At 33.3% G+C, this 72089-nt stretch overlaps 2 protein-coding genes and 1 pseudogene across 2 annotated transcripts; all 3 read left to right on the top strand.

Annotated features, from left to right (window-relative positions):
• The first annotated feature begins 18311 nt into the window (after positions 1 to 18311).
• LOC108340784 (WAT1-related protein At3g30340) lies at positions 18312 to 20499 on the top strand. Its single transcript, XM_017578365.2, has 6 exons — positions 18312 to 18561; positions 18811 to 18873; positions 18969 to 19085; positions 19193 to 19610; positions 20001 to 20152; positions 20246 to 20499. The coding sequence occupies exons 1-6, from the start codon at positions 18380 to 18382 to the stop codon at positions 20379 to 20381; spliced, it is 1068 nt and encodes a 355-aa protein (XP_017433854.1). The 5' UTR covers positions 18312 to 18379; the 3' UTR covers positions 20382 to 20499.
• Positions 20500 to 30082: 9583 nt separating this feature from the next.
• Positions 30083 to 57081, top strand: LOC108325990 (cellulose synthase A catalytic subunit 8 [UDP-forming]). Its single transcript, XM_017559182.2, has 24 exons — positions 30083 to 30468; positions 30687 to 30786; positions 31204 to 31265; positions 31537 to 31596; positions 37591 to 37650; positions 38541 to 38597; positions 38995 to 39037; positions 46090 to 46167; positions 46828 to 47152; positions 47234 to 47390; positions 47494 to 47577; positions 51507 to 51705; positions 52034 to 52119; positions 52249 to 52300; positions 52386 to 52533; positions 53077 to 53346; positions 53686 to 54031; positions 54183 to 54320; positions 54548 to 54673; positions 54757 to 54969; positions 55134 to 55359; positions 55451 to 55650; positions 55840 to 56193; positions 56376 to 57081. The coding sequence occupies exons 1-24, from the start codon at positions 30337 to 30339 to the stop codon at positions 56961 to 56963; spliced, it is 4104 nt and encodes a 1367-aa protein (XP_017414671.1). The 5' UTR covers positions 30083 to 30336; the 3' UTR covers positions 56964 to 57081.
• Positions 57082 to 60821: 3740 nt separating this feature from the next.
• Positions 60822 to 62473, top strand: LOC108338236 (receptor-like protein 51; annotated as a pseudogene).
• Positions 62474 to 72089: the final 9616 nt, after the last annotated feature.

Genomic DNA, 72089 nt, shown 5'->3' with positions numbered 1-72089 from the left:
TGTTCTTCTTTCTTAAAAAAGAGTAAATCTCTTATCTCACTTGATACTAAAATATTAGTTTCATATTTTTTTTATCTTGAGTCTTTCGTACATAGATTTTTTTTGTGAATATAAAAGAAAAAATTAATTCTTATATGTTGTTTTTTCATAACCTGATTTGAATTGTGTTTTGATCATCATATATTTTCCTTTGTAGTCCGTTAATATTTAAATAGATTTTGATAGTTTATTTTTAGTCTTGAACTTTCTTTTTTAAATAGATATACTTGTGAAATATAAAAGAATAGATTCATTTTTTAAAGTAATAAAAAGAAAGTTACATATGAAGAAAAACAACACAAATTCAACTTTTTCACTTATTAAAAAGTATAATGCTAAATAATCCAATAATTTATTTTTGTTTTATTAATATCAATGAATATATAAATTTTTAGTGTATTATTTTCACTTCTAAAATTATTTGTTAAGATTGTCCTTGGGCTTAAAAGCTTTCTAATGCTTATATATTGGTCGAGAATGCATTATTTCTTTTATAACTTCAAATTTAAACATTATTCAAAAACAATAAATTTAATATTAAAATTAATAAACTTCTACTAAATTATTGAAGGTTAAATAAAAAATAAATTTAAGATATTGAAATTAAAAATAGTTTTATCTATTTATTTAGCATATTTTTAATTGAAAAGGATTAGTTACAAATGTATGTTCTGAAAAATCAGTAAATATTTCGTTACAAACAAGATACAACCTTGTTCCTTCTTCATTTCCTTATAAGTTAGTGAGGAATCTTTTTTTCTTGCTAATTTCTCTAGCAAAATAACAAATTTCTTGAGTGAGTGAACATATCAAATGTAAATTAAAGGAAATTTGGGTGACACAATACCTAACAAATTTGACTAGGTTTGAATCACTCTATTATTATCTTGAAATAGTAAAATTTAAATTTAATTCAATATTACAAAATTAACTTATAAAATAAAATTTATAATTATTTTTATATTACTCTTTTTATATATATAATATACTCTAATTTGACTTTACTTTTAATATATGCATGTTTTTCAATAATTTCAATCAATAATAAATTAATTATGTAAGCAAAGTTTTTAAGTTCGGTAAGAACCTATTTTTATAAGATTTAGAAAAGATGATTTTGAAACAATAATTATTAAAATTGGCTTAACCAATAATTTAGTATTTAGACATGTGTTTCATTTTGGTCGTATAATTTTTTTTACTTAATTAAATCTCAATGTTTGTTAAATAAAGTTAATTATTTTTCTTTTTTTTCAAATTGGTGTTAAACCGGTTAAAAATATTATAAATCAAAATTTGGTTCGTCTACAATCTCCAATTGTTTACATTTTTTTTTTCTCTTTCTACCTTTCCATCTTACTCCACCTTCCTTCCCTCGTCTCCTCTAATGGGTGTAGTTAAAAAAATAAGAATTTTAAGTTATCATTATATATAGTTAAGGAGACTATTGAAATAAAAAAATATAAAAAATTAAAGTTTACAAAATAAACAAATTTAAAAAATCATTTATATACAATTTTAATTCTTAAAGAAAATAGAAAATATGTATTTTTAAATAGGTATATTAGACCATCATAAAAAAAATATATAAAAATTTAACATTAAAGTACACATTTATAAATATTTTAATTGATTAAAGGTTATTACTATATTGATCATCTTCCAAACATAAAAATAATCTAAGATAATCTACATATGAGTTATTAACATTAATTATTTGTTAAAAAGATAAATTAAAATCATACATTTGTTGAAGTTCAAGACTTGTATACACATAACATGTCACCTTTGGCATGTTCTTTTGTGTCAGCTTATGGAGAGAAGCAGATACGAGCCTTTGAACTAAATAATCACATACTTCAAGCTCTTAGGATTTGACAAAAGCACATTGGAGATTGAAACTTGAATGAGGCAAAGATAATTGCAATAACTGAGAAGATGACACCCGCATGCAGGTATGTTTATTGGTGTTAAGCAGCAGAGAAATCTCTTAAGAACACTGTAGACGATACAGCAGCTCGTGCTACATTTCTCTGCTTTGAGCTTTGCATGGTCTCAATTTATTAACTCGGTCTGTGGTAGCTGTTACAACCACATAATATATCATGAAACCTTGTTTGATAAAAAGGGATTGAAATTTAATTGAAGTTTCTAAACATTGCCCATGAAGGTGCAATAACTCAAATAAGACAACTTTTGAGATAAGTGAAGCCAATTATTCTACATATATTATCACATGTTGGAGTTACTAAGTTCAATATTGATGACATATATGTATGATGGACCATTAATATCAGAAACAATAGAAGGAGAATAGAACAACAACACTTAATGTGTGCTTTGAGTTTGGATTTTTTGGATCTTTGTATTCTTTTCTATGTGTTTTTCAAGTTTCTTTGATTGGTGTAAAGAAAATTGTTGAGCTTTGAGTTAAGCCCACAATGTCCATAAGAGACCATCTCTTAAATCAATTTCTAAACTATCTTTCAATGCACAATAAGTTTATTTACTGACATACAAACTAACAAAATCCTAATGTTCTAAGATAATCTAAAGATAAAATATTTAAATAACTAAGTTTATTAAGATATTTTAAAGATAAAATATTTAAATAACTTATTCTAAGATAATCTAAAGATAAAATATAATAACTAACTAAATAAATTGGTTGTTTGCTAAATAATATAATAAGTTGTCCATGATGATGCACTTTCCATCCTTGATTTTGTTGCTTTATTTTGGAAGGTCATAACATTACCCCTCACATGAAAATGATCTTGTCCTCAAGAGTCGTTTTGTATAGAGGTTGACTAAAAGATCCCCTAACTCTCAATTAGCCTCTTTATGTGAGTTGTCAGTCAAATCGACCAAAATTTGATATGGATTTCCATCTAGAGTTGAGATATTACAATCACACATGATGGCTTTTGGTGTATGTAATTGTTGTATTGGCAGTTCATTCACTATGGAACCATAAGGAAGAAATTCATAGTGATTGTTGTGAATACGAAATATTGTCTTATGTATGTCACTCTCATCCATACGAATTTGATGATATTCTAAATGTAAATCTAGTTTTCTAAAAAGAACAACACCATGTAAATCATCCAAAATTTCCTTAATCGTAGGCATAAGAAAAGAATCTCAAATGGTAAGGCATTGAGGCCATGATAGTCTATGCAGAAATGCCAAGATTCATCCTTCTTTTTAACCAGAAGTATAGGGGAGGAGAATGGGCTTGTGTTGTCACGAATGATCCTAGATTGATGTATTTCAGTCACCAAAAGTTCAATTTATGTTTATAAGGTCTAACCTGTACTAGTTTGGAATTTTCCTGCAAAGGAATGCAAAGTGAAATATCCCGAGAAGGTAGCAATCTCTTATACTCCTGAAAAACCACATCATATTTTGTCAACAAGTCTCGGATCATTGGTGTGCTTGTTTGATTTGCGACAAGAAGCTGTGGGGCTGCCATGGAGGAATCAATGCGGCTCTTTTGGGAAGAGAAAATATTCGAATTAGAAATCAAATTAACATGGTGTGTAATTAATTCTCTAATAAGGTTGTCATGTTTTGAAAGGGTGTGAAATGCACTGTGTGTAAAATGTTGTAAGAGAGACATGATTTAATTCATTTAGGTTTCTATACATTCTTGGAAATTAAAGTTTAGTGCCTCTGAAAAAACACACTCAATTTTACTAAGTCTTGTTTCGTCCAAAGATCAATCTTGAGTTTCTTTTGAGTCAAGCCCACAATATCTTAAATCAATTTCTAATATATTTTTTGAAAGTTATATAATAAATTTATTTATAGAGTCATAACCTAACCATCTAATTTTGTGACTATAAAATAATCTAAAAAGATAAAATATTTAAATAAATGAATTTAAGATAATTTAAAAATAAAATATTTAAATAAATTATTATAATATAATTTAAAGATAAAATATTTAAATAATTTATTATAAGATAATTTAAACATAAAATAACATAACTAACTAAATAAATTACATATTTATTAAATAATATAATTATAATGGTACACTTTTGATCCTTAATTATGTGTTTTGTCTTCGGATTTCATAACAAAAATGGTGAAACAAATCTTAATTCGTTAAACTCTTAACATTAACTTGTTGCTCGGTTACTATTCTTTAAGGCTTGTTGTACTTTCACTTGGGGTGTCGTAAGGTGTGATTTTTATTTTTCACATTAATAACACCGATTTAATCTCTGCTCTCACTTTTATTAACATTAAAGACTAAAATACTGACTTTTTTTATTATACAATAATACTTTCTTTTGTCTCTATTTTTTACTATAACTTTATTAAATAAATTATTTTACAAATAACAGTTACTGTAAAGACCTAAAAAATAGAGTGTTATAGAGCAGATTGGTGTATTAGAATAATTAGATCAATTATTTTACTTTAAAATAATCTGATAATATAAAATGAAATTTTATAAACTCTTCTCATTATTCTAAGAAGACTTCATTTCTTTAGAACTCTATTCTTCAGAGTTCTCTGAGTTCTCTCTAAAATTTCTTCTTGCTGAGTTATCTGTTCAACGATCAGGAAGTGCCTAGGCGATCCTGGCGTTGAGGGCTTGAGTTTGGACCGATCAATTTCTCGTTCCTCAACTGGTAAGTCGTCTCCCTTTTTCTGTCCGTTTTCTCTGAGATGTGAACATGCAATGATTCTGGTTGCATGTGATTAGTGGTTATTCCTCCCATTTCTAGCTCAATTTAGGTTCTAAGTGTGGTTCTCTATCACCAATTGGTGAGTTGTAGGTTTCTGTTGAAATTCCTTACTGTGCAAGGTACGGCGGGAACATTTCTGTGATTTGGACTATGTATCTCTGAGGTAAGGGAAGATAGGTTGTGCTTTAATTATCAATTGGTGTTGTATGTTATGAATTATGTAATTAGAATGCTATGCAGTTAGAATTTTAGCTTGTGAATGTATGTTTATAACTGTTAGAATAATGGAAACTATGAAATGTGATTGATGAGCTAATTGTGATGAATCTATATGCTGTAATGTTTGTAAATTGGTGACTGTTATTGGCTCTGATGTGTAGTGGTGTTGTTGTAGTAAAGAGTAAAGTGTTTTGGACTGGTTTAGTGTATTTTAGAGGAAGTGAAGTAGTGAATTTGAGAATTAGTGGGCAAGGGCTGTTGGTGACTGCTGGGATAATGTAGATAGGTCATATGGGACTGGTTTGAGTCTTTGAAATGGTCAAAAATAGGTTCTAAGTGGTAGAATTGGTTTTGGGTCTATAAGTTGATGAATTGGAGGTTTTAGAGTAGAGATTGGTGCATAAACACTTTAGATTGGTGTTAGGAATGTTTATAATCCTTTTAATTTAGTATATACATCAAATTAGGAGTTTTAGAAGTTGGCCAAGTCGAGTAGAATTGGTAAGGAGTGGTTGAGTTGTGTAATTCTGCAGAATTTCATTCTGCAGAATTTCGTTCTGCAGATTATGCAGACTCGCTGTGCGAATGGATTCGCATAGCAAGTTACCTTGGCGAGATGCTCTCTGCCAATGCACTCGCATAGCGAATGGGCGCGCTGTGCGAGTGATTTGAGAGGGTTGCTCTCTGTTTGTCATCCGCATAGCGAGTGTAATCGCTATGCGACTGGTTGGGGGTCCGGAACCATTATTCATTTTATTCGATCAGCGAGTGGGTCTCGCTCTGCGAGTGCTTGGGGGGTTCAGTCTCTAGATGAGACTCTTGCGTAGCGAATTGGGTTGCTATGCGAGGGATTGAGGTCTGTAGCTTTCTACAATTTTATTCGTATAGCCAGTTTAGTCGCTATGCGAGAGACCCAGAGTAGTTGGTCTCTGTCTTTGGCTTTCGCAAGGCGAGTTAGGTCGCTGTGCGAGAAGTTTAGGGTCTCGCCATGCGAAGGTGTGCGTTATGCGCCGGGTACGTTCTAGTTCAAGCCGTGTGTGTTCTTATGTTGTTTGATATGTATCAAGAAGTGTTGTATGAAGTAAGTGGAAGTGGTAACATGTAATATTTGTGGTGATTGTAGTATGTTGTAATCAAAATGGTATAGTTTAAGTGTTGTTTATGGACGTAATTCCATGATCCTCAAGGAGAGGAGACATGGTGGTGCCCTATGTTGTGATTTAAAGTGGAATCTCTAGTTGAGATTCAAGTAAGTTTAGAATGGATGCATGAGCTCAGTCTTGGGGGTTATCCTGAAACTCCAATGGACTTTCATTCTCAAGTAGAGAGGATTGATCCATGTCGTGAGGAGTAGCATGAGGTCCTAGTCTTGGGTGCTTCCAGTACGGCCCAAGGTGAGTGATAACGGACTAACCTCGTGAGTGTGGTAGGGTGAAACCCATTGGCAATGGCTTTGCAAAGCAGTAGAAGCCACCACGAGTGCACGACCCGCCATAGCTCGGCAATCATTCTAAGTCCGGACAGTCAGAGTCAGTGTGTGTTATGTGTGAAGGGTTTAAGTGATGTGAATGCATAATATACTTGTATGAATTCTATTGATTGTGGTATGAGTAGTCTTTGTTTAAACTAGCTTACCCTGTTGTGTGCTTATGTTTTGTATGTTCTGTTGTTCTTCTTCTGCGATGACCATCCTTTGGATGTGAGCAGCAGAAGAAGATGTTTCCTTGAAGCAAGCATTGGATGGAGGTGATGCTGCTGCTGAATAGTTGTGTTGGGTTCTTTAGATCCTTGTAGATAGTTTTGGAATAGTCTTCAGTTTGTAAATAAAGTTTTAAATTTATAGTTGTTTTTGGATGACTGTAAAGGTATCACTTTATGTTTAGATGGATAACTGTACTACTTTATCATGTATGTTGCTTCTCCTTATTATAGTCTATACTATATATATTGGGATGTTACAGTTCTCTTAAATATTTATAAATTTTCTTTAAAGAGAGAAAAAATAAGTGTCTAATTTAGGGTAGTTCAATTCATATATAATTTAATCATCCAATTATTTTCTTGCTGAAGTGGAAAAATGTTTTCTCCTTATCAAGTGAAAACACAAATAATTTCTAATTACATGTGTGTTATATTTTTTATAGCAATAAAACATAATAGAAATTTTATTATAAAAATAAATATAAATAATTTAATAGTTTTATTAGATAATTTTTATTTATTTTTAAGTAATTTTTTTATTATAGATATTTATTTTATTCATTTATAATTAAAAAAATCAAATAAAAAATAATTAATTTTAAAAAAAAATCACTTGAAAGATAGTTAAATTTAAAAGAAAAAATTACCACTTAAAAAATAAAATTTGATAATAATTATTTTAATTTAAAAATAATTATTTATTAAAGAATAAAATTGAAAAAAAAAATGTAGACACAAGAAGATTAAATTTCCTTTCTATAATGGTATATATAATAAGATATTTGCGATCAATTTGATTTCATAATTTTTACAAGGTCAATTTTTTAAACTACGAATACGGTTCAGACCAATAAGATATTAGACAAAATTTAGTAAAATCTAACTTGCTAACATCATATAAAAAAGGTGAAAAAAATAATAATATAAATAGGTAGATAGACACGAAATTTGATACGGTCTAAATTGAAGGAATTTCAGTACTGAGAAACTTTTTTAATATAAAAAATGTGATTGTTATAACTTATAGCTATAATACTTTTCAGTCTATCGAATCTAAAGTAAATCATCTTTTTTTTTTTGTGTACAATATCGAAAGTAAGTCTATATCTTTGATTTAAAGTAAGGCTTTTAATAAAAGTGTGAGGAAAATAAATTAAGAAAGGGGAAATGAAAAGCCAACATTCTTCCAAATATTCTTAATATTATTTGAATGCATTGAACACAAAATTTTATCGTATAATTTAATAATAATAATAATAATAATAATAATAATAATAATATAGGTTTAATGTCTCAAAATATGTCCCTATTTTCGTACAGAATCTCAAATAGGACCCTTTCTTTTTTGGCGTCTCAATTGGGTCCTTATTTTTGTAAAATTGAATCAAATAGGGTCTTTCCGTCAAATTGATTAGACGACGTTAAGTATTGTGTCACTTGGCATGTTGACAGTGTTGTTTTAACACACGTGTCATTAAAAACGTGTATGAATTCTATTATTTTAAATTTTGAATTAAAAAATTAAGTTAAAAGAGTGGAAATTCAATTACAGAAAGGGCAAAGTTGGCAAAGTTGGAAATTCAATTACAAAAAGCCTCATTCTCTCCGCAATTACGATATGGAAATGAAATTGGGGAAATTTTGAGTTTTAGGGCTAGTTACTCATCCACAAAGTTGTTCGAGTAGAAGACGACAAAGACGATGGAGAGCACTGCCACCTCCACCTGCACCTCCGTCACCTTCTTCAACGAGATTTATGCAATGAATCACAAACATCAATGAAGTAGCGAATTATGAAGCTCAATTAATCAACTGTATAATATGGAGGGAAACAAAGATGTCAACTATATTTCAAAACAAAATTCTAACCATTTTCAAAGTAATAAACAAGGCTTGCAAATCACATTCTAAGGCTCCACTATTGTCACCTGTTGCCATTCCCCGTCTACTGCTTCCTTCCACAATGTCACATTGTTGTTCCCATCAGCCACAGCCAGTATGTTTCCTGTCAGTGACCATGAGACGCTCCAAACAGGTGTCTTGAAATCATTCAAAACCTTGCCTTCCCACTGATCACCCTATTTTTCCACGGTCCATATAACCACTTTACCATCCTACGATGCACTAGCAATAGTAGATTTAGGTAGCCCTAAATTGGGCGCCCAAGCAACATCTCGAACCTAAATTGTGTGCATATGAAGAGCAGGGAAACTTCTCAAAGGAAGAAAAAAGGGATTTATAATCCCTTTATTATAAATCTCGTTGAAGAAGGTGGCGGAGGTGCAGGTGGAGGTGGCGGTGCTCTCCATCGTCTTCGTCGTCTTCTACTCGAACAACTTTGTGGATGAGTGACGAACCCTAAAACTCAAAATTTCCCCAATTTCATTTCCATATCATAATTGCAGAGAGAATGAGGCTTTCCGTAATTGAATTTCCAACTTTGCCAACTTTGCCCTTTCTGTAACTGAATTCCCACTCTTTTAACTTAAGTTTTTAATTCAAAATTTAAAATAATAGAATTCACCCACGTTTTTAATGACACGTGTATTAAAACAACACTATCAGCATGCCAGGTGACACAATACTTAACGTCGTCTGATCAATTTTACGGAAAGATCCTATTTGATTCAATTTTACAAAAATAAAAATCCAATTGAGACGCCAAAAAAGAAATGGTCCTATTTGAGATTCTGGACGAAAATAGAGACCTATTGAGACATTAAACCTATTAATATATTATTATTATTATTATTAAAATCTCATTCTAAAGACATATATATAGACAGGTAAAATATCATGGCCTTATATTCATCAATAGCACAAAATAACTAATAGTGTCTATCAACAAAAAAATTGAAAAAACTCAATGGGCAAAAATATATTGATTGTTTATATGTTGAAACATTCAATATTTCCTGAAACAAGTATTCTTCACTTTTTTTTGGAACATTTAACTGACTTTTTTACATTAGAAAGTCATGAAAACTAATTCTTTTTCATTAAAAAATAGTTGTCTATTTTCTTTTAAATATTTAAATTTTTATCACCATGTAAATGTTGTTCATAACCATTTGGCTTCTAGAAATGCTTAAAAAAACACTCTTTATGAAATATTTGTGTATTATGGTTTTGTAGGTAAAGGACAATATATATTACAATTTTTACATTTAGAAAAATAAAATAAAAGATAATATATATAAGAGTTAATAAGAGAAAAAAAGTAAATATATCTTTTTAAAATTTGTTAAAACTTTATTATTTATTAAATTCAGTAAAACATACGACTTTTTTTTTAATGAAAATATGTATTTCTTTTATGAGAATATATTTATATTTTAATATATTTTGGCGCAAAGAGCATTATATAATGTTTCTTCCTAGATAAGTAAAATTTATGAAGGAACCATATTCTAAATTAAAGGAATTATGTTCGGTACTGAGAACTCTTATTTCTTTTTTTTAAGATTACCGTTTAATAACGTGCTAATAAATAAAGCTATACCTACAACTAGTGGCTATAATATTCTTTTTTTAGCTCGTATCTAAAGTAAATCTTAATTTATTGTATAAAGCAATGTTCCTTATTAATACAACAACACGTGACAAAAATGTAAAAAAATCTGTGAATTTGGACTAGTCCATGCACTAGAATAGTGACTCACCATACACAAATGAACTTTTAAGTCAAAATTTTTTTATCATGTTACAAGTCTCCTACTACTAGCCCACTCTTCCTCACCGTCATAAGTGAAAAATATAAAAATTAAAAACAATATATCCAGTAAATTATTTTGAAATACAAAAGTTAAGAACATATCTATTTAATTATTATAAGACTAAAATAAAAATATATTTTTTCATTTACACACTAAAATAGCACTCCTATTGGTAGAAATAAAATGAAGGTATCAATTATAACAATAAACCATTATTATAGGTATATACAAGTACAAATAAAAACTCAATTTAAGATAAATTATTACCTTTTTAGCAAGTACTATAAAGTTTATAGCTCATAACTTTAGCCATTGTAGAAATAAATAAAAGAAATAAATACATTAACCTAAGTTTAATCTATAACAATTTAAAAGCAAAGTTGGGCCACAATCAACCTTGAATTTAAATATTTATTAGTTTAACTTATTAATTGGATTAATTGGGTGAGTCTACATGGTCAGATTTATTTAAACATGTCTATGAGAGTAAACAAAGGGAAGACTATATTCACATAAGAGAAGAAGAGAGAAATTGACAAGTTTTGTCTTGTTGGTTAGTGAATATTTAACCCTTAATATAGAGTGCTAACGAAAAAATTAAGCATAGCTGATAAAGGATAATGTATTGGAGCAAGGTTTCTTCATCAACTGATTACTATGAAAAAGATATTAAGAGATAAAATTACCTTTTTAATATTTGTTAATTGAAGGTCGACTTCTTTAGCTGGTTTTGCTTTGACTCGCAAGATAGGTTTTGAGAATCTGTCATATTTGATCATTCCATTTACAACCTATGACTTATTTCGAATTGTGTATACTTAAGCATTCAAGAAATTTTAATAGCTTGTCTTGTTCCAAGTTTAGAAGAAGGTGTTCATGGCTCCTATTACTTCATCTTATTTAAAGAGATATTGCGGTGATACCACGAAAAGCAAAGATATTTGAACAGAGAATGAAGAGGAATAAAAAACAAACTACAAAAAAACATATTATATATCCGTTATTCAATATTTAATTTTTGTATATATAATAAAAACAAGATACCTATACATAAATTTATACAAAAGAATAAAAATAAATTATGTTACACTAAAACTCGTTGTTCTTTCAATAAAAAAATAAAGGACACGAAAAAAAGAAGTAATTAAACATTTGAAAAATAATAATTTCAAGATAATTTACCTAGTTCATTAGTATATAACCTAATATCCAAACAATAAAACATTATTTTTTATGATAAAATTTATAATATACAAAAATATATAGTAAATCTAATTATAATTGGAACTATTACTTTACTATAGTACTATAATTAAAAATATTTCATTACTTTGAAACAAGTAAAGATATGTTATTAGAAACAAAGTGCAAACATATTTTTAAAATCAAGGGTTGATGTATATGATTGAAAAAAAATTTAATGAATATATAAGTAATTTTGTCTCAGAATTTATGGTGTTGAAATTTGTTAATATCTAAAATAGGGTATTAAGGTTTTATTTACATATGTTATATGACAAGTTTGACTTGCTAATTAGCTTAAGGTGAATATTTATGGTGCATTTAGTAATTGTGTTGGTTAGTTACATGTGTTGATATGTTTAAAAGAGATCGAACGAATACGTGGATAATTTTTCAACATTTTTAAGAGTGTAAACTTCTATTTATGTTGAGTTTGTGAGAGCCTTTATACTTTGGTGTAAGTTTGGAAGGAGGACTTTCACATGCTTTGATTTGAGAGTAATTATTCTTTACTTTGTTATTGTTTCCTAAATTAATTGGTGGTTCCTTAAAGTTGTAAAAGGGGATATGCCAGTGTTTATATTTTTGTAAGTATATACAATTCAAAGTTTCTCATGTTTTTCGTGAAGAAAGTTATCATGTTGACAAATTATAATTTAACTTTTATTCATAGGAAACAATATAAATGGTTTAATGTTTTATTTTCATGTTTTTTTTTTCATAATAAGTATAGTTTGTCTATGTTTCGTGGAGTATATTTTTTATCATGAGTTTGGTGTAGTTCTTCCATGCTTTATATTTTTTTATTTTTTATTTTAATAAATTTTCATAAGATGATAAATGATTAATGAACTTTAAGGATGTGCGCATAGTTGAAATGTTAAAACTTACATAAGATGAACTTATTTAGAAAAGAAAGAAAAATATCACTATGATCAAATAGAGTATGCTATGCACTTTCTCATGGTCTTAATGAAGCCTATTCTTTGATCATAGGTCAAATTCTTTCAACGAATCATTTTCTTTTTATCATCAATATATTTTCTCTAGTTATTCAAGAATATAATCATAAAAAGATTGGTAGTTCAACCAAAATTGAATCTTCTCATGCTTTAACATTCAATAATTTTTTGATTTTAAGAATGAGAAAGATAAACTTGTGAGTGCTCACTATGGAATTAATCATTAGTTAACAAAAAAATCGGTGTTATAAGTAGGTGGCTATCCATCCAACTATAAAAGGAACACATTTTCTTCAACATTTGTTAATAAAGCTTCTAGTCAAATTGTCTCTAAGAACACCATAAATGATTTTTCCTCTTTTCAATGTTTTATGTATCAAATTGTCTTTATGGACAATAATGAAGATTCTTCCTTTTTCCAACTAACATTTCAACAATACCAACAATTATTGGTTCTCCTCCAGGGTCCAACACAAAATGTCACAGGTCAACTGCTTCTAGTGGTGGAATGATTAAATATACTTTCGAGACTAATCCTTTTTTTAATGGTTTAGTTTTTTTTAAAAAATTCGATCAATCCTTTGCTTAAAGGTAGTTGGATCACTGATTCAAGTGTCAATACTCATGTAACTCATTCCTTGTCATATTTTCAATTTTACAAATATATTAGTGAACAAAAACCCTTTTTGCCTTCCAATAATAATGTTAGTCATGTAGTGGTTATTGTCATTTTTAAACTTTCTCTTGCATTGATACTTTATAATTTTTTTATGTTCTTCAATTCAATTTTAATTTGTTGTCTATCAGTTTTTTATTAGATCATACTGATTTGTCTATCATGTTTTTTAAAATATTTTTTTTTTGTCTAGAAAAGACTTCACTCTAACATTAGTAATCTTATTGAAAGATTCTAAATGTTGTCTCCAGAATAATTCTAATCATGTTTTGGTTGCATCTTCTTCAAATTTTTACCAATGAAATTCCTTTTTTCATTCCAAATAATTTCATTATTTTTATTATCAAATTTGTTCTCTTGTTTTTAGAAGATTGTCCTTTACTTCGTTCAATAATGTACTTCAATCTTTATTTGAAATACGCATTATGACATTTGGAAGTCCTAAATAAGTCTACTTATGACAATAAATGTATATTCTTCCTTTCATTTCGTTTTACTTAGATATTTTTGCTCATACACAAATTTGAGGCTACTAATGTTATGAAACAATTTTTTCAATGAGTAAAACTCAATTTAGGGTCAATTATCAATGTTTTCAAGTCTAATAATATAAAAGCTTGGTCTTTTTAATTTTCTAACAATACTATCATTTTCCTTGTATGAGAAACTTCAACAAAACTTAATAGTTGAGAGGAAAAACCAAACATATGTGGCTCAAACTTTATTTTTTCAATTCAAATTGTCAATCCAGTTCTGGAAAAAATGTGTTTCTGCTGCTACTTTTTTAATCAATAGGATTCATTCGTTAAAGACTTTTGGATAGTTGGCTTATGGAGCAACTTTGCCTTCGTCCAAAAATAATTTTTGTTGATTATCTTAAAGACTACTAAGGATACAAATTGTATAACCTAGAAATCAAACAATTTTTTTTTTTATTTCAAGGGTTGTTCTCTTTCATGAAATAATTATAATTCCTTTATCCATACTGATAATTTGCCTTCACATTAGTTGTTCATCGCTCACATGATGTACTTGAAACATAATGTCTGGTATTGATGGATATGAATCCTCCATTTGGAGATATTTTATAGTATATGAAGTCCTCTTATTTGTGTGTTCTACCACCTCACATTCTTATCCCATTCAAAATTCTTACTTTTTTTTTGGACAAATTCAATCCAAATTACCAAACTTCCATCAATAAAAATTTCACCACTCACTAATCTCAATCCTATCATCAATTAGTTCCTTAACCAAAACAGAAAATGGTGAAATGCAAAACAGTAAGATGGATATGTGATGCAGTTGATATGATCTAAATTGAAGGAATTTTTGTAGTGGTGAAATGCCTAGATGCCCTGCCACAGCTTTAGATATTCCAAAGTAGAAATTCCTAGTTTTGCACAAATTTCATCTGTGTCAGTAGATGATGAAAATTCCTCGAAAAAAAAAATTCTTAAGATGATTTAAGTGATGAAGGTTGTAGCTTCACTGTTTGAGTGGCATGGCATTGAGAGATACGATAAGATCTGGTTGGAAATTGGACATAGTATGTGGCTGGGCATTTTGTAGGACAAGGTTGATATAATATCTGGTTAATGGAGAACAGATTTTGAATGTTGGATTCTAAATTTGTGTTTGTGATCAGAATCCAAGCTGCATCCCATCATTACCTTCAAAGGAAAGCATGCACATGCTATGCTATGCTTAGACCATGGTCTGATGGGATGTTTATCAGGCCCATGTCTTTTATTTCTTTTAAATCATCATCATTATTTTGTTTCTTTCACTTTTATTCTACAAATTGTATACTACAGTATTTTGTTTCTGTAACATTTAATTATGATTTATAGTTCTTTTCACACAGACTATGATGTTTCTAATCTTGATTTCACTTTTGTTTCTATTTTCAGTGTTTACGAGAACTCCAATAGGTTTCCGATCTTGAGTACATAGTCTAATTATACTACGATAATGATATTTTAACAACATTTTAATATGTTATTATATAATTGATTTATGTTGTTATTTATGATATTATTATTGATTGATTGTAGAGTAATTTTGGACCAATTATATAATATATATAAATAATATTAAAATATTGTTAAAAAAATATTATCAAAAAGTATCATTATCCGTTTGTTATTATGTAAATCTTTTGAAAGAAAAAAATTCAATAAAAAGACTTGGTAGCATGAGAAATAATAATTGCAATCTTGAACCTAGAAAAATATATTTGACAACTAAATATAAATCTTTATCTTTCACCAATGAGTGGAGCAGTGAGTCTTAAAATATCTTGTATATGGTTATGTGTGAATATTATAATATATAATATTGTTCCATTTACTTTCAAAATAAGGTTGTAAATATTTTATATAAATTATTAATTCGCTGATGTTTTCAATTATTGGCTCCTCTTATATTATTTAAACTTGTCTCCAAAAAGAAGATCATGGGTTAAAGTCGACAACTAATCAATAACATTTACTAGAATGACGTGGTCTGAGTTTGAGAAAAATCTAATTAATTAGTCCAAATAAAATGAGGTTAATTTTATGGTAAAAACGTATTAGGTTCATTAACTATGACTTTTTTTATATAATGCACATGCTACTATTTTTTTTCATCTAAAATATGATATATATATATATATATATATATATATATATATATATATATATATATATATATATATATATATATATATATATATATATAACATAGAAACTATTAAGACACTCGATAACAGTAATAATATTATAAAAAAAATGAAATACTAAAAGCATAAATATAATTTTAGTTCCTTGAATATGATCATGTTTGTTGTTTTTTGTCTTTTAAATTTATAAAAGACTTTTTTTTTCTATAATCTGAAAAGAACTTGTTTTAGTCCTTCAATTATAGATTTCATTTATTTGACTAATAAATGCAAGTTGTTTATTCAATAACTTATTCTACTTTTTATATTACCATTAAACATCTACCCATATGTTAATTTTCTTTTAATTTATTTATTTTGATCATACTTAGATACAGTACAGTTGAATACAGATATTAAAAACAATTCAAAATGATAATGACTAAAAAGATTAATTTAAATTTGGTGATATAAACGTTTATCCTAAATTTTAAAGAATTTAAAACATAGTTCAATCAATTTAAAATATAGAAATCTAGAAGTAAAAAAGAAAATCAAGTCATCATATTGATTGAGCTATAAAAAGATAAATCTAATAACTGAACTAAATATTTGGTTCTTTTGATTTATAATTATTTTATTTTTCAATTCAATTCGACTCAACTCAATAACTCAATTCTTTTTAGATTAGTATATTTTAGGCTTTCTTGTTTTATCGTTTTATTTATATTTTTAATCTTCTTACGAACGTGTTAGAACTGTCTTAATTGAACCATATTTATTATGTAACCCATTTTTTGGATAATTGTTAGCATAATTGAATTCCTGTAATTAGACACATCTCAAGAAGTGAAATTACTTAAAAAAAAAAACACACACATATATATATATATATATATATATATATATATATATATATATATATATATATATATATATATATATATATATATATATATATATATATATATATTGTCGAAAAAAATAGATGAATAATTTATTTTTATATTTAATCATATAATTTATTTTGATTTATATATATATATATATATATATATATATATATATATATACTTAATTGAATCTCTGTATATTTTAAATAAAATTAATTTAATTTTTATGTTAAATTAGTCTTAACACACGTTTGAAAAATATCACATGTTAAAATTTATATCATGTATTACCGTAAGATCTCTCGGTTTAATATATGATATTTTTCAGATTTTGACACGTAGTTATAATTACATAGTTATATGTGGAGACAAAATGAATTATGTCATAGAAATCAAATTAATCAAGTCATAATAAAATTACAAATTGAACTGACATTTATTTCATATAATCACAAAAAAATGGTGGAACACAGTGTTTAGTATATAAAATAAAAATAACACCAGGTTGATATTCATGAAAATCTCTAAACAAAATATTACCATGAATGATAACATTTACAGAGACTAAACATTTTTAGACTTTTTTTTCTTATAGCATACAGTCTCTTCCTTTCTTCAGAATGGTGCTCACAAAATCCCTATCTCCCTTTTCTAAAAATGAATGTAGAGTTCCAACTGGTCAAAGATTCATTTCCACAATTTGCAATATAGCATTAAAAATTTAAATTGATTTTCCGTCGTAACATAAAAAGTTTTTAAGGTATCAAAATTGAATCCTAATTATTTTGTGTAAAAGAACTTGAAGTTGTAATTGGAGTTAAGGTTCATCTAATGACTTTTCATATCGAGATCAAGTACTGAAAGCACCCATGATTAACAACAAAACATGACATTTTGAGTTCCACTGCATATGCTGACCACACTTACAACGTTAAAGTTTCCCGTGGTTTTGCGTCACTGTGATCTATCGTTGCGTGCCTTTTCTTCGTCCAAGATTTTGAAGTGACTAAATAACTTTGAGACGTGACATTTTCTTCAAGATTTCAATGTTTTTGATACGGCAGATAGATAAAAAAGAAAGTATTAGATGCCATGTTTCTGCTGCAGTTCCACCCAAAAGATGCCTGTCACTCACAAACAAAAAGCTCAAGTGAGGAGGGTACGAGAACCTGAACAAAACATGAAGAACATTACTTGTTCCGGGTCTAGATGAATTGTAAACTCAAAACCTGTGGCCTAAATTAACCCATAATTTTTCTATCAGGGTCATGATTCATGAACCAACCTAAAATATTTTTAAACGATTCCCAGACTCCCTTCTGATAACAGGAGATATATATCAGTCGAAAGATAACATGTGAAAAGAGCATATTCCACATAAACGTTAAACTATCATCAAAGGTATAAAGTGTCTGATTTCAAACAGTAATCTTGCTTTCTTGCCACTTGTTCTGGAATAATATATATATATATATAAACCCACAGGTATCCCTCTGTTGCATTGCAACCATTTCAATATTTTCTGAGAAATATATACAAAAGGGAGGCCCCACTCGACCTGCCCCCAGAAACTGCATTGCTGAAATGAAGAATTGCGATGAATGGAAACCTTTCCTAGCAATGATAGCTATTGATTTTTCTTTAACCATGGTGAACATCCTTCTCAAGCAAGTCCTCCAAAAAGGAATGAACCATTTGGTTTTTGTCACATATCGCCTGTCAGTTTCTACTATATTTTTAGCCCCCATCAGCTACTTTAAGGAAAGGTAGGCACCCTCCTTTTCTTTTATTATATTTTATGCAAGTATTCCCCAACCCACATTGACAAGCTAATCTCTTTAAGAAAAGTTAGAAAATTTCACCTACAATAGAACCTAAACTTTACTTTTCTTGAGAATGAAGGATCGGTGTTAAGCTAATAATCATTGTTATCCAGGATGTTATAATGCTCAAATATGGAGCCATTTAAGCAAGAAGAGAACTTGAGAGATCTTAATTACTGTATTTTGTTGCAGAAATAGAAGACCACGGCTCACATTTCAAATTTTATGCTACCTTTTCTTCAGTGCCATTATTGGGTTAGTCTCACGAAAATACGATCTTAACTTCTTTGTGATTCCTAGTTGTCTATGCATTATGGTTAACATGATAGTGAAAAAATGCTTTCTTGTAGGGCATCCGTCACACAATACTTCTTCCTTTTGGGGATCCAATACACCTCAGCCACATTTGCCTGTGCATTTGTCAATATGGTGCCGGTGATAACCTTCATCATGGCATTGCCATTTGGGTATGAAACTATGAATGTGTAGCTATTTTTGGAACATGTTTTGACAAATATCTTAATTAAAACTTTTAAATGGAGGATAAATGCACCTTTCCCTTGTCATTTTACAGGCTAGAAACAGTGAACATTAAATGCTTGGGTGGGAAAGCGAAGATTCTGGGCACATTTGTGTGTGTAGGAGGGGCATTAGTGTTGACACTTTACAGAGGAAAACCCTTGTTTGATGTGTCTCACTATAAAGCAACGGTTCCTCCGGTAGCCATGAGATCTGAAGGTGGTTCTAGTGGTAGAACAGCACAGAAATGGAGCATTGGTGTAATAGCTTTGATGATGGGAACCCTGTTTTGGTCTTTTTGGTTTATTCTACAGTCAAAGATAGGGAAGAGGTATCCTTGCCAGTATTCTAGCACAGCCATCATGACCTTCTTTGGAGCCATGCAAGCAGCTATTCTTGGTTTGTCCACTGGCACCAACTTCTCCTCCTGGATTCTCAAGGATAAGATGCAAATAATCACTGTTCTTTATTCTGTAAGCCACTATCTTTTTGCGTAATCAATTTTTGCTTTGTAAAAAATAATTAGCCACAACTTTTATTTTTAAAACCACATGTTAAACATTTTTTACTTTATTATTACTTTATCAAATATGATGGACCCCTTAATTTATCTACATTTATAACTTATAAACATATTATTTTCATTCTGTCTAAGTATATACTAAATGTAAATATACAATTTTTAGTGTCCGTCAATCATTACTCTTTAATTTATAGTAAACCGGTTTTCGTCTTAGCAGTTTTCAAAACTTTCTTACTATGTGATTTTTAACTTGATTATTATAATTGAACGATTATAAGTTTATATATAAGAAGAAGAAATGGTAATCGTTAAAGAAGTGAAAGATTAATTATGTTTGTAGGGGATAGTTGGGTCAAGTATGTGCTACGTGGGGATGTCATGGTGCGTGAAGAAGAGGGGTCCAGTCTTTACAGCAGCATTCAGCCCTCTGGTTCAGATAATGTCGGGCATGATTGATATCCCAGTCTTGCACGAGCAGCTTCATCTTGGAAGGTCAATTCTTCTACGTATTCTAACTTACCCATCTTCTTCCACAAAAACCACTTTACCCTTTAACTAAATCTCACTGCTTCTTCTCTTGTTTAGTGTGGTGGGCTCCGTCTTGGTCATGATCGGCTTGTACATTCTCCTTTGGGGCAAAACCAAGGACATAATGCAGAATACTGCCACTAAGTTGCTCCAAGAAACTCAGCAAACCAAGGAACAAGAACCACAAGTATAATTACGTCTGTGTCTATATATATATATATATTGTTGCTGTAATCTCTCACGTATATGCTGCCACGCAATGAATCAAGTGGCACTACTTTATGTTTATCACTTCGGATAATTTCAACCATGTTCTTGTCCTACATCTCTTTTCTTATTTTAACTAGGAAACTAATTGTTGCCACTCATACAGGTAGATAGATGGAAAAAATCAATGTTTTTATTAATTTAAAATAAGATATAATTGTTTGAAATTGAGTTAAAGTAAAATGTGACTGATTTGTTAAAGTATATGTTTTAATCGATGAAAATGTTGAAATTGGATTTTGATAAAATAAAATATAAATTAAACTGATTGTGAAATATTATCGGTTAAATATGTTATTCAGTTAAAATGTGAGTAATTACTTTAAAAAAATTAATCCATGTAATTAGTTTAAATGAAATGTTAAATTAATATTAATAATAAAAAAGTCCGTTTTAAAGAGTAAGCTCTTTCACTTTGTGGGTAGCAATGTCGTCAATGAATCACATTCACTGTAAAAATGTATGGCAAAACCTCATCCAGACCAAAGCTCAACTTAATCATGCTTGTGTGCGTGATGATAGTAGAAATTGGGTGGTCCGATAGCGGCCCGATTGCGGGTGGAAGAGAAGAATAGAATGCCCACTTAGAACTCGCTAGGATAGGCTCTAATACCATATTAGAAAGTGAGTTTATGCCTAACTCATCCCCACAAAACCAACTTGTAAGGTGAGGTTTGCACCTCACTTATATATTATCATTTGGCCTTATCTCTAGTCGATGTGGGACTTCCAACAAAAAGTAGGATTTTTTTTTTAAAATTACATAAATGATAAGTCATGTCGTCTTTACACAACTTCTTTAAACACGACTTCAAACAAAGAAATGGTACTTAAATACACAATTTTCGTTCTAACCATTGTTAAAAAGGTAAAATCGTACATTTCTAAATGTTTTTTAACATTTGTAATTGATTGTAAGAAGATGTAATCGATTACGTAATATTTAAATCGTTTGGAAATATATGATTTTAGTGTATAATAATTACATATTTATTGTAATCGATTATCACTGTATGCAATTCGAATTACAAGTGATGATAATCAATTTTAGTGTATAATAATTACATATTTATTGTAATTGTTGATATTGTGATTTATGATTTGTGGTGTATACTTAATACACTGTAGGGTATTTAAACATATAATTAAGTTATAATTGATTATGATTTAAGTTTAAATACAGGAAAAGAACAAAAAAACATCAATAGAAATGAACAAATTCATCTTATTTTAAATAAGGTACTTTATTAATTCATAAAAGTCCGTACAAGAAGTTAATCATAAAATTTATCTTCTGCGTGATAGTGTTTATGTTTTAACATGCACCTTGAGGTCCAGGGTGCATCCTTGGTCCAGCAGCTTATAGGCATAGATTTTGTTTGAAATAACTTAAACTTTAATAAAATATATCTATCACGGTAAAGGTTGGTCCTTCCATTCCCCTAACCCAACCCAAGGTGCATTTAGAACTCGTATGTTTCTTGTTCTTGTTTGTGTTAATAATTCATCGATGAAACACTGTACTAATGCAATGTTGTACTATTGCTGTTGGATTTTACTTACCACTATATAAAATTTTTTCCAAGGATTTAACATGTGCAAATACCAGTTACTAATTGTGTTAGACAATCAACATAAAGGTAAATTAATATATTAAGTCATTAACTCTTGTTTTGATTGATATTAAGTAAGTTGGGTACGTTGTTCTTGATATTTACGAACATAGCTAAGCATAAAGATTTGCAATATTTAAGATTAAAACATGCACGTCATATGTTGTTATTAATTGAAGGCTTAATAGCCTTTTTTATCCCCAGATTTGTTGATTTTTTTCAAAAAGATCCCTGGTTTGAAAAGAGTGTCAACTTAGGTCTCAGTTAATATATTTTGCGTCAACGTCGTCCTTTCCGTTAAATATGCATAAACGGCGTTAAGTTTTTTTCTCTCTCATCTGCTCCTCTACAACAGACCAGCCCTTTCTCTTTTGGTCAGTGGTATCTTTTCGTCTTTTTTTTTTCCTTTTCTTCTTTCAACGATAGTTATTTTTTCACCTACTAAACTAATTATAAAACTTCCTTTTAGTACTTTGAGTCTGCTCTTCAATAATCTGTTAAATTTCTAGTACCTTTTATTCTTATTTTTTTATTTCTTTTCATCTAGATGATATCGACTTTATGTCTTTATCATTACTTTTAAATTCTCTTTCTCCTCTCTAAATTTGTTCCATATATAATAGAGATGATTGAATAGATCAAGACACTTATAAGCAGCAAACAAAACCCTTAGAAAAAATATTCTTCACTCTCTGTATTCACTCGGATCAAGAAGCAGGAAATGAAGAAAGCACCCTATTGCAGGTAGATCCATACGAAGAGGAGGAAGAAACCCTTCTCTTTGTGACCTTCCTATTTATAGTGGCTCCAGTTCAGACAAATGGTGTGGTAATTTCTCAAAAGAAGATGAAAAAAGCTTTGGTGATGATGGTGATGATGATGATAACTTGCTCAGTGAAGAATTCAACTCTTCAAATGAGTAGTAAGAACTCAATAAAAGTCAATTGTGCCAGATAAAATGATGGGAGGATTGAAGTCAATTCGGGTTGCTTTCCCCGCTGGAAATAACTGCGGTAACATGTTGGCCTCCTTGGGTGCAACACCTTGAGCAGTCCATAAGGTTATATGAGGCCACGAATTTTTTGAGACTATCTTCTCACCTTCCACTGAGTCGGGACAAGCTTCCAATGCAGCCATTTTATTTGAGAAGAGTAGTGCTGCTAACTCCACCGGAACCTTTTTATTAAGATAGATACCATAATCAGCTACAACTTTGATGTCGTGGCTTCTCTTGTGGGCAAGAGTCACATGAGCTCGATTAAGGTTCTTGAGATGTTTGTCTTTAAGGAATGCGTCAATCTTGGGATTACTCTCGGCCAACTGCATTTTACATATTAATGCATCAGATATTGTTTCCTAAAACTAATATAAATACACATGAATGTCAAAAACTCTTCTCTTCCTCAGCTTAAAGCTTTTGAGGAAGATATACTGGGGAAATATGAAACTCTTACTTGTTGTATTCAAGACTTGCATGCCAAATTTTACCAAAATCACGTACTTGGAAACACCTAAACAAGTGTTAGGTATGATCTAAGATGAAAGGGCAGTAACAAAGCCAAATCTGTTAAGACTTCTCACATTGAAGAGAAAATTTGAGTTGATGAAAAATTACAATAAATTTGTCAAAGATTTATGCAGGTTAACAAATTTTGTTAATCAAATGCAATTTTGGTGAGACAATTTACTTATCAAAAAGGCTGTTGCGAAAAATACATAGGTTTCAGTGCTAGAAAAGTTTGTAGTCTATATCTTTGTAATTGTGAAGTCTTTCAGATTTACTAAGGGTGATGAACGCCATTCAATCAACTACTGCCAAGTTCTTAAAAGGGTTGTAATCAGATTATCTATCCTGTGTACGCCAACAAAGCAGAGAAATCAAAGAGTTTATGCAAGGCATGCAATAAAATTATGAAGTGAACATCGAAAACACAACACTGAAAATAGAGTGGGTATAAAATGTGAAACCAATAGCAAAAAAAGAAAGTAGAGAAAGGCAGTAGTGACAGAATAAAGGAATAGAAACAACTTGTCGAGGATCTCATACATTCTGAGCAGAGAGGAACCCGAAAAGGTGGTTAGAAGTTGATGGATGAAGAAAGTGGAAAACATGTTTAATTAAGAAAGTGGGTGAGAGAGAAAAACCTGAGAACCGGAAATTAGTGAAGAAAGTGAGACATGAAGAAAGTGAGACAGAGAGGGAGGAAGCTTATAGTGAAAAAATCGAAATATTTCATTGTTGAACGTTGAAGTGAGTTGTGGGAGGCAGCGAAAGCAGAAAAGGGTATGATTGTTATGTATGATTAGTTTAGTAGGTGAAAAAATAAACTATCTTTGAAAGAAGAAAAGGGGAAAAAAAGGATCAAAAGATAACACTGACAAAAGAAAGAGAAGGTCTGCTGTCTTGTAGAGAAGAAGAGGGGAGAGAAAAAAAGTTAAAGTGAGGACCAATTTAACATTCTTTTAAAATGAGGAACCTTTTTGAGAAAAATCAGCAAAACTGGGGACAAAATAAGATATTAAGCCTTAATTGAATTATTCCAACACATTATACAAAAATAGGCATCTTAAGATGTCATCAATGAAGTCTCCATGTTCATATCCTTTTCTATATTGCCCAATTCTTCATATAAAATTTCAATCTTTAGTGCAATTTAAGATGTTCTTAAGCTTGCATGATGATTTATATTAAGCACTAGTAATGTTCAACAACTAAAGTATACACACTGAACACCATTTAGAGTTTGTAAGCATAGTGAAAAGAATATATATATATATATATATATATATATATATATATATATATATATAATTATTCCAAATTATCACGGATTAACTTGCCAACATTTCATAGGCATGTTGTGTCTTTTTTTTTGGAAGAAGTAGAAAGGTCTACATTATAACTACTAGAGGGAGTACTAGTGGTTCTTAACTTTGTTATCAAAATTTGATATTGAGCGACCACCATCATGTTTTGTATAGGAAAGAGTAGGCTAATATCTTATTTTGTATCCTTTCATTATTTCTACTAATGGACTTTTGATCCATGATTTTATATGTAAAATCTTGATCCATGATTTTATATGTAAAATCAAAGTTTTTATTTTACTTACTTAGGCAAATTTCATTGCCTTATTACGTAAGTAGACAAACTTTTTGAAAATTACGTAAATGGACAAGTCGTGCAGTCTTCACACGACTTCAAACGAAAAAGTCGTGAAAGATGAAGTCGTGCAACCCCCATGAGTTTTTTTAGCATTTGTAATCGATTATAAGAAGATATAATCGATTACGTAATGTTGAAATCGTTTGGAAGGTGCACAACTTCAATGTGTTATCTATTACTAGTTGGTATAATTCGAGTTACAAGCTATTGTAATCGATTACAATAATGTTGTAAACGATTACTAGTGGCAAAAGGCTGTAATAAAATTTATGTAGTTGTTGATATTGTGATTTGTGGTTTATATTCTAATACAATATAAGGTATCTAAGCATATAGTTAAGTTATAATTGATTATGATTTAAGTTTTAAGTACACAAAGAGAACAAAATAATGCCAATAGAAATGAACAAATAAATTAGTAAGGCCAGTGAAAGAAGTTCAGTGGGTGATGAGGATGTAAATGCACAAATTTTTGATGAACAAGAGACAACAAAATACAATCAATAGAAGCATTAATTTATATATAGAGAAAAGACTTCATTAGAATTCTTAAGAAACACACTTGGGGTGATGGGTTGCACAAAAATGCACGTGAGAATGATAAAGAGACGAGAGGAGGGGATGAAGACGTGAAGAAATGGAGTGAAGAAGAAGAAACTGCAAGATGCAAAGTTTAAAAGGTTTAAAAGCATGAATGGGAAGGATTACTCTTGAAAGTTAATCGTTGTCGTTCAAAATAAGTATTGTTTAGATTGCAACCACGTGTTACATGTAGGTTAAATGTAATGATGTAGGCTAAATGTAATGATGAACCTAAGGAAGTGTGATATTGAGGATGGATGAATGGCAACCTTTCTTCCCACTAAAAGAAACTAATGACTTGAGGTTGGAGGGTTGCATATCGTTTAGGGCTATGACCGATCCCATAATGATTCCTTAAGTCTGACTTATTAAAAGATTCGATAATAAAGTGCGTAATAACGAAGAGCGCTAGGATAAGACAATTCAAAACAACAAAACAACATCATAGGCTTTATTAGAGGTCATTCAAGGGCTAGTTTAATAACAATCATCAAGCATGCGAGGATTCAAGGCTGACCAAGAAAAATAAGTCAATGTTTGGGCCGAAAAAGGTAAAGGGTATGAATTATTTGGATCGACCAATAATCCTATAGCCTTAACCATGGGAATTTATAGGCCGATTTGACGATTACTGATTATGGATACGTTTGAAAGTTGATTAAGAAGGATAAGCTAGGATTTAGGCCACTTTTGTGATCTTTCTGTTATTATCTTTGTAATATTTTGTTATTTTCTAATTTTGGGGAATAGAAACTTTTTATAATTGATTTGCTTATAAATAAAATGTTAATTTCCACAGCCAAGAAACAAAACTATTTTGGCCTAAATATCATTTATTTGGAGTTAGGAGAGTTCTTTATTTATTTTTCTTCGGTTTAAGGCACCTGACTTTTTATCAAAACAAGTTTCAATATTGATATTGGTTAAAAGATCACCACATAAGTATCTTGTTTTTTTGTAGTATTTTTTGTGTTTCTTCTATAGACATGTCATTTCTTCATCACCATCATTTCCACTATTTTTTGTATATTTTTTTTCAATCCAAAGTTTTGCACTTTTCCCTTTTTGTAGTGATATTTCTCGTTTTTTTGGGAATTTAATTCATTGTCTTTCACTAAAGCTTTCAACTTGGAATGAGAGTGCAATACTTTTTTTTATTCAATTTGCTATTTGGTGATTGGATGTATGATCTTCCTTTATAGGTGAGCAAGGTTATGTAAAATTGTTTGATCGTGATTTTGACTCTAACTTAAAAGGTTTTGGAGTTTCTATAACTACAACTGTGGTTCAATAAGTTGTCTTAGTTCACAATTTCTTGCAATAGCAAGGATTATGACAATGTTGAAATCCTTTAGAATGCATACTATGAATGACTCAAAGGTGTTTGCTTTGATGAAGACAAAGGCTTTAACAATAATGTTGATGAAGGTTGAGGTGGCAACAAGTGGGATGTGGGAGAAGCAGAGGAAAAAGAAGGAGGAAGGGAGATGGTAATGCGTTTGGAGAAGAAAACAAAACAAAGGGTGAAGAAAAAAAATTAAAAAAAAATCAAGACATTAACATGGTCACCTTTTAAACTTGTTAACATCAATTTAATAAAAGATACCACATTAAATTCTTTTAAATAAAATGGAAATTGAGTTGAGGACAAAAGAAAATAAGAAACACATTCAATAAAGGCTTTGTGGATTTTCTCTCTCTCATTAGATTGAAACAAAAAGCATATATGTTTTGAGTGACTGGCTATTGTGAGATCAAATGAGAATTTGAATTTAATTAATTCAATTTATATGACTTTGGAATAATTAGAAAATTACAAAAGAAATTTTGAATAACAAAGAGTTATTAATCAAGTTCGACAACGAGTTTTACAACAAACCTTACAAGGAGCTCTAAGAACTCTAAATAGTTGCTTGAACAACGAGTTATATTTACGTACTATCTATGCTAATATTGGCATGTTTGGGATGATGAAATAAAAATAATAATTGTTTAAGCTAACTATTATAAAATAGGGTATAAGCAACACTTTTTTATTATAAAAAATAAGCTTAAGATATTTTCATGGTAACCATTCGTGTAGATGAAATTAATAAAATTATCCATGAATTCTATTAGGGAAACAATTGAATCTTTTACTAATAATGTAAATTTGAAAAAAAAATATGAAAGATTCGGGTGATAGTGGTGAAGAAGAACTTACGAGAGAGAACTGATTTAAGTTGGGTGCATTAGAGTGAAGAAGAAAATTGAGAAAAAAAAAAGGATATAGAAGTTGGGTTGGTGGTGTGTGGAGGAAGAAAAGGAGGGAGATGGAGAGGTGGTATATGGGGAAGGAGGAGGAATGAGATGGAAGAGAAGGGTAGAGAGAAAGAGGGAGGAGTTGAAGGAAGAAAAGACTTAAAAGAAAAAAAAAATAAAAAATTCAAGATACTGAGATATGACCCCAACAAACAAATTTTAATTTCAATTTAACATAAGGGCCAACATTATGTTATTTTATACAAATTTGGAATTCAATTAAGTAAAAAAATATTGAAAAATAATTGAATATTTGCCTTCAATACAAGGACCAAAATACTAATTAATCCAATTTTTAAAAAATCCATCCATAGATTCGTTAGTAAAATGAGCGCCAAATTTTCATCAACTCTGATGAATTTTTTTTATAAATTAAGTGGAGACAGGTGAGAATAAGAGAAGGAGAAAAAGAAAAAGGAGGAGGAGGAGGAGAGAGGAAAAGGAGGAGCTGAAGGCAGTAGTGATGGAGGAGGGACAACGACAACGCAACAACATAATAACGATGAAGGCCACGATGACACCAACAAAGATGGAAGCAAAGGAGGAAGGGAAGGAAGAGGAAAAAAGAAAGATGAGAAAAAGGAGGAGAAGGAGAAGGAAGAGCATGTGATTGCAAATGTGACGACACCAATAATAGCAAAAGAGAAGAAGGAGAGGTGAAGGAAGAAGAAGAATAAAAAGAAAAAAAGAAGAAGAGAAAGAAGATGATAAAAACTACCTAATCATAATATTTATAGACAAATTTTACAAATGGCCAAGTTGATTAATAATTACTAATAAATAATTACTAATCGTTTTTTTATCAATAATTTATTGATAAACTTAATTGACAAATTTTATCCATAAGTATTATTGAATTGTTACTATCCAATTCTAACCATTTAATCAACATATAGATCATTAAAATATTAAAAGAAATGTATCCTCTGGTCCCTAAAAATCCTTCATCACACACCTGTACTGTACATGTGCAAATGCATCATCTAATCACCATTTACACCACCCACATCATAAGGTTAAATGCAATTTTTTACTATAAATAAAGTCATGTCTCTAATGCTCTCATTTCATTGAGTGACACAACCCTTTATCCTAGTCATATTTATTCAAATCAAAATAAAAGAATACAACAATGATAAAAACAAAAGAAAAAACAAGATATCAGACATATAAGAACAATAAAAGCGATACAACATAAAATATGAACATTATTTCATATTACACACTAAAGAATGCATGTTCTATATTTATATTATACACTCTAAAACATCCATAGCGATATCCCATATTGCATTATGAAAAAAACGAAAGGTATGCTTAAATTTATATATTATGACAAGCATTTTTTACTTTTAACATACTCCATAACATGGTGAAGGAAGTAATTCTCCAAATGTAGTTCGCCCGATATTGTTAACATTATGAAACTAACATTTTGAATGTATTTTCAAATCTAGAAATGTTTTTCAGAATCACTAATCAGAAAATTATTTTTATATTTTAAATTAAATGTTTTAAAAAATATTTTTAAATTTGAAAATACTTTCTAAAATATTTATTTTGAAATATTTTTTTTTATATATTTTGGATTGATGTCTTGAAAGATATTTTTAAATTAGAAGATATCTTTCAAAACATCTCTAATCTGAAAAATATTTTTATATTGGATTGAATATTTTAAAAAATATTTTTAAATTTGGAAGTGACATTTGAATACACTATCTATAATGTGTTAAAAATATATTTCAGATTAAGTGTTTTAAAAAATATTTTTAAGAATTCTAAACCCTGTACCTTAAGTCCAATATGAAAAAATTGAAGACAAAAAAAAAAAGATACAGGAATTTTTATTATATTTTTAATATGGAGTAGTTTGGGAATTATAAGTTTTATGAGGGGGTGAAGGAAGAAGAAAGGAATAGGAGGAAGAAACGGCCTTGGAAAATAAGTGTCCCAAAAAGAGCGGTTTAATTGTATTGAGAATCGAACTTATAAATAGCACAAGAAAAATAATCGATTCCTGGCACCCGGTTGTAAGTGAAGTGAGGCTTCGCCTGGTTTCATTTCACCGCAAGTTGGTGATTCCATTCAAACTCTCACCGTATCCAAATACTACGTTTTTGTTTTTGCAACATCCCCTTCTGCAGTCAATGCATTTCGTCTTATATATAAACCCAAACCCAATTTAGGTTTAAGGTCCACTCTTTCTAGAAGCAGAAATGGCATCCATGGCGGAGAAAGAGGTGCCGAAGCTCAAGCTGAAGCCTCGACGAGTCAAAGGCCACGACGATAGCACAACCTGCTGCATTTCCTCACGCGAACGCTCTCATCTCTTAGTCACTTCCGGCGATGTCAGCTCCTTCTCTCTCTCTCTCTCTCTCTCTCTCTCTCTCTCTCTCCAATTTCCGAGTGCCATTCTCTTATAATCTCTTCTTCTATTGCTTCATCACTAATCACCAGGGCTCATGATCATCAATCTTTTACTTTACTTTAATCTTTTACCATTATCATTATTATTTTACTATTTCATAATTTTAATCAGCACTTGCTGTGCATGTTTGTAACACAGGATGGTCGTGTTTGCTGGTTTGATTTGCGATGCCCTGATGTGCCGCAACTAGTTATGGATGTTAGTGTGGAGCCAGTTTCGTCTATTTGTTTCAAGTCAGGTCTGTTTTAATTATTGGTTTTATTTTACTTTGTCATCTTTGTTTTCAACTTATTATTTTTAAAATGCAGTTGCGCTATTTTTCGTGCATACCAGTTTTGGGGAGGGAAGGTTTTATGGTGAGAAAGAGAATGAGATAGTTTTGACATTTTGGTAAGATTGTGCTCGGACAGAAGGTTGCACCATGGTTTATTTAGCAAAAGAATTTCAGATTCTTGTCATGTACATCCTTTTTTATTTGCTGTCTTAAAACCATTTTTCTATCACACATGGGACAAGGGTTTTGTACGTCCAGCGGTCCTTTTCTTTTGTGGAGAAATCAAATACATCTAAAGTACAGTAAAATTTCCCATCGATGCATTCACCATATGAGTTTACTTAGTTACATCTCTTAAAAAACAATTGACATTTGAATCAGGGATGGAAGATACGATTTATGCCGCCTCTGGAAAGGAAATCAAAGGTTTTGACGTGCGATTGGTAAGCATTATATGGTGTCCAAGATGTATGGTTTTTCTTCCTTTCTATTTCCTTTTACAATATGCCCTTATTTGCTTTATTACAAGATGTATGGTAATTTATATATATGTATGTGTGTGTGTGTGATATCACATTTATTACATTCTTCTAAAGCATATCAAGATATACGTGCTTATTTTGTTATTCTTGCTCCACCTTAATTATTTGTACTTTACAAAGATGATTTATCTATCAATTATACTGATACTCTATGCTCTGTTGTGTGCTGAAGGCTGCTGCCCAATGGAAGCCATTGGAGAGTTATAATTATAACAAAGAGGAGATAAACAAGGTAGGTACTAGATAAGGGGTTTGTATTCAAATATAATTTTAGGCACTTACTGGATCTTATGTCCCCACCGATTTTTGGTATATAAAAATGAAACAAAGTTCCATTATATTTAACTGAAGGTGTTTCTTTTATCGTTTTGTTACTCTCAATAATGGCTACCATAACTCAGGTTACTGTTTTGTTCATGTTTTCTTTTAACTACTCATACTTTTTCAAATAGTCACTTCACTTGTACTACTGTATTAAGTCAAGCAAATTGGGACTTTCATGTCCACATGGATTTAAATGATAAGAGACATTAGTGAATTATGTTGCAAGAGAGGTTTAGAGAAACTGTGCTCCAGCTGCATGTTTGATCTATCATTTACAAATTGGTTACAATCTATAAATGGAGCGACCAAGGAAATAATTGGGAGCTATTTACTGCCTAATAATCAGTATCTAGCTTATAGCCTAATCGCTATCCAATGAGCATAATTATATTTGACCAACTGCTGATATTATAAGTTGTAACATTGCTTATTTTCCAAGACCCCCTTTCAAGGTAGTCTTAGGTTTGGAAAGTACAGAAGATGCAGTGTTTGGTGGTGTACTAGACTGATAGACACCAACTGGTATGAGAATAGGGACTGAATTTTATTCAATTGGACTGATATGGAATTACAAATTACACAGGAAATTGAGTAAAATTGATTGAGTAAAAGGTCCTCCCAAGATGTTGAGAGCTTGGTTTCTCCCTTCCTGAAAACCACTTACCAAAAAACTGTTCCCCTCCTCCTCCTCCTTTTTTTTTCTATTCTTCTATAACTTCTTAGAGGCAGTTACACTTGTCCCTACTAATAACTGCTACAATAAATAATAACTACTAAAACAATTCAGTCCTATTAAAAAGCCTAAATCCTGGCTCTCCTCTCATAATATTTACTTATAATAGGTCTAAAATAGACATGCTAGCTGGAGGGAATAGGAGTTGACTTTGACCTGGAAGCAACTTTCAATGTGGAGAAGGGAGGCAAAATTAATTGATGTTTGTCTCAATAGACAGGAATAAGGTCAGAGTAATGCTGTAGGAGTGAGGGTGTTCCTAGAAGCTGGTGGCTGCATGCAAAAGGCACACTGATGATGCTGGTGAGGAAGTTCTGTATGTAGTGAAGGTGGTACTGTATGACAGACAGATGGCTGTGGGTCTCAGTGGTTGGCCAAACATATATTTCTGCTCTAACTTGAGGTCACCTGCACTGAGAACAGTGTCCAGTTGCTGATGGTATGAAACACAATTACTGAGGATAAACAGAGGATTTTAAAGAAGTCCAAAGAGCACCATTAACAAACTTACATCAACTAGAAAGTTTATAGTATTTCTCATGCCCTGGGAAGGTAACCTTTGGCAGACCTGAACTGGGGAGAAGTGGAGATGGAAGAAGATTGCATGCCTTGAAAGTTAAGACAGCAACTGGAATTTCCCACAGAGTGAAAGCAGATCGTAAATAAAAGGCTTCCATCTTTTTAGCTTTCAGAAAATAGTAACATAAGTTTTTGAGAATGTTACCACCTCAATATCATTGTTGAAAGCAATGATGACAAAATAGGTCATGGAGAATAATACCACTTGGGTACTATGTTGAGAAGAAAGAATCTGAGAAGGAATATAGTGAATTCCATATGTTGTGTACACTCATGAGTATTCTTATTTATATTAAAGAAGAGATACAATAATAAGGAACAAAACCAATATCTAATAATAAAAAATATTTAGTAAGATATTTCCCTATCAAATTATTGTTGGAACTAGAAGAGAAGGCAAGAGAAAAGTGGAATGCAGAAAAGAAAACTTTTTTCACTAATGCACATTGAAGCACACTGTTGCACACTCACAACAGTTATAATGTTTTAAATAAAACAGTCATTACTTATAAAACTGTAAAACTGACTAGTAACTACACATAACCCACAAACTGTTTGAATCACATTTTTAACAATTATATCATATCTCCTTATTTAATGGAATCAAATTATATTTCTATCATAATCAAATCATATTGCTAACATTCTCTCTCAAGCTGGAGCATATGTATCATGGGACTAGACCTGTCAAATAAGCCCCTATTATAGAACTTGGTCCTAGCCCACATGGGTTGGGGCCAAAAAAGCCCAAAACAATCTTTTATTAAAAAAGCCCATAGGGCCAAATACCCCCAAAGCCCTATGGATTAGGGCCAACCCATGGGCTTTCCTTTTTAGGATGAAAAAAATATAAACTCATTTGAATACAACCACTAAAATGTTAATATTCCATAAACTAAGTTAAACTTCCCGCTTTAACTTTTGAACTATCTTTAAGACACCACATTAAGAAACCATTAACACATTCCATTTGATCTAAAATTCTGGTATACCACTCGAAAGTGATGAATACTCAGTCACCAACTTCAGAAACATGGAAGACTTGTCCTCTAATAGTCTTATAGGCGTGTCAAACACTGCAACTTAACCTGCACAAGTATCCACAGGATACCTTCAGAAGCACACACTAAAAAACCATAATGCAGTTTTTATATAAATAGAGAAGAAAAAGGATACAAGTCATGCAGAAGAATAAGACGTAAAAAGGTGGGCTAACTGTAAAGAAAGCCAGGGTTGGCCTTGGGGCTAAAAAAAAATTAACAGCTCTAATGATGGTTCAGCATTCAACACTGCAGTTTAAGTGCCTACTATTAAGCATGCAATTAACTTCACACATAAGAATACCAATCATAAAACCACTACAATGGAAGGAAAAAGACGCCTCAACCAATTTAATACCAATTAAACTGCATCATGATTTTAAAGTCAAGCAAAACAGGTACACTAGAGTCCAACATATTAGGTATAAGCTTGATACAGACTTAAAAATGGGTGATTTTTATAAAGGAGATTATCTGCAACTCAAACTGTGAGAGAACAAAGTATATATCAGTAAAAAATGAAATCATGCATACTATTCCAAGAGAAAAAAAAATTGAACCAATTGAGCAAAAGACAAGAAAAGAAAGCTAGAGGCATCTTTGTTAGCATCCTTTTTGCAAGTATGTGATAATGAACCTTAGTCATGACAACAAACAAAACAAAATGAACCTTAGTCACTACAATCGGCGATCACAGACTTTCTGCTGACATATACTTCAAATATAACATTAGCAGACTTTCTAAATTGATCATGTTTTTTTGTAAAAGAAAATAGATTTAACATCATAATTCACAAAATTGAGGGGTTTGTCACAGTTGTCTGAAAAGCAGAGAAAGGAACTATATCATAGTTAATCAGTATTAAGATTTTAACCAAAAATATATTAGTAGATTGACTCATATTAGTAGATATGGGCTTCAGAGGAGCAAAACACTTTTTACAAAACAGGGAGAGCCAAGAGCTTCATGAAATAAGCCTAAATCCATTTGAACCAGAAATTGATAGGGATCTCACATTTAACTAGAAATTGGAACAAATCCCAAACTCAATTAGGTGAATGAAAACAACAAACTGTAGAAAATACGCCCAAAAGGTGAAAACAGGATCAATACAATTAATTTCTCACAATTTTAAACCATGGTAAAGAGAAATGACAAGCTGCATAGATTAGATCCAAAGCCAGAACAGAACATGCAGAAGTGAAATGGGTGTTAGAGATGACAAAAAGAGTCTATTACCTTGGTGTTAGAGTGGAAGCCAGAACTGTATTGTTAGTGGTTATGTCTGTGTCTACCTTTTCTTTGTCTTTTTCGTCCTACACAAAAAGAAAATATTTTTACAATGCTAAAACAAAAAGAAAGAACATGTGCTCACTCTTTTGATTAATATCAGAAAGAAAGAAAGAAACAGTACCACTTTTGTAGAGTGTTGCTGTCGAGAAGGAAATTTTTTCATTTGGGGCCACGGCTTGGTGTCTTCCGCTTGTAGAGTGTCGCTGTTCAGAAGGAAAATTTTTCATCTAGGGCCATTGGAGTTAACCCAGCCCTACTCCTGTCTTAACCCACTTCATGGGACTCTAGGGGTCAGGGGCTTTGGAAAAGTCCCCTAATATGTGGGCCAAAAGATTAGGGTCTAGCTTTAGAAAAGGCCGGGCTGGCCCAGGGGCTTAGGATTAGAATGACAGGTCTACATGGGACAAACACGTTACAAATTCCATTAACTTAAGACTCCTTGAGAGAATCATGTCAGCTAGTTTGTTATTGGAGCTAATATAGTAAATATTGAAAAATGAGTTAAGCTTGTTAAAAATGGCGAAGGGAGCTTTCGAGAAAAAACTGCTTGGAGAGCTCAGTAGCTGCTATAGAACAAAAATGGTTAGAGGGCACAGGGATTGCCGAAAGCAAAAAATACTTAGAGGACATGGTGATTGCTTAAAAGCAAAAAATGCTCAGAGGGCTGAGCAGCGGCTTGGAAGCAAAATTAATGGTCAGAGGGCATGATGATTGTCAAAACAAAAGTGATCATCTTATAACAAGGTGATGCTAGTGGGGATGGTCACTAGCTAGGAAAATCTTGTCAAAAGAAAATAGAAAAGAAACTTGTCAGGAAAATGGAAGCGGTGAACAATACTTCCAAAAAAAAAAAGTAGCAGTGAACAATAATGTTGACTAGAAATAGCTCAATGAAAAAGGAAACATGCTAGGAAAATGTTGATGGTAAACATTACTCTCTAGAAAAGCACAGTCTATAAATAGTACCCATGGTAAACACCATTTGCCGACAAGCTTTGTTGGTTAACAATATTCGTTGCAAGAATGTTGGTGGTGGACAACCCTCATTGAAAAGACATTCGATGGTTAACAATAACTCTGACTGGAAAGAGAGCTCGTCAGAATGTCATTGGTGGGGAACAAGGGCACAATTGGTGAATTTTGACAGTGGCAGTGAATGGTGTGTTTGGTGTGAACAATGACAACATCTTGTGAGCAATAGGCCAACAGGGAAAGCATAAATTGGAGTTCCCTTCTTGTTAGGTTTTGGTAGTTGAAAATATTAGTGTCAAAACAGATCATGGAGAATGGTACTACTTTGTTACCATGTCGAGAAGCGAAGCTGAGGATGAATACAATAGATTCTACGCATTGTACACACGAGTATTTTTATTTATAACAAAGAAGATATACATTAATAAGGATCAATGTCAATATCTAATAATGAGAAACATTTGGTAAGATATTTTCCAATAAAATCACGTCATATCTCTATTATTGTATACAAATTATATCTCTAACCGCCATGATAACCCCAAACATGGTTCAGTTGAGAGTTTCCCTATTTTCTTGATTTATTTTTCTCTTTTGATAGGGAGACATTCTTCAATTTCCTAATCCTAAGAATAAGAATATTAAAAGACTATTTATTTAACCTTACTGTAATCTCTCAAGGTGTGGTCAACTAGAAGGTGTCATTCAACCAAAAGAGATGGCTCAAACACATTGGCTAATATGTGCACTTAGACTTTAATGGATCATTTTTGAGCTGGTTGTGTTAACCATAGCTATCCTCCCTTTACATGATTTCTCGAAGTTTACAAATCCATAATTGTTTCTTGGAGCATGGCAATGCAGGTGGACCAACACTAGGTATATGATAAGTGCTAATCCCATGTTACAATTTTGAGTTTAGGATCTAACTCAATCCAATAAAACCTACTTGTAAGGTAGCAATTGCTCAAACTTCATAAGCTTTATTTAATCCATATGTACAGTCGATGTAGTACTAAACATACCCCTTCAACACTGCAATTATGGCACCCAAGGAAACTACCACTGAGGCAGGTCAAGGGTATCAACAATTAAGGTGACTTTCCAACAATTGTTTTGTATGATTTTCTTGACCCACACAGGATATTGGATTACAGCACTATATTTGATCTCAAAGCTGCTTGTATTCTGTTGTAATATCAAGTTATCAACTGATGCTATCATAGGCGAGCTCTTTTTTTCTTAAAATGCTGTTATCATACGCTTATCTATCTGCTTTTGCAGGTTGTATGCAACTCAAAGTCCTCATTTCTTGCTGCAGCTGATGATAATGGTGAGGTTAAGGTATGCCTTCTTTCTTTTTGGCTCTTAATGAATATATCTATTCCATGGGTCTATGGCAGTGGGGCCTCCAACTAAAGTTTAGAAGAGAAAGAAGAAAGGGGTTAAGAGTACAATTGAGGAGGATAATTCTATTAGGAGTGGAGGAAGGTAACAGAATGGAAAGCTGTCACGAGGTAGTTGGAGAGGTAGATCTGGGGAAGGGATGTTGTTTTGTTGTTTTGGGGGGGGGGGCGGTAGTTACTGTAATAAAGGTTAGTTCCTTGAATTCCCAACAAATATAAGTTATCACCTATCCATTTGTAATGCATTATTATAGATGAAAGCAATTGCCTCCTATTCTGATCTGATGATATCTGAACAATTTCAAGTTTTCTTGATGAAATAAGTTTCTGATGTGTGGAACAGAAAAAGGAAACACATACACTGAATCAGCGAAAAAATAAAATATGTGCATTGACTCAACAAAATTATGCACCTTTGGCAGCCGAATTAAATGCCTCTCTCACAATTTTACACTCCACCTCAATACCCTGCCTTCTTAATGGGAACCAGTGATTAGTATATTCGCCCTTGCCCTTGTGCATGCCAACCCTTCCAGCTGCCTTCAACTTCTCTTAAGCCTCAAACTAATAAAAGTCTACCCTCTTGAGTGCATCTTGTTTCCTTCAATGACATTTACTAAATTTACTGATTGCCAAGCAATATTGATCTATTCTTACATAAGCAACATGGAAAATACTGTTTGTAATTGATGAGTTAGAAGCTGATGGCTTTTGTTGTGTAATTTGACTTACTATTTGTTGTTTTGTTTACACCTTTAGTTTTCATATTTCTTAAATTTGAGAAAAGGCTAGCATTTAATATCGTACAATTTTCATTTTCTTTTACAGATAATTGACATTCGCCAACAATGCCTGTATAAAACACTACGAGCTGGTCATACAAGTGTATCCTTGGTTTTAGCTATGCTTCACTAAATGGCTTCTAATGATGTAAATCAGGAGTTTTATCTCAGCCCACTAATATCTCATCTCTCCAGGCCCCCCTTCCCCACTCAATTTTTTCCCATATTTATTATTGTTTTATAATCATGTGAGTATACTGTTTAAGAGAGCAGTTCTCAACTGCTCTCAGGGTTAGTTAGCTGTTACTTGCACTGTGTATACAGCTGTCATATGTTGGATATATAGGTTTCAGTAGTATAGACTTGTATATATACTCTGTATCGCTATCCTTTAATAACAGAATGCAGTTTTTTGTCTCAAGTTCTCCCTCCCCCCCCTCTCTCCTTCAATAACTAGTAAGTAATTTGATATTGTTGTTTACCTTGACCTTCAGTTTTAGATATGTAGCACTGTGGAGTTCCTTCCTTGGAGATCTTGGGAAGGTATTTATAATAGTCTAGCTTATTTTCTATGCATAAATATCGCTTTCTCCCCTCTTCCTCACAGTACAATTCATGGTTTCCAGTGGGAATAAGAGTTTTTTGGGTAAACTTATACAAAAACATTTATAAAAGAAGAAAATAAGAAAAAAAAATGGAAAAAAAAACTTCTTGAGTTAAAATTAGTTTATACTTACGTAAGAAAATAAACTTGTAGAAAAGGTAATGAGACAACTTCTAGAAATTAGTCGAGGTTAGTTCTAGCTTTTGGAGATGTTTTTTTTTTCATTTTTCTTCTATAAGTAGTTCTGAAGAAGTTTATTTTAACAGACCATTAGATGTGGTCGTGTCTAGAGTATATATGTGTGAGTTGTCCTTGTAGCTTTTTGTCGTGTTAGAATACCAATTATCTTATTGGAAAGGAACATAGAAGTTTGTGTCAAATTCTGCATGCTAAATAACCATGAAAAATGCAATTGTTGGGAGGGTCTAAATCATGGTTCATGACATTGCTTGAGACACTTAATTCTCATAATAATGCCTGTGTACATGTGGATCCCATTGCAGTGGACATGTAACCAAACATGCGCATAACTTCTGGCTTTGTTATTGCTCCTATCATTAAAACAAATAACCATTTTATCAAAGACAACTAGGAAACAAATAATGATTCCTGTCTAAGAGGGTATGCGAAATACTACTAATTCTAGAGTTAGGTTGCTGTGTGATAGGACTCCTAATAAGGATGGGCCTGTTAATCAACATGAAACAATTATAGAGGGAGCAAGGCCCAAAATATGGAATGTTTACGTGAGAAGAAAGAAAATGGGGTTAGGAAAAGAAAGGGAAGTTAGTTAGAGAGGGGAATGACGTGTCAGGAATCCAGGGAAGGGGAATTCTGTTATAGGAGAGAGAATAGAGAGTGTGAAGGGGATACGGAGTAGTAGGTGGTGAGTTGGTTAGGAGGAGAGTCATCCTCTGGTTAGGAGTGAGAGAACTCTGGGTTTTACTGGTGATTGTAGAGCTTTCAGCTCCATAACTTTTCTTCTGCATAATACTTGAATAATATACCTGTGATATTCAGTTTAATTGTTGGGTTTCTATCATTGGTCCGACCTGCCGAATCCCCGAGAAGAGCTAGCATTGTTGTCCATGCCACCCAAAATGTCTAACCGAGTCGAAGCATTGGAGGAAAGATTGTTAGCGATGGAAGTGTTTGTACGTGAGACGTTGGGGGAATTTCGCCAACTAATGTTGGAAGAGCTGACTAAGCTGCGTAACGAGCAAGCGGGAGAGCGTCGAGAATCTCCGTTTTCAGATATGGATTCAGGGGCAGAGTACAGGATGGCAGCAAAGAAGGTGGAATTGCCATCATTTGATGGTACTGACCCTGTGGGATGAATTACCAGGGCAGAGACATATTTTGAAGTGCACGACTCTACAGAAGAGGTGAAGGTCCGATTGGCAAAACTAAGCATGGAAGGGGCAACCATTCATTGGTTTAATCTTCTACAAGAAGCAGAAGTGGGGTTGTCGTGGACCAAGTTAAAAAGAGAGTTGATCGGTCGTTATGGTGGTCGTACTAGCTGTAATCCTTTCGAGGAGTTGAAAGATTTGTCGCAGACGGCAGCGTAGATGAGTATCTAGCGGAGTTCGAATATATCTCCTCTCAAGTTTCTCGTTTACCAGAGGAGCAATATCTGGGTTACTTTATTGGAGGGTTGCGACCGGAGATTCGGCGGAGGGTTCGCACCTTCAACCCGATGAATCGTCTCCAAGCCATGCGCTTAGCTCGAGACGTGGAAGCAGAAGTGCAGGGAGAGGGATTTCAGCGTGGAGGAGGATTACGAGGGTGGAAAAGCAATTGTGATTGGGGTACGGGTCAGGGAGAGAAGTCTGGATCCGGGTCAGGTCAAGGCCCACATTTAGGGAAATTAGGCGTTGGGTTAGGCCCAACCCAGAGCATATCAAATAAACCATTATCGGCAGCGGGCTCCAGCCTTCATGAGTCACGCTCGACGACGCAAGGCAGTCGCGTTTCAGGTGATCGTTTTCCGACCGCCGACCGAAATCGCGGTACGAAACATTTGCCGTACTCTGAATTGATGAACAGTAAAGCTCAAGGGCTTTGTTTTCGATGCGGTGAAAAGTATCACCCCTTGCATCGATGCACAGAGCGGCAACTGCGAATGGTGGTGTTAGCGGATGACGAAACAGTAAATGAAGCGGGGGAGGTGATCGAGAGTGAGACGCAAGAAGAGGAAGATGACCATAACTTGGAGTGTGGGTCTATGGGGCTGTTCACAGAAGTTGAAGTACCATGGGGTGGTCGGAATAACCCTACAACTTTGCGCATAGAGGGTCTTCTCAAGGGAGTAAACCTGGGAGTGCTGATTGATAGTGGGGCCAGTCACAATTTCATTTCTCCCCTTGTAGTGGCTGCTCTGGAGTTGAAAGTGGACAAAAGAAAACAGATTGGTGTACGTTTGGGAGATGGACATAGGGTGTCTACGGCGGGGAAATGTGAGAAGTTGGACATCCAATTAGGAGAATTCTCTACTATGGTAGAGCCATATGTGTTGGCATTGGGGGACGTGGACATGATTTTGGGAGTTTCTTGGTTGCGAAGGTTTGGAAAGGTTACTTTTGATTGGGAAGAGATGACGCTAAGTTTTTTTTGGTAGGACAAATATCTAGAGTTACAAGGTCAGAAACTAAGAAAACACGGACAACATATAGCGTTATGACATCTTTCCAGAGTGTGGTGAAGGAGAATAGTTTGGGAGAAAAGTCCATTTCGAAGCAAAGCTTATCAAAGACACAAGTTGAAGATATTCAACAGATTTTAGTGGGTATGCGATTGTATTCCAAGAGCCACAGGGGCTGCCACCTTATAGAAATGTGGTGCATGTTATTACATTGCAGCCAGAAGCAAAAGCCGTGAGTGTGCGACCATATCGGTATCCACATCACCATAAAGAGGAGATTGAAAAACAGGTTGGAGAGATGTTGACACAAGGAATTATCAGACCCAGTTCTAGCGCTTTTTCCAGCCCGGTAATTCTTGTTAAGAAGAAAGACGGTTCATGGCGCATGTGCGTGGATTATAAGGAGCTGAATAAAGTCACAATTCCCGACAAATACCCAATTCTAGTGGTAGAGGAGTTATTGGATGAGTTATATGGTGCTACTTATTTTTCTAAACTAGACTTGAAATCTGGGTATCATCAAATACGCATGGCGGAGGAAGATGTTCATAAAACAGCTTTCAGGACACATGAGGGTCACTATGAATTTCTAGTGATGCCCTTTGGTTTGACAAATGCCCCTGCGACTTTCCAGTCTACTATGAATCAGATTTTTAAGCCCTATTTGAGGAAGTTTGTACTAGTATTCTTTGACGATATACTAGTTTACAGTAAAGGATGGGATGAACATTTGAAGCACTTAATGAGAGTCTTTGAGCTGCTGTGTGAACAATCTTTCATGGTCAATAGAAAAAAGTGTGTTTTGGGGAGTCGGCAAGTAGAATACTTGGGTCATCTAATTTCTGAGCAAGGAGTTGCAGTAGACCCAGAAAAAATTAAAAGTGTGATAAATTGGCCCATACCTCATAATGTCAAAGGTGTGAGGGGTTTTTTGGGATTAACGGGGTATTATCGAAAATTTATTGCGGGTTATGGTAAGATTACTCGGCCCCTTACTGAATTGACGAAGAAGGATGGTTTCCATTGGGGTCCAAATGCATTACTGGCCTTTGAGGAATTAAAAAAGGTGATGACTCAAGCTCCCCTATTGGCTTTACCTAACTTTTCTAAACCGTTTGAAATTGAGTGTGACGCTTCAGGGGCAGGGATAGGAGCAGTATTGATGCAAGACCGACAACCGATAGCTTATTTTAGTAAAGCTTTGGCATCGACTAATGTTAACAAGTCAGCCTATGAGAAAGAATTAATGGCATTAGTGTTGGCGGTCCAACATTGGAGACCATACTTGATTGGAAGGAGTTTTAAGGTGTACTCAGATCAGAAGAGTTTAAGACACCTCTTACATCAAAAAATCACCACTGAAGCTCAACAAAATTGGCTGGCAAAGTTGTTAGGATATCAGTTTGAGGTGATTTACAAACCGGGCCCAGAGAATAAAGCTGCTGACTCACTATCAAGAGTGTTCGAAGCGGGTGAATTGAGGGAGATTCAGTCTTTTCCATTATGGTTGCAGGAACAGCATATCCAAGAGGAAGTGGAAGTAGATCCTTTCTTACAGCAAGTGGTGCAGAAGTTACAACAGGAAGATGCATCTGTTGCAGATTTCAGTTTGCAAAGAGGAGTATTATTTTACAAAGGACGCTTGGTATTGTCAGCTAAGTCAGATTTAATTCCTACTATCTTAAATGAGTTTCATTCTTCACCAGTAGGGGGTCACTCGGGTTTTTTAAGAACCTACAAACGTATCGCAGCAAATCTGTACTGGACGGGAATGAAGAAGATAATTCAAGAGTTTGTTAAAGCATGTGATGTGTGCCAACGACAGAAATATGAAGCAACGTCTCCAGCTGGATTACTACAGCCCCTGCCTATTCCAGATAGGATTTGGGAAGATATTTCCCTAGACTTCATTACGGGCTTACCAAAATCGAAGGGGTTTCAAGCTATATTTGTAGTGGTGGATCGATTGTCTAAATATGGCCACTTTATTTTATTGAAACATCCTTATACTGCCAGGAAGATTGCTGAATTATTTGCTAAGGAGATTGTACGACTTCACGGCCTTCCGCAATCGATTGTTAGTGATCGAGACCCTGTGTTCATGAGTCTTTTTTGGCAGGAATTATTTCGATTACAGGGAACAACTTTAAAAATGAGTTCTTCTTATCATCCTGAGACCGATGGTCAAACGGAAGTGGTAAATCGATGTTTAGAAGCTTATTTACGATGTTTTGTGTCGGAACAACCCAAGAACTGGTCATATTGGGTACCTTGGGCAGAATTATGGTATAATACTACTTTTCATGGAGCAACAGGAAAAACCCCTTTTGAAATTGTGTATGGGAGAACACCACCTGCTTTAGTGCGTTTTACACAGGGCGAAACACGTGTGGAAGCTGTAGCCGCTGACTTGGTTGATAGAGATGAAGCTATTCGACAATTGAAATATCATCTCCTGCGAGCCCAGCAGCAAATGAAGAAATTTGCAGACAAAAAGCGGAGATTCATGCAGTTCGAGGTCGGAGAGTGGGTGTTTATTAAATTGTGTCCCCATAGACAAGTAACCATAGCTCGACGTATTAATCAGAAGCTGGCACCTCGGTATTATGGGCCTTTCTTAGTGGTGGAGAAGAAGGGAGAAGTGTCTTATAAGGTGCAGTTGCCGGAATCAGCAAAAGTACACCCGGTTTTTCATGTTTCTCAATTAAAAAAGGCTATTGGTAATCATGCGGTAGAACCCACTTTACCAACAGAGTTGAGTCTTGAGAAGGAAGATCAAGAAGAACCTGAGACAGTGTTAGCAACCAGGGAGATTCCTGAGGGTGGTACTATTACTAAACAATGGTTGGTTAAATGGAAGGGGAGAACAGAGGAGGAGGCAACTTGGGAAGATGAGGGACTATTGCGAAGTCAATTTCCTTATTTTAGCCTTGAGGACAAGGTTGTTGTTTTTCCTTATTTTAGCCTTGAGGACAAGGTTGTTGTTGCAGGAGGGAGTAATGATAGGACTCCTAATAAGGATGGGCCTGTTAATCAACATGAAACAATTATAGAGGGAGCAAGGCCCAAAATATGGAATGTTTACGTGAGAAGAAAGAAAATGGGGTTAGGAAAAGAAAGGGAAGTTACTTAGAGAGGGGAATGACGTGTCAGGAATCCAGGGAAGGGGAATTCTATTATAGGAGAGAGAATAGAGAGTGTGAAGGGGATACGGAGTAGTAGGTGGTGAGTTGGTTAGGAGGAGAGTCATCCTCTGGTTAGGAGTGAGAGCACTCTGGGTTTTACTGGTGATTGTAGAGTTTTCAGCTCCATAACTTTTCTTCTGCATAATACTTGAATAATATACCTGTGATATTCAGTTTAATTGTTGGGTTTCTATCACTGTGATTCTTGTTTCGGTTTAGACACAGCAAAACATTTTTCTTCACGGATCTGTAAGGTCGGTTTATTCAACATAAATGTTACATGCTGAAATAAAGTTTTGTTTGATTTGGATTCCTCTGTAAATGTTACCATCTTCGTCTTACAATGACTGCAGTCAAAGTTTTTTTCACATTTATTAAAAATAACAGTAAATATACCACTTTTTGAAACATTTGTACTTAAAGAAACCTACTCAATAAATAAATTACTTTTATTGAGACTAAGAGAATAATGAATTGGGAGACAAATTAGGAATAGAAAAAAATTTAATGCTTGATTGAAAAGTGAAAACACAAGTAAATTTGGACTGTGTACGGACTATACCCCAAAGTCCTTTTTACATAAATTGATTCAATAAATACAAATAATTATAGGATATTTTATTTATATATACATGATATAATGTTTATAAATCATATTCTAATAAACCAGATTCTTATAAGATATTTGTATACTTATAAAGATGATAATTAATTAGGAAACAAATAAAAATATAAAAGAAAAGTAAATCTAAGAGGTTGCTTGAGATACTCTAAAATATTCTAAAATAATATCTTCATATATTTCTTTATTTATTTTTAAGTAGTCTAAACTGCTGTCATTTTTGGATGGAAGGAGTATTAATTTTCTTATTTTTTATAATAGATGTAAACTACTGGTGATTGAAGGTATGAAAATTATATTTTGGGAAATTTATAACAAAAATATTTAGAGTCCTAAGACTTATGAGTTTGTAAGATTAATCAAAAGAATTTGTACAAGTTCAAGATTCTATTTAAAATGAAATTTTGGGAAACCTTGGGAAAGTCTATAAGGTTTTACATTAGCAACCCCATTTGTTTGTGTAAGTGTCATGTTAGTATTAAGAAATTTGCATCCATATGCATAGAAACTTGACTCCATTTTTATTATTTCTTTTCCCAGTCATTAGTGGAGGTCTTGATTCAATGCTCATGTTGTGGGACTTCTCCAAAGGGCGCCCCTACAAAGTAGTGGACTTCGGTATAAATACCTTACTTTGTCTTTACAAAGTTTTGCATGACATGACTTGATTATCTAAATTAAAGTCTTTAGTTTTTTTATTTTTTGACATTTGCAATGTCATTAAGTCCTCACGTCTCTTATCTCTACTCTTTTTAAAATCATTTAGCAAAAGGAAACTACTAGGGGATTGAGTTTTTTAATTATGTTCAAAGGCTATTCCAACCATAGTCACCCTTGACCATGCTTCTACCGCAGATAAAAAAAATTAGGCGTATTTTACAAATGAAATAAAACATGAAAATGCTGTTTAGTGACTAGTGGCTATAGAGAATGCAAGTCACAAGCGAGTAGGTTTTTGAACAAACAGGAAACGTTAAAGCCTGGAAATTGGATACTTGGATATATGAGGCTTGCATGTATTTGCTTCGATAATGACTGAACACGCTGCCACTTAGTGCAACATGACCCTTTTGCTATTTTTGTCTTTTTAGTTTTAGAATTGAAACTTGGAACTATGTTTTACATGGAGCCATTTTCTTTTATTTACTTTTGCAAACATGCACACTCTGAAAATTGATAAGAGTATTAAATGATTGACATGGAGTGAGTGGAAAACATATTTTAATAAAGAAGTGATAGAACAACTAATTTGTTATGTCTGCCCTTTCTTTGTTGCAGCTACTTTTGATGTGAGTAGTAGCGTTGCAGGCCGGTGTGTCAACCCTGCTTTTGTTCATGCAATAGCTGTTCCAGAAGTTGATATGGTAGATAAATTAGACAAAATATGTGCTGTTGCTAGGGGTGATGGAGCTATTAATGTGATTAATATCGAAACAGAAATGTCTTCTACAAAATCAAAAAGCTCTTCAAATTCTCGAAAAGGATCACACTCAAGATCAAAAGATGGTAGTTCGTCTAGCAAAACAGAGGCAGATCAAAATGAAAAGAAGAGGTTGCATTTGGATTACACTTTAGGTGGTCATACTGCGGCTATTTCCAGCCTGTAAGTCAATTATTTATCTGCAATATAGCATCTGTAATGCCAAATTCACGAATGACTTGTCCCCTAACTCGTGGGTGACAGGGCATTTTCAATGTTTGGGGAAAGAGGAAAATTCTTGATATCCGGAGGAAATGATAAGTTGGTGAAGGTATGGAATTGGTCCCTTTTTCTAGAGGCTGGATTAAGTGAGGATGACAACAATGATATCCTACATTTGAACATTGAAGTACCTCGAAAAGTGAGTTTTTGTCATAGAATTTCATTGGAAGTTTTCGATGTTGGTTACTTGTTTATTATGCTAAATGTCTATAATGAATTCATTTGTAAACTTTATTTGGCAGGTCAATTGGCTGTGTACCACCTCAGCTGATACAGACAACCTTGTTGTGTGTGATACGTCTAAAATAGTAAAGGTCTACTCCATAGCATAGTTTAAAACTAGATGACACTGATTCTTGGAACGTGTATTTCTGGAGAGCAATGAAAACGTAAAGTGGCTGAAATTGTTATGTTGCACTTACTCTGAAGATCATGATCTTTACAGGAAACATTCTAAAAGCACAAAGCTGTTAGCCTAGGTGCAGGAATTGGTCCGGTATCTGCACAAGAAACCCATTTGACACTTACAGTTAACAATGATCAAATTCATGCCTAAAAAAGTGGACGAAAGAATGCTTTTATTGTAAATCTGTCATCCATTTTCAATATAATACATGAACAATTTTTTTTTTTTAAAAAAGTTATTTTATACATGCATTATTATCTCAATTTTGGACTTGTTTGTTTGTCACGCACTATTATGATACTGCCATCTGTCGTTGAAACAGTGAAGTATGGGAGTTATCGAGTTGAAAATGAATATAATTAACGTCGTTAAAGATTTTGTGAAAACGTTTAGATTTTATTATTAATTCTAAAAATTATGCTTAATTTTAATGTTCGGATAAAAAAGGAAAAACAAGAAAAGGGTGATTTTCATGTTTTTAATATACTCTTTTACCAAATAAAAAATAAATTAAAGATGAAGCTATTATATTAAAACTGCAAATAAATTAAAAGAAATGGGCATTTTGCAGAAGTAAACATGCTCTTGTATCTGAAAGTTTTATACACTAACTCTACTTTCTACTTTATGATAATTATCCGTGGCTGTTTTGAAGAAACTTCTTTCAGGAAAAAAAATATAAAATCAACCCATTTAATTTAGTCAATCATGAATTAACTTGTAAAAGAATGTTTTCATTAATCTCTTCAAAAATGAGATTTTGAAGTTATAAAAAGGTTAATTTTAATTTACGAAAAATTGTTAATTTTTCTTATAGAAAATTCTCAATGTTAAATAATTACATACTTACGGGTTGACCCGGTGGTATCGTGTTATTGAGAACAGTTTATGAGATCCATATTATTTTTTTGAGAAGATTAAATAGTGTTTCGAGCAACGAAAAGTTCTCCATTTAAAAGTTGAAAAATAGAGATAATGTCTTTAATTTGATTTCTTCTTTATATCTGCTTTTACTGATATGAGTGTTTGTATTTAGAAAAAGAATTTAACCTATGTAACATTTCATTTAATAATGCAAAATTACTAAATAACACATTATATATTTGATAATTATAACTTTTAAGACATAAGTACAATATATAGTTGTCCAAAATAAACATATTAGTATATAAGTTGTTTTATATCAACAAGGAACTTAAAAGTGATAATACGTATTACATAGTTTTTAAAAGATAGAGGTTAAATAAAACTTTTAAAATTTTATATTTATATAATTGCATCATCTTCTTGAGATAACTCAATCTTTGTTTTCTCATCTACTGACACCAAAGAATGTTGATCATCACAAACGAAGAACAAACAAGCAACACAAACCACAAACAACACGCGGGTAAGCTAATTAACAAAAAAAATATCACACACACACACATACATATATATATATAGCATATAATTCGAGATCATAAAATTTTAAAAGTCATTCATCAAACACATATGATTTACAACAAAATAGTATAAAGGACTCAATTATATGGATATAAGCATTGATGTTGAATCACAAGAGATTCTGATAGTGGTGATTGATCCTTTTCACCCATAAGGTTAATCTTATATTAACATAAGAGCAACATTGTTCTTTAGACCAAGATCTCCTATCACTTTCAATCCCTCAACCATTCTATTTTATATGAATTGATAGATTAGTAAAATATAAGGATAACCTTCAACCATGTGTATATAATAAATAACCAATGGAACTTTCCTATGGAATTCCATTTAATACATCAAGTCCCAAAGTAACTTTCCAATCATAAGAGATTTAATTTTATTTGTTTAGTAAAACAAACATGATTATTGAATATATAACTAGTTAAGTTTAAATAATTCACGAATGTTAAATTCGTTTCCACCCCTATAAATACTGAATTATATATCATTATTAATTAGTTGGATCTCAGTTTGGATATCTATGATGAATGGTATTTCTTAAGTCAACTCAAATTATACGCAGGGTTCGACTTTCCTCATAAAAAGCAGAAAATTAAACAAAGAGAATACGATCAGTTCACAATTAAATACAGAAATAATTTTTTGTTTAAGTTTTCTTAAATTAATTTTAACTACAGAATCTCATAACCTATTCTTATTGCAGGGTTCACTTTTCCTTATATTATCATAAATTTTTGTCCACGACCAAGAATCTAGTCATATGACAGTCTGAGAACAATGATTCGAGGAGTGTTCATATTTTGATATCTGAAATCTGATATCAAAGCAAAAAAAAATGGATATATGTCACAAAAACTCAAGAAAATTTGGATAAATCTCTAAAGATACTGAATTATTTCTAGAATTCAAAGTGTATGAGATAGTGATCCACTTAAAGAAAGTATAATTTGATAATGTTGTAATGCATAAATTTTAATATTGTTGCCTGAAAATTTATGTTGGACCATCAATATGAAAATAATCGTTGTTTGTATAAACCCAGATTTATACACTACTTTAAAAATTATATTTCAATAAATTTTAACTGAATTGATAAAAATTATACATTGCTGGTCATTTTATGAAAAGAAAAACTATTTTTCATCTAAAACACTTAGATAAATGAAAACATTGAACTTTAACATCATTGCAATAGAAGAAGGGAGGAGACAAGAAACAAAACTACGAAAAATAAAATAAGTGAATTTGTTTCGGCATGAAAGTAAACGAGAGAAAAGAGAAATATAAAAGAATTGAAGTTTATTATTTCTTTATATTCTCTAATACATACTTGTATGATTAAAATTTATTAGAAGTCATAAAATTATATTTTTTTTCATTAAGCAAGATATAAAAAGTACAATTTTTTTTTTTGTTATAATACATTTCAACCAACTAAAAACAACATTTTCTGTATATTAAAAAAGTTGCATGAAACACTTCTTGGTTTATTTTATTCCCATAATTGTTTCGTTAAATTCCCAAGAATACTATATGAATGTATGAAAAAAAAATTTAATTACATATTTTTCAAGGCATTTTTTAAGAAAAAAAGTACATATTTTAGGATGAGAATTCCAAAATATATTTCGAAAGTGTAATCTATAAATAACTTCATCCTTAGGAATAAAGTTTTGGGAAGAATATTGAAAGTCCATTCAGAATGTTACTTTGGAAAGAAAATTATTTTAATTTTCTGGAAAGATAAAATTTAAAAATACCAAACCACCAAATTCACAAGAATCAGGAGTTCAACTATTATGAAAAGATGGAGGATTAATGAATAATCTAGAATTTTAAATAATATATTTCACAACTATATATTCTTGATTTTTATTTCAGAATCAATGTCTTGAAAATGCTTTTAGAGTTCATAATCAATCCGAAAGTCTCTCGATAACATTGTTTTGAAAATTATAAAGTTTTTGAAAGGTTACTTCTTTTCAGAATGATAGAAAAAAGAAGCAATTATGGTGTAAAAGCAATTCCTTGAACTTCCAAAGTTCATTTCATCAACTGATGTAACCTACTCAGCTGTGAACTGAAGCCTCGTTTACACTTCCTGCAATAATTTGATACATTGCTCACTTCACCAAAAAAAATAGACGTTGCTTCTCTTCTTTCATGCTTATACAGTGTTATGTGGTGTAACACTGAAACCGTGACACCAACTTTCCAACCTCACAAAAGGAACCCTCCACCGCCACCTTCACCTCCACCGTGCACATCCTTTGCATTTCTATACGGTTGCTTTCTGCACCCTTCCAAAAGGTTTATGGTGTTTCATATAAAACGCATAGGAGCACTGATTCAGAGGCAAAGGTCAGGGAGAGATATACTGCCATTTTGGCCCTTAGATAGAAGGTGCTGCAAAACCAAAAGATGGTGCAGTCTGGTGTTCCCCTCTGCCATACTTGTGGGGAACAAGTGGGACTAAATGATAATGGGGAGGTGTTCGTGGCTTGTCATGAATGCAATTTCCCAATTTGCAAGGATTGTTTTGAGCATGAGCTCAATGAAGACCATAGGGTCTGCATGAAGTGTGGCACTCCCTATGAAGGTAAACCCTTACTAATTTCTAAGTTGCTTCTGTCTGCTATGTGGGTTTGCAGCTCTTGTCATGCTTCCCATTTAATCTCCATTTCTAAGATGACCTTAGGAGGCATATTACATTTAAAGAATCATTAATGGAGAACGTTAGTTTAATTTGTGAGAAAGAGGCAAATAAAAGTATTTAGCATTCTTTAATTAATCTACAAAGCTGTTATTAGAGAACTGTTTTGTTTTCTGTTTTCTGAATTCTTTCTCACTCACTTGAGTAAAATTATTTCATAGAGTGGTTTACATTTTGAAACATCCTAAGTTGTCCCATTTTGTATGTTTTATAGAGAGAACAAAGAAGGAGGAGGATTTCCATGAGATAGAAGTTCATGAAAATCAATCCACGATGGCTTCCGAAATCAGTAACTCTCAGGTGATGGTTTACTTTGCTTGGAATTATTAGTTGCACCATAGCCTTAGTTTTTAGGGAAAACAGCAACCTTTTGAATATTATTTTAATTGTTTGCATTTGTCGCTTACGGTCACACCTTGAATTTTGTAGGATGTTGGACTCCACGCTAGACATGTCAGTTCAGTATCCTCGGTTGATAATGGTATATGAGAGAAACTTCAGAATATATTTTCTTACAATTTCTTTAGAAGTAAGCATTGATCATCATAATATGGTTCTTCTTGTAGAAGTAAAAGAAGAATCTGGAAAATCCTTTTGGAAAAATAGAGTTGAAAGCTGGAAGGGAAAGGATAAAAAGAACAAGAAGAAAAAGGCTGCACCAAATGTAGAAAACGAGGCTTCCGTTCCACCTGAGCAGCAGATGGAAGAAACACGGTGAGTTCAGTGAGAAATGACATAAATTTCCTGAGATGGACAATTTAATATGGCAGTTTTTAAAAGTTAACAAAAAATTTCAGACTTTAATCAGGTTAACAAAGGGAAGCTATAGAATAGATATAGGCCTTGTGCATTACGCTAATGGTAAGAGATGTTTAATTTGAAGCATGGAATTAGGCAAAAGAACATTTTTCAAGGTAATGTAGTATTATAGTTGTGAAAGGCGAAATCTAAATATATAAACATTTCAATATGAAGAATCAATGGAATATATTTTTTACCATTTCAACTGTCAGAACCATTGTCTTTACTCTTCGTATTGAAAAATTAATTTAACAGCTCTTTTATCAAATTAAAATTTCATTTTTTTCCCGTGTATAATAATTGCTGGTGATCATTCACCAAATTGTTACTGGCCATCTGATTGCTTGGCTTTTAATTTGAATACATTTCATGTATTAATGACTTCTGTTAGATTTCTCTTTGATTACAAATCTGTAATAAAATTCATCAAAATTCACATGGCGATATATTTTGCAGGCCCAATGCATCTGCTGCTGCGCCACTTTCAGTAATTATTCCAATGTCAAAATCCAAAATAGCACCATACAGAACTGTGATAATAATGCGATTGATAATATTGGGTCTTTTCTTTCATTATCGAGTTACCAACCCTGTTGATAGTGCTTTTCCTCTGTGGTTGACATCTATCATCTGTGAGATCTGGTTTGCATTTTCCTGGGTGCTAGATCAATTCCCTAAATGGTGTCCTGTCAATAGGCAAACTTTTATTGACAATCTGTCTGCAAGGTAAATGCACAAAACACTGAGATATTAAGATGTCTATGCCTTGTTCTTTAAGATTGCACTAAAATTCATGTTGTAAAATGAGAATGGTTTTTTTTCTTTCTCTCTCTTCTAGGAATTGCAAAAGGCAACTAAAGAAATGAACTAATGAAATATATAATCCAATTTATTAGCTACTCCCTATGTAAAAAGGTTTTATATGATGAATGTGATCATTTGTAGTCACATCATTGAATAACTTTGGCTATGATGAGTTGATAACTGCTTCGAAATGAATCAAATGATTTTAATGATGAGCCTGTACTTTGGATGCTGAGGCAAACTTCTATAATGCTATGCCAGGTTTGAAAGAGAGGGTGAAACCAATGAACTTTCCGCTGTTGATTTCTTTGTCAGTACAGTGGATCCTTTGAAAGAGCCACCATTGATCACTGCCAATACGGTGCTCTCTATCCTTGCTGTTGACTATCCAGTGGATAAAGTATCATGTTATGTGTCAGATGATGGTGCTGCAATGCTCACATTCGAATCTCTTGTGGAGACTGCTGACTTTGCAAGGAAGTGGGTGCCATTTTGCAAGAAGTTTTCAATTGAACCAAGAGCACCCGAGTTTTACTTCTCTCAGAAGATTGACTACCTGAAGGACAAGGTTCAACCTTCTTTTGTGAAGGAGCGTAGAGCAATGAAGGTATGTGCAAAGCTTCCTACTTATGATTTCAGCCAAAGAACAGTTTTGATAGTCAGATATATCTGATTTACTTGTATTCAACACCTTGTTTTTCTAACATGAGTATCTTAGAAGAACCTCTTCATGCTTGATTACCTTTCAATTTTGCCAGAGAGACTATGAAGAGTACAAAGTACGAGTTAATGCTTTGGTAGCTAAGGCTCTGAAAACACCAGAAGAAGGATGGACAATGAAAGATGGTACCCCTTGGCCGGGAAATAACTCACGTGATCACCCTGGCATGATTCAGGTATATCCATTATTTCTGTGTGATCAAATCTCAACGTTGATAATGATAGGCATAAAGAAAATTACACTGTATAAAGTACTGAGTCATTCTGCGTGAAAAAATTTTCCTTTTTCTTTTATAGCGGAAAACTTTTATGGTCATAAGATCAGCAAATTAAGTTCTAGCAAACAATTATTGCTACATATTGACGTAATTCTTTAAGCAAAATTTATGTTTACCATTTTCAGGTTTTTCTTGGACACACTGGTGCCCGTGACACAGAAGGAAATGAACTTCCCAGGCTGGTTTATGTTTCCAGAGAGAAAAGACCAGGTTACCAACATCACAAGAAAGCTGGTGCAGAAAATGCACTGGTATGTGCAGATAATTTATTAATGTTTCTTATAGGCTAATAAGATTTTATAATGCTAAATGCTTCTATGGATTTATTATGCAGGTGAGAGTGTCTGCAGTTCTCACAAACGCTCCCTTCATTCTCAATCTTGACTGTGATCATTATGTTAACAACAGCAAAGCCGTTCGGGAAGCAATGTGTTTTCTCATGGATCCAGAAGTTGGTAGAGAATTGTGTTATGTGCAGTTCCCCCAAAGATTTGACGGTATTGATCGTAGTGATCGATATGCCAATCGTAATACAGTTTTCTTTGATGTGAGTAAATATCGATGAAAATTTTAGTCTAGGGTCAATTGTCAATTAAGAAGTGGTATCTCCTTTTGTGGCAGAAACTTCAAACAATTATTTAAATACATGGACACAACTCTATACTTCCCAACCCTCATCCCTATTTGATGCTGTTTAATTGTTCATTTCAGGTTAACATGAAAGGACTTGATGGCATTCAAGGACCAGTATATGTGGGAACTGGATGTGTTTTCAATAGACATGCACTTTACGGGTATAGCCCTCCTTCTATGCCCAGCATACCAAGATCATCGTGCTGTTGCTGCCCCTCGAAGAAGTCCACCACAGATGGCGTTTACAGAAACGCAAAGCGAGAAGAACTTCAAGCTGCTATTCATAATCTCAAGGAGATTGACAGTAAGCTTAGTTAATTTTTTCAATCAGTTTTAAAGAAGCATATAGCAGAATCTTTTGTGAAATATTCTTCTGGTTGCTTTTCTTCTTGAAGATTATGATGACAATGAGAGGTCAATGCTGATTTCTCAAATGAGCTTTGAAAAAACTTTTGGCTTGTCTACTGTTTTCATTGAATCTACACTGATGGAGAATGGAGGAGTGCCTGAATCTGCAGATCCGTCAATGCTGATCAAGGAGGCCATTCATGTAATCAGCTGTGGATATGAAGAAAAGACTGAATGGGGAAAAGAGGTTTGGCTTAAATATTAGATTTATTTTTGTACTAATTATTTCTTCATGTTCTCATTTTCCTATTTCCTTTTCAAATTATACTTTTGTTAGTGTACCTGTACCATTTAAAGTCTTATTCTAGATTCATTACCTTCACCTTTTTACATGTAGTTGCTACATTGATTAATTATAAACATCTTGTCCTTTCAGATTGGTTGGATTTATGGTTCAGTAACTGAGGATATCTTAACGGGGTTCAAGATGCAATGTCGAGGATGGAAATCAATTTACTGCATGCCTTTGAGGCCTGCATTCAAAGGGTCTGCACCTATCAACCTGTCTGATAGATTGCACCAAGTCCTTCGATGGGCACTTGGATCAGTTGAAATTTTTCTAAGTAGACACTGCCCCCTCTGGTATGGATTTGCTGGAGGCCGTCTCAAATGGCTGCAGAGAATGGCTTATATAAACACCATTGTGTACCCTTTTACATCCCTTCCTCTTATTGCTTATTGCTGTTTGCCAGCCATCTGTCTCCTCACAGGAAAATTTATCATACCAACGGTAATTTCCTCATCTTTACTTTTGTTCTAGCATGAATAGTCAGAGTTATTATCTACTGAGTAATCCCCAGGGTTCATCTGTAAATTGTCGTATGAAAAATAAATTATTTATTACACAACTCAATAGAAGTTCTCATTACTAATCACCAATGCTTCACTTTGTTTGTATACAATTTCTGACAGCTCTCCAACGTTGCAAGTGTTCTCTTTCTTGGACTTTTCCTCTCAATCATAATAACCAGTGTGCTTGAGCTGCGGTGGAGTGGTGTTAGTATCGAAGATTTGTGGCGTAATGAGCAGTTCTGGGTGATTGGAGGTGTTTCAGCCCATCTATTTGCTGTGTTCCAAGGATTTCTAAAGATGCTGGCTGGTGTTGACACCAACTTCACTGTCACTGCTAAGGCTGCAGAAGACGGTGAGTTTGGTGAACTTTACCTTGTCAAGTGGACTACTCTCTTGATTCCTCCAACAACCCTTATCATTGTTAACATGGTTGGTGTTGTTGCTGGATTCTCTGACGCACTTAATGGGGGGTACGAGTCTTGGGGACCCCTCTTTGGGAAAGTGTTCTTTGCATTCTGGGTGATTTTTCATCTCTACCCATTCCTCAAAGGTCTCATGGGTCGCCAAAACCGCACGCCAACCATTGTTGTTCTCTGGTCAGTGTTGTTGGCCTCTGTCTTCTCTCTTATTTGGGTCAAGATAAACCCATTTGTTCACAAAGTTGACAGTGAAGCCATCTCCGAAACCTGCGTTGCCATAGATTGTTAACTGAGGTTTTGAAAATATGTACAAGGGTGTCCTAAGTATTTATATTATCTATGAACGTTAAAAATATAGATTTTTTATGTGCATTTTGAAATTCAAGTTGTTGTCCAATTTATAGTCACTGTTTCCATCACCATGACAACATTACCATTTTTTCCGCATATATTTGTCTCACAAATTCACCTATTTTCTTTGCATGTTAACTCACCAGCATTGCATTATTTAATAAACTTGCACTTCAAAACTTTCTTGTAATTGGAGGACTCATCTTCCCTAACGCTTCAGGTCCTACACAACCTATGCAACCGTTAATAAGGACTTGTTGGAACCTAACTTTTGGGGCCAAAACCTTGGCCAATCCCTAAAGTTTATTCTATAACTTACATTTTCTTTACTAATAGATTGATATGATTGGTACAGAATGGTATCCCTAAACACTGATCATGAATTATACCCCCAAGTCTATGCACATGGTAAACGTATGTAATAACAATAAATGTTATTCTCAATTATAGTGATCATAAAGTGTCTTTTGTGGGTGAATGATAACCTACCCAATGAGTTTAAATTGAGTTTTTTTTAGAGTGTCTTTTGTTTTTAGAAGACTTAATTTCATGGGCTAAAGATAATATGATCAAAAGTGGTTAATGTACTCATTTGTAATAATTTGGTTGCTTAGTGGAATCTCTTTGATGTTTGCTTAAAGAAGAACAAGATATAACCTGAGTTTTGGTGAATTACTATAAAATCTTATGTATTGTTTGTTGTGCTTGTTCGCTAGACAACATAATCTAGTGTTATGTGAAAAGAGTGCATACTCTATTTAAACTTTCCTTCTAAAATTGTTCAAACACTTGTTATTACAATAAATAGTTATAACTAACCATAATTGTAATTTATCTTAAAATATACCTAGTGGTGTTAATCTTTGGAAGAAAGTAAAAAGGTTTTTCAAAAATGATATGGTGTATTTATATAAGTCAGAAGTAATAGGAAATAGTACTTGTTTGTAATCATAATTTTGTATAATGGAACCTTTCAAGAGTTTCTTGAAGAAAAACCAGATATAGCCCAAAGTTGAGGTAATCTAATATAAGAATGAGTGTTCTTTACTTTTCTATTATACTTGTAGATAATGAAATTTGTTTTCTACGATGTAACGAAAATGAAGGACAAGCCTCATTTATTAAAAAGAGAAAAATTTGATCACAAGAAGAAATTTTTCATTGAATCTTGTCATATTCATATGATAAACATAATAATGGACAATGGAAATTATATCTCATGTGACAATGAGAATAAAACTCTTCCTAAAAACAAATAAACATATGAGTTGAAACAAATATACTAATAAAATTCTAAAGCCAAAAATACTTTCATTTATGCATTGTTACAAAAAGAGTATAACAAGGTTCTTGTCTTCAAATAATCTAAAGAAATAGAAAGCACTTAATAGAATATATAAAGGTTTCACTAAGATAAAACAAAATAAACTTAGCCTTCATAGTGGATAATATGAATTTTTTAATATAGAAAAAAAAATAAAAGCATACAAAACATATTCAGTAGATTTAAAACCATATTAAATGAATTGAGGTCTATAAATAAATATTATGAAAACTAGACTGCATTGACAATAACTTAAGAAGATCACCTAGACAATGGAAATAACAGGAAATAACATAATTACCACCATCAAAGAACTTGGACATCTCTGGTTGAAAGAATTCATATGAATCATCAAAGTCCATAAAGCTCCATCAATATATTAGCTGAGAAAGGAGATATATCTTATGTTAAAAGTATAACAACCTAAAAGAAATATTACAAAATCCTTCAAGGTAAAATAACCCATGGACAACATAAAATGAGTTCACGTTTATTTTTTGAGCCATGGATTCAAGAAAATAAGAACATATAGCAACATAAAACCAACATACAAGCATAAAATGAACATGGAGGCATATGAAGAACAAGAAAAAAAAATGTAAGCTGAGAATTATACAAAAATAAAGAGAAAGGATATATATATATATATATATATATATATATATATATATATATATATATATATAAGTAGCAATGTAGAACATGTTACTAGAGTTAGATTCAAGATAAGTATAAAATAGAATAATAATTTATATTTGTAAGATTTTAAGATAACACTAAAAGAGATTTGCACTCTGAAGAGTACAATGTTCCGAAAATTTATCAAAAATATTTTATTCATTCAACAATAGTGATATATATAATAAGGAAAAAACTTTCTTATATAAAAGGGATAATGTGCAAAGGTCAAAATATGCATAACATTCTTGCTTTTAAATATCACTTTTATATTTGAAATTATTATAAAGGATTGTTTCCAATTTCATCACCAATTCAAGTTTCTGTTTCTAATTTTATCACAAAAGTTGAAAAGTCAAAAAAATTGGTCTTACTTTCCATGCCTCTTACTTCCTTGTGTAGTCTTCTTACTTTCTTTTGCAAAGATTCATCATGTTTTTCTTATTTCTTCGTACGCTCTCCTTGTTTGCTTTGACAAAGAATGTCACTACTTTGGACCTTCATTTAATATGTTCAAAGGAGGTCCACTATTAAGTCTTAAACTAGAAATACAATAAAAATAAAACCCAATTAATCAAGTAAATCCTAACATTTATGAGTTCATGAAAAACAAAGAAAAATAGTAATATGACTTTAAGAACAAAAAATTCTACCGAACATGCTTCTTTAATTCTTCTATAACTCCAATTTCTTCTTCTTCTTTTTTCTTAAACTTCTATTATATAAAAATCCAGGGTAAATTTTCATTAAGAGCATTCAATATTACGAAAGTATTACTCATAATATCTACCTTTAAAATCTACTACATTCTCTCTTTTCTTTTCTTTTTCCACTAAATCAAACTTATAATGGTTATTGCTTTATCTATTTGACCTCTAACGAACTTCAATTTGAAATATATAAATAAAATATAAATAATTTTCCCACCTCTTCGTCTCTAACTCCATGATGTTTATTGTTGTCAACGTTGTTTTATTCAAATTCAGCGTGATAAATTTTGGTTCAAAAATATGCATTTTCTCTTGCTAATTTTCTTTTTTATCTTTTTTTTTTATAATTTTGATTCTTTGGTTTGAACCAAGTGTAATTTTAATACTTAAATGCTAGTAAATAGATTTCCACCACTACATATTCATATTATGAATGGTTTTTAAATTAAAAAGTGTATGCGCTGAGTCTCAAACCAAAGATTTATGACAAAAGTTTTTCACCACTCGTTAGACTTTGCAAGAGAAAAGATGCATAAGAAAAACGTCAAATAAAAGGATGTCTTACAGTATTGACGTAGTTTCAAAGGATATCTTAAAATAATTACCATGCTTTTTCTTTCGATGGAAGAAATAAAGAACATAAGTATAATATGAAACGTAAGAATAAGGAAACTAAATTGACAAAATAATCTAGAAATAAAGAAACAGAAGAAAAGAGAAGAAATATAATAATGATAACGCCTAGTGCTTCTCTTTTCCCCATTGTTCTGCTCTCTGTTGTCTTACTGAAAAGTGAAAACCATCGTTGTTGACATGATAATGAAGAGTAGTTATCATATCGGAATACAATAAAAGTATTGATTAAAGGGAGAGTTATTAAAGCTGCAGCTAAGAAATAAAAATGTAATTAAGTGTGGAACCTCCAAGGAAAAGCTGGATCCCACTCTCACTGTTCTAATTCAGTCGAAAAGTTCTGACCCCAAAATAACACTCCCAGGTAAGAATGAAAATTAACAGTTAAAAATAAATGATACAATAGTGTTGTTGTATATAAGTTTAAAATTGAGTGAACTTTGGCGCTATTCTGAATCCCAATATATATGTATGATGTGATTGTACAGAGAAGAGGACCTTCTCCTTCATTGATTTCTGCTGGTGCATCATCATCGTTGAGCCATGAAAAAAACCTTCACCATTCTCCTCTACCTCCTTCCCACCATAACCATCTCACTTTCTGAACCCCTTGAGCCAAAGCAAGTAAAGGCTCTTCAATCCCTCAACATCCCCACCACAGAAGATCCATGCTCTCAACCCTCCTTAGTCTGCGACACCTCCACACCCTTCCGCCACCTCACCACCCTACAACTCTCCAACTGCACCTCTCCCCACCTCTCTCTCTCCTTCGCAGCCCTCAAATCCCTCTCCACCCTCCACTCCCTCCAACTCCTCAACTGCCCCGTCACTTCCACCCCCTCCCCCACTCGCTTCCCTCTCCAACTCTCCTCCACGCTCCGCTCCCTCACCTCCGTCAACAGCCTCCGCAACATCTCCGCCGTCTCCCTCTCACACCTCAGGAACCTCACCCACCTCACTCTCTCCAACCTCACCATCAAAGCATCCGCTCCCTACGTTCTCTTCTCCCACATCTCCAACCTCCAGAGCCTCACCATTTCCCACGCCAACCTTGCTGGCTCTCTCCCTAAACACATCCACTCTCCCAACCTCAACTACATCGATCTTTCTTCCAACAACCTCCGCGGAAACATACCCTCCTCCGTCACCATGTTGGACAACCTCCAAGTTTTGATCCTTTCTTCTAATCAACTCAAGGGTGAGATACCCTCTTCCATTGGGGACCTCATTTCTCTGAAAAACCTCTCCTTGGATTCCAACTCCTTCTCGGGCTCTGTTCCTGACTCCTTGTCCGCCATACCCGGTTTGGTTCACTTGGATCTCAGTTCCAACCAGCTCAATGGGACCATCCCATACTTCATTTCCCAAATGAGTAACCTCAAACACTTGAACCTCGCAAACAACCTCCTTAGCGGGGTTCTGCCTTTCAACTCCACTTTCATCGACAGGTTGCAAGTGTTCAAGGTGGGTGGCAACGGGAACTTGTGTTACAACCGTTCGGTTCTGCGTTCCCAGTTGAAGCTGGACATCGCTCCTTGCGATAAGTTCGGAAGGCCGGCGTCTCCTCCACCGTCCAAGCGTTCTTCTGCAGATGATAGCAGCGATGATGGAGACTATGATGGTGATTATGATGATGGAGGTGCCAGTGTTAGTCGCAAGAAGGGACATCATCATGGACCCAACAAGGTGGTTCTTGGTGTGGCCATAGCGCTTTCTTCCATGGTCTTTCTCATTGTTTTTCTAATCCTGTGCTCCAAGTGCTGTCGCTGAAAAAAGTTTTGGTTTCTGAACGCAAGAGTAGGAATTTTGGTAATTTATTTAAAATGTTTTTGTTTGATTCATTTATTTGTGATGCAAAGAGACGTGTGGATGGTGAAGAGGGAGAGTGCAAGAGAAACGAAAGGTGCCCCCATAGAATCATGAGAGGAAAATTGTTTATGTTCAACTATTGTTTCATTTGGTATTTTAATGAATTTGCATACGAGGAGTGATGATGGCCTTTGCCACTTTTGTAATTAGCCGTTTATGAGTAGAAAGAGGTGCATGCTGTATCCAGGAAGATGATATTAACTTCTGCTATAAGCACTTATTTCTCCCACTTCACCACTCTGCTAGCTCAACAAGCTGAACACTTACCTTTTTTGTTTGTTGCGCCACACTTTCACAACTCTTCTCTCAAATAAACCTTGATTGAGGACCATACTTTTCGTAACATTTTTTTTTCTTAAAAGGATAACTAAGAAATAAAATTTATAAAATATTTAAGATTCAAATATTTATAACTAAAAAATTATTCAAACATAATTTAAGATTCAAGGTCTTTCTTGGATATTAAGTTCAGCGTCTATTAATTTTTTTATATTGAGTACTCAAGTTTTTATTTATCTTATCTTGTTATCTTGTGTATTTGTTTTCATATGTTAAAAGATGTAAATAATATTGCGGCTTAAATTATGTGTAATTTGTATTAGAAAACGTCATTACAATAAAATATAAATTTAACTTTTATATATTAGCATTAACCAAATTGTAATGCTATTAACTAATTATCATAGCTCAAAAGGTTTTTTTTTTAAAGAAAGTTAAAAAGTGTAAAATTACTTTAACATTATTTATATTAGCGTTGGCAACGCTAATGAGTTGACTTAATATTGAAAGTTGATCGAGAAAGTTTAGTCAATACAATAGAGTCTCCATAACTTTTGACACCAATAAAATATTTGACTCTGCCGCAACAAAAAATGTTAATATTTTTAAAGTTAAATAACATAAATATAATTATAACAAGTGAATAATTTTGTTAGTGTAGACTTAGGTTATCTTAACTAAAAGAAATATTAAAACTAAAAAAAAGTTAACGAAGCTTGATAATAATCTTATTTAATTTTAATATTTATATTTATTTAAATAGTTTGATTAAGTCGAGATTAATTTATATATTATGAATTTATGTGGATCCATATCAACGAATACGTATGGTGAATTATTTTCAATCTAATGCTCCAAATTTAAAATGCCTTTTTTTAATTTTTCTCTCACTTTTTATATAAATCTCATTAGACGGGTAATCTTAATTCACCTTAATAATACTAAGATTTGTTACAGGAGTGAAAGATAATTACATGTATAGATGAAAGAGATAAGTGTGTGAAAAAGATGAGTATGAGTGAAGAAAATGAGTACCAATGAAGAAGATGAGTATGATTTTCTATATTAATTTTAATATATTTTCTATATTTGGTACAATAAAAAATATTTATATATTTATATAAAGATTTTGGTATCCTTAAAATATTTGTTGAAGATTCTCCCGAACTCCACACATATTTCTTTTATCCACATTTTCTCCATCTCCTTTATACACATTTTTCTCTTATCTCTTTTATTCACGTTCACTTTCTTCATTTATATTTATTTTTTTCATTCACATTTATCTTCTTCATCCACTATACACTACAAAAATTTATAATTTTTTCGGAGGTTATTTTCTTCGTTTTCGACGGTTTTAATCCCCGGTAAATTCATTACCCGCGGTTCGGAAAATCTCTGGAAAAAGCTGCGTCGCTAAATAATTACCGACGGTTTTTCAAAAAACCGTCGGTATTAGCGGGGATTTTGAAAAACCGCCGGTATTAACGGAGTTTTTGAGGAAACCGCCGGTATTAGCGGGGATTTTAGAAAAACAACCGGTATATGCAGGGGTTGCGGTAAAACCGCCGGTATTTGTAGGGGTTTTGAGAAAACCGCCGGAATTGTGTATAGATTTTTTTTTAGTTTTTGATTGTGATAAAATGAGATTATGATCAAATTAGTTTTAATAACCACACAGACAATGAAATAATATGAATTAAAACTGAATATTATATATAAAATAAACTACATTATTCAATATATTAATATAATTCATACATCTAATTATTCATATATAAAATTTAAAAGGAAAGATGTTCAATACTAAATTAAAATACTAAAATATAACTAAGAAAGATGTTCATTAACAATGTTGATTTTGATACATAAAGTTCATAGTAGACATAATGAGCGTGTTGTTCTCAATAATCAAGAACTTCAAGTTGATGCACACTTCAAGTTAAAGCCTCTAAAAGCAACTTTTACTGCAGGAGTATATAGCATCCTTAGAAAACACTTACCTAGGATGAATCACGTAAAACATGCCAAACAATGCAGAGAAAATATGTGTGCACTGGTATATAAAAAAAAACACAGGTAACAGTAAAACTCAGAAGAAATGACTAAAATTTCCTGGTAAAACTTTTCGTTCGATCCTCCAAACTATCTTCTCAATGGTTTCTCACTCTCATACATCAATACGTTAATATCACAACAAGCCTACTACAGCATGTTAAAACTTCTAGACAAAAAAAATTGCTCTCAGTCCAAAACAAATGCCCAACACTACTGATTCAATAACCATACCCTACATTATCCATCTTAGTACTATTACTAAAAAACTAGGTTAAACCCCTTCGGAGGTTTCTATTTATGTGGGGTTTTCCCAGTTTAATCCCAGTTTGATCCCCGTCTTTTAAGTTTTGCCAATTTGGTCCTTTATATTGAAAATTTGACTCAATTAGACCCCTGCCGTTAAATCAACTTAACTGGGTTAACTTTTTGATGAGCTGTGAGGGTGACGTGGACAATTTTTGGGACGTGGTACTCACAAGCCCTTATACGTGGTTTTTTTTTTAATGAAAACGTGACATTTTCTGAAACATTTTAACCGTGTCCTTTCGGTCTGATTCTATACGGGTTGAGGGTGACGACGAAGGTGATTGTGATGGTACCGGCGGCAAGTCTGTGTGGTTTGATGACAAAGGTAACGATGAAGGTGACGGCGAAGGCACCGTCGTCAGGTGTGAGGGGTTTAATACCAACTCTGCCACCCAAGTTGTTCCCATCTACTGCATCAATAACTACCCCTTCAACCAAATGACTCAAATTCCCATCTACCACTTCATGAACCGGACCCAATATCTCACGTCTTTCTTCGCTTTTGTTTTGATCCATCGACAGTTAGTTCACTCCTAAACAATGCCACTGTACGAACCCCACCTAAAAATGGTCTCTTTATTAATTATAAAGGATGAACAATGTGATCAAATGGATGGTGGAAAATGCATATCTTCCAATGACCCACTTCTTGATTCTAGCAGATATTTTAAGAAATAATCAATTTAAAATAGAGGAAACTGGGGGTGTGATAGTGGCATATTTTACTATGAATTCAGTATTGAATTAGAGAAAATATCAACTCTTTATCATCCTTTTTACCTTGTAAATCCTAGTTTTCATTTAGTTTAAGAAGTGGTTTCATCTTATGCTTTAATTGGATAAATTGATCATTAACCCCTTTATTTATACAAGTTAATTAGTTGGAAGAAGTCTCTGCATCAAATGAAGAGTGCTGGAACCAGAGAAAACAAGAAAACAGCAAAAACAGCAAAAATATGAAGAACCAGAATCTGGAAAAAGTTAGCTGGAGCGCCCTTTTTCCATGGGCGCTGGAGCGGGCTCTGCACCAGGACTGGATCTAGCTGGAGCGCCCCCTACAAAAGGGCGCTGGAGCGCCCTTTTTCCTGTTTTCGCGCGCTGGAGCGCGGTCTCAAGCGCGCCTGCTGCTGATTTGGCAGATTGGGTTTATTTAACCCCAAATTAGAAGGGCTTTGATATCTTTGGCAGCCCAGACGTGATTTCTACACCTTAGAGTAGCTGGAGGCGATCTTGGAGCTGTGGAAACACTTCTCCTTCCACTTTGGGTCTTCTCACTTCTTCCATTTCATCAATTTGTAAGATCAAGCTCTCCATGACAATGGAGAGCTAGTTTCATTATTGTTGGGGATTGATGTAATCACAGATCTTTTGTGCTAATTACAGTTGAATTGATTGATTATATGTCTATTCCATTGATTTCTAGTGTTTAATTCCTTCTCTTAAAGCTTGTGATGTTGTGTTCCACCATTGCATGATTCTAGGGTTTGCTTGATATTGGGAAATGTTGTGTAAATCTGGAATTGGATTAAATACCTAAGGGAAATTGTATCTAGGGATAGAACTTGGACCTTTGGTTGTCTTAAATCTCAACTCTTAAAGCGGATGAACTTGTTAAAGTTTCTAAGGAATTAGAATTTAATAAGTAAGTCTAGGCTCTTTCTACCAAGGGATTGGGTTGGAGTAATTTAGTTGATTGACTTTGGTTAATTAATGGAAAGAAAGTGAATTGTTGCACAAAAGTGAAGTAGATGAGATCATATCCCCAATAATACCATTTCATACCATTTCTAATCACTCGCATTTCTAGCGTTTAAGTTATCAAAGATCAACTTTTATCATTCTTGCATTATCTTTAATTTAATTGCATGAAAATCCCAAAAACATGGAATCATTCTTTAGTCTAAATTAGTTAGATTTTATACGATTGTTTAGGACACGAGTCTCTTGGGAAACGATATCCGGTCTTACCGGTTTATTACTTGAACGATTTGGTACACTTGCCGAAGTCTCAACAAGTTTTTGGCGCCGCTGCCGGGGACCCGTGTTAAAACTAGACTTTTGTGTGATTTTTAACCGTTTTAGACTTTATCTTTTTGTGTATAATTTCCTATCTTTTTGTAATTATTATCTTTATATTTTTTGGGCTCACTTGTGGCACGAGTTTGGTTGTTTTTTAGTGTATGCAGGGAAACATCCGTACAAGGAGGACTGTGTCATCTGAACCACTCCTTGTGGATCCTGAGATCGAGAAAACAGCTCGTAGAAACAATAGTGACACCAGGAGACAGCGAGCTCTAAGTCAACAAGCTGCCCCGCAATCTTCATCTTCTTTCAACAATCAAGAAATAGAATCTTTTGATTCTTCTTCTGTGAACGGGATGGCTGGCGCAGGACCACCTCCAAGGAGAACCATAGGGGACTCAATAACCTACACAAGCCCGAGGAATTTCTCAAGCATTGTGAGGCCCACTATGAGTGACAAGCTGGCAGAAATGAAGCCTGCTCTACTCCAGCTCATCAGTTCAAACCAATTTTCTGGCCTGGACAATGAAGACCCCCATGCTCATTTGATCACTTTCTATGAGCTATGTGGTACTATGGGTGTACAAGGGGAGGATGAAGAAGCATTGTACATGAGACTCTTCCCATTTTCTTTGAATGGCAAAGCAAAGGCTTGGCTCCAATCGCAGCCTAATCAAAGTCTTACAAGCTGGGAGGATGTGGAATACAAATTTCTAGCACGCTTCTTTCCACCATCAAAGAGCACAGAGGTGAAGGCTGCCATTGCTACTTTCGTACAAGGAGTAGAGGAACCACTATGTGAAGCCTGGGAAAGATTCAAGTCTTTACTGAGAAAGTGTCCCAGCCATGGATTCAGTCTAGAAATGCAAGTGCAAACTTTCTGTAATGGTTTGCAACCTCATACTAAGATGATACTAGACGCATCTTTTGGTGGTTCAGTACTTTTCAAGACTGCTGATGAAGCCATTGCTGTCATAGAAAATATGGCTTCTACCGACATGAGAAGCCAACATGGGAGGATTCCAGCACAGAGGAGAGGGGTGTATGAACTTAGTGCTCAAGATGCATTACTTGCTCAAAACAAGCTTCTTTCTCAACAAATGGAGCTGTTAACTCAAAGCATGGCTAAGTTACCTCAACAGTTACAAGCACTGCAAGCTCAGTCACAACCACATCATCAGGTCATGAGATGTGATTTCTGTGGAGATGACCATCCTAATGGTCATTGTCAAGTTCCTGGTAGTTCCCAATCTGAAGAAGTCAACTATATGGGGAACCAAGGACGTCAAAATTTCTTCAACAATTCTTTTCCTAATCCTGCAAATCAAGGATGGAGACAAGCACAGGGAGCTTCAGGTAGTAGAAATTCTTATCAACCTGGGCAACAGTATGCATCTCAAAATGACCGAACAGCAAAATTAGAGGATGCTTTGCAGATGTTTATACAACAATCCATCCAAAATCAGAAAAACACTGACGCTTCAATCAAAAATTTAGAAGTGCAAGTAGGTCAGTTGGCCAAGCAATTGGCAAATCAACAAGGTGGTCAATTCTCTGCTAATACTCAAACAAATCCAAAGGAAGAATGCAAAGCTATAACCACCAGAAGCGGGAAGGAAATAAGAATAACTGAGAAAGAAAGTACAAGAAGAGAAGAAAAGAACCAGATAGAAGAAGAAAATCAAAAAGAAAGAGAAAGTGAAGAAGAGGATGTTAGAAAAGAAGAAGAGACTAATAAAAAACAAGAAAAAGAAATACCTCAAAAAGAAAAAGAAATAGTGAAAAACCTGCCATATCCAAAGGTGTATACAAGAAAAGAGAAGGAGAAGCAATTTGAGCGATTCTTAGATATATTCAAGAAGCTGGAAATAAAGATTCCCTTCTCTGAAGCTCTTCAACAGATTCCAGCTTATTCTCGCTTCATGAAGGATTTACTCACGAAGAAGAAAAAGTATATTGAAGCAGAGACCATTGAAGTACAAGGCAACTGTAGTGCTATCATCCAAAAGCTTCTCCCACCAAAATTCAAAGATCCGGGCAGTTTTACTATCCCTTGCACTATAGGGAATCTAGCTATTGGGAAAGCTCTGATTGATTTGGGAGCAAGCATCAATCTAATGCCCCTCTCTATGTTCAGAAAGATTGGAGAGTTAGATCTGAAACCTACAAGGATGACTTTACAATTAGCAGACAGATCTATTAAATACCCTCATGGGGTGGTGGAAGATGTGCTTGTTAAAGTTGACAAATTTGTCTTTCCAGTGGACTTTGTAATAATGGAGATGGAGGAGGATACTGAGGTTCCTCTCATTCTGGGTAGACCATTCATGAAGACTGCAAGAGTTCTAATTGATGTAGACAATGGCAAACTCAAGGTGAGAGTACAGGATGAAGAAGTGAATTTCAACGTTTTTGAAGCTATGTCTCACCCCAATGACGATGAAGCATGTTTTCAAGTTGATGTTCTGGATGAGGTATGTGCAAATAATGAGAAAATAGCATATGTTTCATCCCCTCTGGAGAAGACACTTATTGATGCTTGTGAAGCTCTTAATGAAGAAGAAGAAAAATTGATTGATGAATGCCTGACTAACTTGGATACTCTGAAAGAAATTCCTCCTCATGAAGCAAAGATGGAAGATATAAATTCCAAGGAAAAAGTCAAAAATGGCAAACTTGAGTTGAAAATGTTACCCCCTCATTTGAAGTATGTGTTTCTAGAAGAAGCGGGTAGCAAACCAGTCATCATCAGCAATTCTTTATCTCCTGCAGAAGAGGAGAAATTAATTGAAGTTCTCAAAGCCAATAAGGGAGCCATTGGGTGGTCAATATCTGATTTAAAAGGAATAAGTCCTTCTTACTGCATGCACAGGATATTTATGGAGGAGGATTTCAAACCAGTAGCTCAACCACAGAGAAGATTGAACCCTGTAATGAAAGAAGAAGTAAGAAAAGAAGTTCTGAAATTGCTAGAAGCTGGAATCATATATCCTATATCTGATAGCACATGGGTGAGTCCAGTACAGGTAGTGCCAAAGAAAGGTGGTATGACTGTAGTGTGTAATGAAAAAAATGAGCTCATACCCACGAGAACAGTAACTGGGTGGAGGATGTGCATTGACTATAGAAAGTTGAACAAGGCTACAAGGAAGGATCATTTTCCCCTTCCTTTCATGGATCAGATGTTAGAAAGGTTAGCTGGTCAAGCTTTCTATTGCTTCTTGGATGGTTATTCTGGTTATAACCAAATTGTGGTGGATCCTAAAGACCAAGAAAAGACTGCTTTTACTTGTCCTTTTGGTGTTTTCGCTTATAGGAAGATGCCTTTTGGATTATGCAATGCACCGGCAACGTTTCAGAGATGTATGCAAGCCATTTTTGCTGACCTAGTGGAAAAATGCATTGAAGTATTTATGGATGACTTTTCAGTGTTTGGTAGCTCATTTGACTTGTGCTTATCAAACCTGGAGATTGTGCTTGAAAGATGCATTCAAACAAACCTTATTCTCAATTGGGAAAAATGTCATTTCATGGTTACTGAAGGTATTGTTCTAGGTCATAAGATTTCTTCTAGAGGAATTGAAGTTGACAAAGCTAAAGTGGAAGTTATTGAAAAACTGCCACCACCAACAAATGTGAAAGGAATCAGAAGCTTTCTTGGTCATGCCGGTTTTTATAGAAGATTCATCAAAGATTTCTCCAAGATTGCCAAGCCACTCTGCAACCTCTTAGTAAAAGACACTCCTTTTGTGTTGGATAAAGAGTGTCTAAATGCATTTAAGGTTCTCAAGGACAAGTTAATTTCTGCACCGGTGATAATTGGTCCAAATTGGGAACAAGAATTTGAGTTGATGTGTGACGCCAGTGATTATGCCATAGGTGTTGTCCTAGGCCAAAGAAGAGGAAAGGTGTTTCACAGTATTTACTATGCCAGCAAGGTATTGAATGGAGCTCAATTGAACTATGCCACAACTGAGAAAGAATTCTTGGCAATAGTGTATGCTTTAGAGAAGTTCAGACCCTATCTCATCGGATCAAAGGTGATTATTTACACTGATCATGCTGCTATCAAGTATTTGCTTACCAAGCCTGATTCCAAACCACGATTGATAAGATGGGTCCTTATGTTGCAAGAATTTGATTTGGAGATCAGGGATAAGAAAGGAAGTGAAAATGTCATTGCTGATCATCTCTCAAGACTTGTCAATGATGAAGTTACAACTAAAGAAAGAGAAATCCGTGAAGAGTTTTATGATGAGAACTTGATGATGGTCCAACAAAGGCCCTGGTTTGCTGACATAGCTAATTTCAAAGCTGCGGGAATCCTTCCAGATGATCTTTCATGGCAACAAAAGAAGAAATTCTTAAATGATGCTAAGCAGTTTGTTTGGGATGACCCCTATTTATTCAAACTAGGAGCTGACAATCTCTTGAGGCGGTGTGTTACTGAAGAAGAATCAGCAGGAATCTTGTGGCATTGCCATAACTCACCTTATGGAGGACACTTCAATGGTGAAAGAACAGCTGCCAAAGTCCTCCAATCTGGATTTTACTGGCCTACTATATTCAAGGATGCTTATGCCCACGCCAAGCATTGTGATAAATGTCAAAGAATGGGCACTATCTCAAGAAGGCATGAAATGCCACTACAAAGCATTCTGGAAGTTGAGGTTTTTGACTGCTGGGGTATTGATTTTGTCGGTCCCCTACCCTCATCTTATTCTAATGAGTATATTCTGGTTGCAGTAGACTATGTCAGCAAATGGGTGGAAGCAGTAGCATGTCAGAAGAATGATGCAACCACTGTGATTAAATTCTTGAGGAAAAATATATTCTCAAGATTTGGGGTGCCAAGAATTCTTATCAGCGATGGAGGATCACATTTCTGCAACTATCAGCTTGAAAAGATACTAAAACACTATGAGGTGAAACATAAAGTTGCTTCCCCATATCATCCTCAAACCAATGGGCAAGCGGAAGTATCAAATAGAGAAATCAAGAGGATTCTTGAGAAAACTGTTTCTTCTTCAAGGAAGGATTGGTCATTAAAGCTAGATGATGCTCTGTGGGCTTACAGGACTGCAATGAAAACACCTGTTGGGATGACTCCCTTTCAACTAGTCTATGGCAAATCTTGTCATTTACCGGTGGAGATGGAGCATAAAGCTTATTGGGCCCTGAAGTT

Source organism: Vigna angularis, chromosome 1, assembly GCF_016808095.1.
Source record: "Vigna angularis cultivar LongXiaoDou No.4 chromosome 1, ASM1680809v1, whole genome shotgun sequence".
In the NCBI taxonomy this organism is placed as follows: domain Eukaryota; kingdom Viridiplantae; phylum Streptophyta; class Magnoliopsida; order Fabales; family Fabaceae; genus Vigna; species Vigna angularis.
Note: the sequence above shows the minus strand (reverse complement) of the source record. Positions and strands in the feature narration are given on the sequence as shown.

Coding starts and splice junctions, on each gene's coding strand:
- LOC108325990 (XM_017559182.2), top strand. CDS start 30,337: ATGGCATCCATGGCGGAGAAAGAGGTGCCGAAGCTCAAGCTGAAGCCT. Junction 30,469..30,686: donor TCTTAGTCACTTCCGGCGAT/GTCAGCTCCTTC, acceptor TTTGTAACACAG/GATGGTCGTGTTTGCTGGTT. Junction 53,347..53,685: donor ATTGACAATCTGTCTGCAAG/GTAAATGCACAA, acceptor ATGCTATGCCAG/GTTTGAAAGAGAGGGTGAAA.
- LOC108340784 (XM_017578365.2), top strand. CDS start 18,380: ATGAAGAATTGCGATGAATGGAAACCTTTCCTAGCAATGATAGCTATT. Junction 19,086..19,192: donor ATCATGGCATTGCCATTTGG/GTATGAAACTAT, acceptor GTCATTTTACAG/GCTAGAAACAGTGAACATTA. Junction 19,611..20,000: donor TAATCACTGTTCTTTATTCT/GTAAGCCACTAT, acceptor TTATGTTTGTAG/GGGATAGTTGGGTCAAGTAT.